Source organism: Ursus americanus, chromosome 14 (assembly GCF_024610735.1).
Source record: "Ursus americanus isolate L20-20 chromosome 14, mUrsAme1.1.p, whole genome shotgun sequence".
In the NCBI taxonomy this organism is placed as follows: Eukaryota; Metazoa; Chordata; class Mammalia; order Carnivora; family Ursidae; genus Ursus; species Ursus americanus.
The window spans coordinates 1,306,537-1,378,219 of record NC_142140.1 but is presented as its reverse complement, the minus strand read 5'-3'; the positions used below and the strand labels follow the sequence as shown (position 1 = coordinate 1,378,219).

At 48.2% G+C, this 71,683-nt stretch overlaps 2 protein-coding genes across 2 annotated transcripts; one reads left to right on the top strand and one right to left on the bottom strand.

Moving 5' to 3' along the window:
• Positions 1-15,480: 15,480 nt before the first annotated feature.
• On the top strand, positions 15,481-15,987 carry LOC148108895 (proline-rich protein 23E-like). The gene has a single exon (XM_087866691.1). It carries the CDS (start codon positions 15,481-15,483, stop codon positions 15,985-15,987), a length of 507 nt encoding a protein of 168 aa, XP_087722817.1.
• Positions 15,988-28,242: 12,255 nt separating this feature from the next.
• Positions 28,243-42,805, bottom strand: PRR23E (PRR23 family member E). Its single transcript, XM_087866634.1, has 2 exons — positions 42,639-42,805; positions 28,243-29,050 (listed from the first exon to the last, which is right to left on the bottom strand). Exons 1-2 carry the CDS (start codon positions 42,803-42,805, stop codon positions 28,243-28,245), a joined length of 975 nt encoding a protein of 324 aa, XP_087722760.1.
• Positions 42,806-71,683: the final 28,878 nt, after the last annotated feature.

The following is a 71,683-nucleotide window of genomic DNA, read 5'->3' as shown; positions in this document are numbered from 1 at the left end:
AAGTAAGATCTCCAGGGGATTTATGTGCACATTGAAGTCAGAAAAAAACCTGCCTTGACCCCCTCCACAAAGCTGCACTGTGCACACTAGCATCAGCATGTCTTGGGGAAGAGAGGTGGTTCCTGCACCCCCACGCCCCACCCCTACTGCCAGCAGCCCTGTGCCATGAAGGCCCCAGTCTCCACCCAGGGTTCAGGAGGAATCAGGACCTCCCACAGGCTGAGAGAGTCTGGCCACTTCCACACGGAAGTTTCATGTGCCCCCAGAATGAACACATGCCAAAACGGGGATACCATGTTGGATATATTTAACTAAACTTAGCAAATTAATGTTTTACACACGCATTTCAATATATATATTGCTGTAGGTGAAATCTAACTGCAGATAATCAAAGTCTAGATCAGAGGCACTTTGATCATGGAAACTCCGGGCCAAATGGGGTCCTTCCTTGGCCCCTTGGTGACAATCCCCTCAGAACCTGGACCACCCCCAATGCTCTGTCAGCCCTCTCCTCTCCACCTCCTAAGTAGCTCAGAAATCCCCCTGCTTCTTTCCATCCCATGACCCACACCACCTCTCTACTAGATTATGGCCTCCTCTCCCAGGGGCACTGCCTGGGGCCACACCTGACCTCCTAAAACCTATTATCCACCCTTCAGTCAGAGAGCATTCCTTCTAAAACACAAATCTGTTTGTGTCACTTCTGGCTTAAACCAATTCAATCCCTCTCTACTGCTGTCAGGATTAAGTAAAACTCCTGACACCCAGCTAATCCTAGCCCATCCCCACATGCCACCAGCCAGGTGAGCTTCTCTGTTCCCCAAATACTGACTCTCACGAAGCCTCCACCAGCCTCCATCTCTCTGTCCTAAGTTTCCTTCTCAACCACCTGCCCTAACTTCCAGGCCTGGATCAGGGGCCTTGGGCCCTCTGCTTCCCCCTCAGAGCGCATGCTACTCTCTCCCACTGTGGCCTGTTCCGGGGTCTCTCTCCTGGGTGGAACCCCAGGGCCACTGCAACCAGAACCACACTTGTTTGCTCACAGTGGTGCCGGCACCCTGCACAGGGCTAACCCTGAGTTGGCCCCCAGCAGCTGATAAATGTGTGCTCTCACCTGCTGGGGGTTATGATGGCTAAAGAAAGCTGCACACAGGTTAGCACGCAAGTCTGTGTGGACAGGAGTGTCTATTTCTCTTGGGCAAATACTGAGGAAAAGAATGGCTGCCGAGTGCATGCTTAACTTTACAGGAAACTGCCCGAGACTCCCTTTCCCAGCCTGCTAGGAAGAGGAGGGGCAGCAATGGATCCTTCACGACCAAGGGCCTGGCTTCCTCCACTAGTGGTCTGTGTTCTCAGCAATACGAGCAGGACCTCTGAGGGAAGAAGAACCAGGTTCTCCCCCAGCATAGGAAGACCTGGCTTGCAGGCTCCCCCGGTCTTCTCTCCTGCTCCTTCACTTCACACTCCCAGGCCCCACATGCTCATCACTTCTGGTGACCTTCCTTGTGGCCGTGCTGTCCCCAGTTAGGTCCTCATATGGGACCAGGCTGCACACAGGGTTATGCTCCACCATGACCGGGGCGGTCCCTGTGCAGACGGATGGGGTCTCCTAATATCCAGGCCCAGTGGAGTCTCCCAGTGCCTCCTGGCCAAGGTAACATCTTAGGGGCTGCCTTCGGTCTCATCCTGCATGGGACTTCTACATCTAGCTACCTCAGCCTCTGGTACATGGACCAGGACAATCTTTAGCTTCTATCCAAGGTAAGAATCTAACCTCTACCCAAGGCAGGGCTGGAGGCTCTGCTGAGGGACATCTCCAGCTCATTTCATCCCTGGACAGAATTCCATTCCATCCCTTCTAAGTGGACTGCTGCATGTGCCATTGTTGGCCCACGGACCATCTTCCTCCAGCCAGAGCGCTGCTTTCTGCTCCATATCAGCCTCAACCCCAGGCCCCAGCCCTGTCCCACAAACAACACTGATCACACCCCACTCTTGCCACATCTGTCTCTTCCTCTCTCCTCCACCCTCGCCCCCTCTCTCCTAAGAGGTTTGAACCCTACTGGAGCTTTGAAAGAAGATTGGCTGGAGGTCGATGAATGTCAGGGTTTACCTGTGAAACGGAGCTGAAGGGACTCCGTTTCTGCTGTTTTTCTGCTAGGCCTCATTTTCTTCATGCTCCATAATTTGCCTTTGAATAAGCCAAAGAAGCTATGTTCCCACTCCAAGGGGCAAGCAAGAAAGTTAATCATTCTCTCAGTTCGTCCTGGGCCCCAAGCACCTACTAACATCTAAGAAGAACCAGATCCCAAACACATTCCAGCATGCTAGCTTCAAACAAAGCTTGGCTGGCACTGGCATCAATACCCTTACCTTCACTAATGTATGAAATAACACCTATTATTCACCTGACACTTACCTTTGATCAGATCCTACCCTGGATTCCTAGACGAACATGTACACTGGACCCTTTTCAATATAAACCCTTAGCTACAAGCGACAATAGGACTCATCCTCCTTTCTTTTCTGAGTCCCCCAGATACTCTGTCTGATATTCTCCACCTGTCACTTACACTCTTCAATAAACTCTGTCTTCACTCGCTGCAATTCACATTTGATTTCCATCCTGCTAGAAGCCAAGGACCCGACCCCACTCTGGGCTCTGCAAGTGTGCCCTACTAGAAGGTACAAAGGCAGCTTCTCTGCACTGCCTGCCAGCTTGGCATACATGCCACGTGCCCCCAGTTTCTAAACTGTTCCTTTGTCTTGTCCTGCTGGTCACTCCTGGGATGCCCTCCCTTGTTCCTTTCAACTGTCTTTAAAAAAAGGAAAATCAAATTTGAGGTGTAATTTACATATAATAAAATTCATCTACTTTAAGTGTAAAGTTTGAGTTTTGATAAATACATACAATCACATAATCGCCATCATAATTGTGGTCTAGAATATTTTCGTCACCTCAGAAAGTCTCCCTGTGCCCCTCGGCAGCAGACCCCCATCCCCACCCCACCCCCAGGTGACCGCTGATCTGCTTTGTCACGAGCCCAACTGGCTTTTATACCTTCCCTGTGTTTCCATGGTCCTAAGCTGTAGAATGGGCTAATGGTGTTTATTTCCCGCAGTGGCAGGAAACTTCAAATGAGATTTATAGAAATGAAATGAAGTTTTATTTGTGTAATTGCATTGTCTAAAAAGATGTAGAAGATTTTTCTTCAAATTTGAAATATTTTTCATTCTCTGGCTTAAAACATGGTCCACTTTGCAAATCCTGATGGTAGCACCTGGGTAAGAAAGGCAGTCTTCCCTCTGGGCAGCTCTAACCACAGCCTTGCCAAGGGAGAGAAGCATATGCATTTCATCACCAGCAAAGAAAGTGTGGTTTCAGTCGGGAGCCACAAACCACAGTGCAGAAGGGCAGTGCTGGGATGGCAGGCCCAGGGAGGGCACTTTGAAATACTGTGCAAAGATTTTTCCTTGCTGGGGGGCCTGGGGTCCTATAACCTTCCATCCATTGATGCTCAAGCCTCCCCAGCCTCTGGTGGGAAGAGAAGAACCCAGTGGAGAATAAAGAAGTTGTCTGGGTTCACGAAAGAATGAGCGCAGATGCAGTCTGAGAAGGGAGGGAAGATCCAGGCACTTAGCTCTTCCAAAGCTGAATTTAATAAGTAGGGGTCAAGAAATTGTAGAGATGGAGACAAGTTAGTGGTTTCTGGGAGTTGGGGCTGATGGGGGGGGAGGGGAGGTGTGGCCATAAAGGGCAGCACGAGGGAGGGACAGTTCAGTGTCTTGATGACATCTACACATGTGATAAGAGACACAGAACTAGACAGGCACACTGTATCAATGTCTGTGTCCTGGTTTCCATATGACACTTCAGTTACATAAGATATAACCACTGGAGGACAGAGGGAGAAGGGGACAGGGTCTCTTTGTACTATCTTTGTACTTCCTGTGAATCTATAATCATTTCAAGATTGAAAAGTTAAAAAAAAAACCAGTAGTGAGCTAAGCTTGGAGTGCTGAACGGAGAGATCTTTATAATAAGCCACTGAATTGGGAAGAAGGATGAGATTTATGAGTTTTTGCCAAATGCAACCCCAGTGGGTAAAGAAGCTGGACAAGGTTGGCAAGAGGGGACAGAGGCTGAGACTGCCTGGGTCCCGGAAAAGGGTCCGGCATCTCCCTCCTTCCAACTTTACCAGTCCAGGGACTGGGCAAAATGCTAGGAATCTGTGTAGGTTGAGAAGGCTATGTGCCTCTTAGAGACATCTTGTATTCTACCTGGCACCAATACCCTGTCCTTTGATCAGTGTGGTATTAGGGTGAAAGGCCTGAGGGAGGCTCACAGAGCCCCCCACACCTTTGGGGAAACAGCCAATGTCACCTGAACTCCAGAGGGAGTGTGGAAGAGCTGATGGCCCAATAGGCGGGTAGTGGCTAAACACAGGCTGAGAAGCCCTCTGGACCACAAGCCATGGAGTGGTAAGGACATGAGTAGTGGACACCAGCTCCCCAACGCCAAAAATACCAGGGCCAAGCCCCAATCAGCAGGTGCCAACCTGTAGTATCCAACACCAGGCAATATAAGCAACCCTCATAAGAGGCTGCAGGTAGCCCAAGGCAACCCACACCTCTCTTGATGCAAGAGAAGAAAGGAAAGGGAGAATAATTTGACAGAATATTCACCCAAAAAAGATAAAGTTTGAAAAGTAACTGTCACATTAAAAATGTTAAGATTAAGTGTGTTCTGCTGAAGACAGAGTTATCTCAGGATACGAGAGTAGGGTAGGACAGGTAGGGGAGATAGCTGGGGTCTCATTCACAGGACCAGCCTTCACACCAGGCCTTCTTGTGATTCTGGGGCACAACCAGCCAGCCAGCTCCCTCCTCAGGGCTCCAGACCCTTCATTCAATGGAGCATTCAGCAGCTTTCAGAATGTTCAAGGCACTTCAAACAGGTCCAAAGGCAATGCTAAGATGGTTCCCTCATACCTGGTTCTGCTCCAGTGTTTCTGACATGACAGAAGGGCCCCATTATGTGTGTGTGCAGGGCAGAAGTCAGGGACCACCTCTGACATCTCCATTGCTTGCCCTTTACCCCCAACCCATCTCCTTCTCTCCAAATATGCTGCCCCCAGCCCCATGATCTCCTTGTTTGGATTAAAGACTCCTACAATATACACAAACATTGAATATTAAGTTGTACACCTGAAACTAATATAACATTATATTTCAATTATACCCCCCCGCCAAAGAGTCTCTTAATTTGTATCTACATGTTTGTGGTGCTGTTTTCCTGCCTGACAAAAGTTACGATCATTCCTTGGTAGAAACTAAGAGCTGATAATTAAATTTCCCTAATGTTTCAAAACTGTCTTGATCACAATTAGTTGTTATATCTGAACAGGGTCCATACATTACATGTAGTTGTTATGTCTCTTGTTTGGAAAAGTCCCTACTCATGTGTTTTGCTTTGTGCCAATGACATGTTGCAGAAACCAACTCAGTTGTTCTTTAGATGTTCTCACATCCTGGTTTGTCTTTTTGCTCCCTTATGGTATCTTAAAACAAATGGTGCTGGGAAAACTGGTATCCACATGCAAAAGACTGAAGTTGGAACCTTACCTTACACCATATACAAAAATGGACTCAAAATGAATCAAAGACCTAAAATTACAAAATTCTTAGAAGAAAGCATAGAGGAAAACATTGTAACATTGTACTGGGCAAAAATTTCTTAGGACAACCAAAGTAAAAATAGATGAAGTGGACTGTATTAGAGTTTAAAACTTCTGTGCATCAAAGGACACAAGCAAAAGGATCAAAAGGCAACCAATGGAATGGGAGGAATATTTGCAAACCATATATCTAATAAAGGGTCACTATCCAGAATATATTATAAATTCCTACAATTCAAAAACAACAAAAATGATTTTTAAGAGGAGCAAAGGACTTGAATAGACATTTCCCCAAAACAGATATACAAATGGCCAAAAGCACGTGAAAAGATGCTCAACATTGCTAACCATTAGGGAAATGCAAATCAAAACAATGAAATATTATCTCACACCCAGTAGGATGGCTACTATAAAACAAAGAAAACAAAACAGCCAACAATAACAGGCGTTGACAATAATGTAGAGAAATTGGAACCCTTGCACACTGCTGGTGGGGATGTGAAATGGGGCAGTTGCTGTGGAAAACAGTATGGAGGTGCCTCGAAAAAAAATTCTACTTCTGGGTACATACCCAAAAGAATTGGAAGCAGGATCTCAAAGAAATATTTGCATGTTCAAAGTAGCATTATTCACAACAGCTAACATGTGGAAGCAACTCTAGTATCCTTCGACAGCTGGATGGATAAGCAAAATGTGGTCTACACAAACAAGGAATATTATTCAGCCTTAAGAAGGGAGGAAATCCTGTCACATGCCACCACATGGATGAACCCTGAGGACGTGCTGCTCAATGAAATAAGCCAGTCACAAAAGGACACAGACTGTAGGATTCCACTATGTGAGGTACCGAAGTCAAATTCACAGAGACAGAGAGTAGGATGGTGGGTGTCAGGGGCTGAGGGAGGAGAATGAGGAGTTAGTGTTTAATGGGGACAGAATTTGTTTGGGAAGTGACGTTCTAGAGACAGATGTTGGTGATGGATGCACCACACTGTGAATGCCCTGAAATGTCACAGAAGGGTGCACTTAAAGTGACGAAGATGATAAATTTCATCTTATGTTTATTTCACTGTTATGAAACATTTTGGGGGAGAAAAAAAAGAATGATCTAGTAGATTTTCCCAAAACCATTCTGTGATTCTTTGCCTGTAAACTACTAGGTTTATATTGAGTGCTTTGTACTATACATGTAAACCTAAAAACATGCAAACTTGTTAAACTCTAGCAAATAAACCTTTCAATTAAAAAAAAAATGCCAGACCAGTAGCCTCCATCCTGAATCTTCCAGAGAAGGACTTCTTAGGATAAATGTCCATACTGGTCAGAGGCTGAATGTCCCTCTTTATTAGGTCATAGACATGCAAGCCAGGATCCCAATTTGGTTGACCAAGTGTCCTCTGGGCATGGTCACCTGGCCTGGAGGGGCTATTGGTTACAGCTGTCCTGGGGTGGGACAGGCAGAGGTACAGGAGAACTGTGACTGCAAACTAATGGGACAGTAGGAAATGTAAATATACATGGGTCGGTTACACACAATACAGTGCTAAGAGATGCGCAGATCTCTGAGTAATGGAAGACTGTAAAGAAAAATGCAATTAGCCAGAACGGCCAAAACTGGACACAAAGACTCAAAAAAGCCTTTGAGTAGACCATAGCATGAGAAAGGTGAAACCAAGTCTAAATAACATTCCTGAAAAAGCTCTGGGCCTGATGGTTTTATGAGCCAGGCTCTTTGCAACTTTCAAATAATTGCTGTGTAGTAGTCACACCATGTGAACATATTCTGTATTCACGTCCAGCCGTGGCTGGGCTCCCAAGTGTGGTTGGTTCTCAAACAAGCAGATGGGTATTAGTAGGGAACTTGCGAGAAATGCAAACTCTCCACCCCACCCCACACCCATAGAATCAGACATTCTGGGGCCGAGGCTCAGCCCTCTGTATTGTAACAAGCCCACCTGGCTACATGAAGGCTGAGGACCCCTGGGGCTGAGGGAACATCCCTACTGCATGGATTTCTTATCAAGCCTTACCTGGGTATGACGGATTCTAATTCCCCCTCATGAAGCTGTGCAGCCAGTTCTTTGTGTCTTTAGATTGAACACCTCATTCTTAATCAAAGAGAATTTTCAGTCCGTTTATTTGCAATTTCTCAGGTTCGTAATTTGAATAGCAGGATCCTCATCAAATGATTTCTTTTATTTTTAAAATACCAAACTAATAGATCCTTGTTATCAAAAATGGAAGATGCATATAAGCGGAAACAAGAAAATTATGATTAGCCATAATTCTACCTCCCAAATATAATCTGTGTCATCTTTTTGGTACGCACAGTTCCAGACCATTTTCTTATGCACAGATACATTTCTTTCACTCACCGAAAAAGGGACTGACTTGTATTAACTGCACTATAACTTGCCTTTTTTATTTCATAATATATCATGAACAATTTTCCTTGTTAATCAATAAACTTTTATTAGCTTTCTCAAAGCTCTTACTGTATAATTTTCTGAACCCATCTCCTATTGTTAGAATTGATTAAATGAGTTCGTATTTGGACAGTGCCTGACACCTGGGAAGTGCTACATAAATAATTGGCCTCGAAATGTGTTCATCAAAAAGCCACAAAAATACAGAGAAGCTGGCAAATCCACAATCATAATGGAAGAGTTTTAACACTTCTTGGAAAACTACAAATCAAGTACACGCAAAACTGAGAACGCTGTGAGGATTGGAATAACCCCTGCCTCTGCAGAGCCGCGTTCTCCTGTAGACCTCTCTCATGGTGCCCTTCTTCTACACGCCCCTGTCCCACGCCCCTGCATGTGCCCTCCCAGCCACACCGACACCCACCTGGCTCCCCAGGCTGCAGCCAGGTACGCCGCTCGGAAATTCAAACCTGCACTCATCTCTGCTCCTAACCCCAACTCCACCATGTCTTCCTTATCTGGGCGCACAGGCCCCTGGAAGGTGGGACCGCCTGCCTGTCCGACCACCCCCAGCAAACTCGCCTTGGGCTCCAGCCACGCTGGCCCTTTGGGCTCCTGGAAGGGGTCTGCTCCTGCCCTGGGGCCTTGGCAGCTGGGCTTCCCTCTGCCCACAAGGTGCCTACTCCCCACCCAGCAGGGCTGACTTTCACTCTGTCTTCAGCCCCCTGGCTGGTCATCTTTCCCAGACCTCTGATAACTAGGTCAGTGGCATACTCTGGACCCTCTCATTGTCAGCATCCAACCCAATCCTGTCTGTACCTTTATTTCTGGGATAAACAGTTTGCTGGATCAATCCAACCAGCTTCTTGCATGTGACTGAGCCATGTGCAGGCGCCACTCGACAGGGTCCTATCATGTCCTTCAGAGTCAAATCAGGTGGCCTGGCCCCGCGCTCCTCACATGACAGGCCGTGGCCCACCTGCCTTTTATCAGCATACCAGATGTAGGCCCAGCTCGCGGGCCGCTGGGAAACCACGAGCTGCAGGTGGGTGTGGCCCCTCCCTCCCTCCTGGTCTGTGAGGAGGTTGGTGCGTTGCCTGGCCTGGGAGGACGGCACCGCCTGGGGGCTCCCAAGACCGCAGGCTTCTCCTCGGAGAGCGGAGAGCGTTTCAGCACTAAATAAACCGGGTGTGTGTGGGTTCTGAGGCTTATGCAGGGGAGAGAGAGAGCAGCTTTCGTCTGGTGGAAGTGGGTCCTTTCCCCTTTGTCTTGTCTGCTGGCCACGGCTAACCTTGTGCGTCCCACCCCCCTCCCCAGCACCGGGGCGCTCTCATCAGTCCCGCCTATTCCCACACCCTCTTGCTCCCTCCCTGCTAATTGGCTCTTTATCTCTGTCACAACCCTCCTCCTCATTCTTCAAACAAAACTCTCCCTCACCCTCCCCGGCTGCCAGCCTACCTGACTGCCCCCTTGGCGTTTCTGAATTGCTCACAGTTAGAGCCCACGGTGGTTTCTCCATCAGGGAGGAGATCCATCTGGAGCCCAAGACTCTCTTATCCCAGAAGGCTACCGCCTTTCCGTCAGTCTGCCTGCAGATGCCAGCCCCAAATCTCTGTCCCCCCACATCCCTGGAGTGCCTTTCAGGGGTCCCCTTCCTCACACAGCTTCCTCTTCCCTATTCATGATGTACGATTAAGGGAGGGAAGCAACTTGCCTGGGGGGGGGTGTGTATCACATGTTAAGTTCTGATCACTTGCTGCTAAATGGCCCTGTAAAGAGATCCTGTCCATTTTGCTCCCACTAGGAAAGAATTAGACCAGTTTTCCCACCTTCTCCCCAACACTCAGTACTATCTTTGTACTTTGAAATCAATCTTTTAAACCGTGTCCAGTCTGATGGTGAAAAATGAGAGCCTCCTCTTTTGTTTGGCTCTGCCTGATAATCAATTTCCTACATTTAACTTAGAAGCAAATAGTCTTAAGGAGTTGATGTGGAAAGGAATCTTCCCCATCATTCCCTCTTTCCCAGGGACAATTCCTTGCACCTCTGTTAGCTAATTACTTTGGTACCTACCTCTGTAGTTGCACAGAGCAAGCCAGTACTTGGATTTTCAGTTCTAGGCACTACAGCTGTAGCGGTTTCATGGCCCTGCCCCTCCCACCGCGTCTCCTCAATATGTTCACGCACATCAGGGCTTCTCCCGGTCTCACCTTCCTGAAGCGTTTTCTCCAGGAATCTTCTAGACTGGCTTGGCTCACAGCTGTCCCCCGGGGACCTCTCTGTTTTCCTGGTCTTCCTCTTTCTCAGCAGACTCCCTCATTCTGCTGTAGCGTATCCTCCAGCAGCTTTCTGAGAAAGGCGGCCTCGGAGGTGACCTTTGACCTCTTGCGTGGCTTAGAGTATCGTGACTGCATCCTCACCACCTACATTTTACCTAGGTTTAGAACTCTGGGCTAGAACACAACGTTCCGTTAGAATTTTGAAAGCCCTCTTTCCTTCCAGCTTTCAGGACAGGTATGGGAGTGTGAAGCCATTCCAGTTCCAAACCTTGGTATTTGTTTCCTCTGGGGACTGCAGGGTTTCCTTTGTCCCCAGTGTCCCCAAATTTCCCGATCGTATACTCTAGAAAACCGCCCTTCAGGTCTGGGAAGTTGTCTTGATCCGTGTCCTTGATGACGTCTCCTCCAGTTTTTATTCTGTTTCGAGAGTCCCTGTCATTCAGATGTTAGACCTCTAGTGACACTTTCATTTCCTTATTTTCTCTCCCGTTATGCACTTTAGTAATTTTGTTCAGTTTTCTGGGGAGACACCTCCCACTTTATCTTCCAACGCTTACGCTTTTCATCTTAGCTATCCTAGTTAATTTGCAAGCTTCTTGCTCTGAGAGGTTTTTAAAATAGTATCCTGTTTATATTTTAAGAAAACAGTCTTACCTCTCTGAGGATATTAATTTTCTGTGTTTTTTCCCGTCTACATTGTCTTTGTCGTCCAAGTCGCCTTAGTTCTTGATCTTTGAGGTAGCAGAGATATCTGATATTATAGTGTGTAATACATAATATCTCGTGTGTGACAGGCTTTCCTCCGAAGTCTAGTGAAACTTGGTTGCTGGCTCATAGTTAGGAGTGGGCTGCAAAGAGCGGGTTGGAAGTCCTCAGCCTGTGAGTGTGGCTTCCAGTGACGGCTGGGCCTGTCTTTGAGGGACCACCAAAGTTACCACCTCTGGATCCTTCCTTTTGGCCTGGTCATGCTTTCCAGAGAAGGCCCTGCCATTCTCCTGCCCCAAGGGGAAAGGGTGGCATGCAGGGAACTGAGAGAAGGCGAGAAATGGAGTCTGGGCAGAATGTGAGCATCTGTTCACTCCCCGACCTCTGCCTCCATTTTCAGTGCAGAGAAGAAAAGTCTAGTCTCCTTTGCTGGGAGCAGGGGAAATGTCTCCATTCCAACTGCTTGTCAGAGAGTCTTTGAAAACTCAACCAATCTTCTGCTTTTATCCCCTACCTTATCCCACTTCCACACCACCTCCAACCTCACCTGATGCCAGAAACTTGAGGTGCTCTCAGAGGTTCTCCGGTGGCCTTGTGGCTTAGGACTCAGCTCCTTGTCTTCCTCCCCCAGCTGGGGTTCAGTTACTGTGTGGCCCCCTGCTTTCTCACTTCCCAAATCTCATTCCTGCCTCCTCTCTCACGATCATTGTTCTTGCAGGCTGATGCCTTTCCCAAACTCCCTTTATCCTTGTCTGAGTGGGGTGGGGAGAGGGCACTAGCAACTGTATCCATTCAGCCTGCTGTCCAGCTCATTCCTTTCAGTTGCATTATTTCATTACTTATACATTCGAACACCTTTTCAGATGCTATTGTCCTCTTGTCTCCCATCCCACCTCTGCGACTTTTTTTTTAAATACAGCAGTATTAAATCTAGTCACCATGCTGTATATTTCATCCCTAAGACTTACTTATTTTACAACTGGAGATGTGTAACTTTTGACCCCCTTCACCCATTTTACACTCCCCCCCCACTCTGCCTCTGGCAACCACCAATCTGTTCCCTGTTTCTGTGAGCTTAGTTTTGTTTGGTGTGGTTTTTATTTTATTTTATTTTTAAAGATTTTATTTATTTATTCGACAGAGATAGAGACAGCTAGCAAGAGAGGGAACACAAGCAGGGGGATGTGAGAGGAAGAAGCAGGCTCATAGCAGAGGAGCCTGATGTGGGGCTCGATCCCATAACGCCGGGATCACGCCCTGAGCCGAAGGCAGACGCTTAACCGCTGTGCCACCCAGGCGCCCCTGGTGTGGTTTTTAGATTCCCACATAGAAGTGAGATCATATGGTATTTTTTCTTCCTCTGGCTTATTTCACTTAGCATCATGGCCTCAAAGTCCATCCATGTTGTTGCAAATGGCAAGATTTTATTCTTTTTTTATGGCTGAATAAGGTTCCGTTGTGCATGTGCATGTATGTGTGTGTGTATATACACACACCACATCTTCTTTGTCCATTCATCCATCAGTGGCCACTTCTAGATCTTGACTATTATAAACAATGCCGCAGTGAACATGGGGGTGCATATGTCTTTTTGAGTCAATGTCTCTGTTTTCCTCAGATGCGCACCCAGAAGTGGAATTGCTGGATCATACAGTAGTTCAAGTTTATAATCCATTTGGAGTTAATTTTTGTGTATGATGTAAGATAGTGGTTTAGTTTCATTCTTTTTATGTGACTGTCCAGTATTCCCAACACTATTTATTGAAGAGACTGTCCCTTCCCCCATTGTATATTCTTGACTCCTTTGTTGTAAATTAATTGATCATTAATGCACAGGCTAATTTCTGGGCTCTCTATTCCATGGATTTATGTGTCTGTTTTTATTCTAATACTGCACTATTTTGATTACTATAGCTTGGTAATACTGTTTGAAATCAGGGAGTGTGATGTCTCCAGCTGTGTTCTTTCTCAAATTTGCTTTGTCTATTTGTCTTTTTTGTGTTTCCATGAAAATTTAAAATTGTTTGTTCTATGAAAAATGCCATTGTACTTTTGCTAGGGCTTGCACTGAATCTGCAGGTTGCTGTAGGTAGCATGGACATTTTACCAATATCAATTTTCCAACCCACGAGCACTTTTTTCAACCCACAAATGGCTTTTGTTTTAGGTTTTCCCCATTTCTCAATGGACTTGAATCTTCTTATTCATTACTAAGAATTTTTATTCCCTCCATCACTGGACATCATTTCTATCTGTCCCCATTTTACTTATTGGGGAAAATTTTTCTTAGGTGGTGCAAGCCTGTTCAGAGGTTCCCCATGCTCTGTGCAGTGAAGGCTGAATCCAGGCCAGGTGGGTAGTGAGGCTCACATGTGCACAGCATGTGTGGGTTCATCTGGTCCATTTGCTGCTGGGGCCTCTTCGTTCTGCACTTCATCACCAGCCCTTATTGCCTCTGGCATCCATGGAAACACCTATTTAAACATCTGCATTCCCACCTGGATCCTGTTCATAGTCTAATTCTGCTCTGCATCTCAACATCAAGTCCTCAGGTGTGCAGGTCGAATCACAGCACATCTCTGCTACCTAGAGAGCAGCTGACTGCTCCCTCTGCCAGGCCCTCTGCCCATTCCCTCCCATGACTGCCTTCATGTCCTTACCGTTCTACCCACTCGGGGGGCAGGGATGAGCACAGCTGTGCTCTTACCTCCAGTATGGCCTGCTGGCTGGTCCCTCAAAATGTGTCCTGGAGGGAAGGGAACAGGATGGAGCATGCTGCTTCTTTACCCTCTGATTTTTCTTGCGGTCGCCCTTGGAATTTAGTCTGAGGAAGGTAGGAGGGGGAGAAAGTGTGTCAGTCATCTATTGCAAAACAATGCTGTGTAACAATAACAACAGAAGCTTCTCTGTAGCACACAGTAAATGTCTCCTAGCTTACAAACAGCCGGTTCTGCTCCACTTAGCTCTCCTCCCAGCTGGGCTCCAGCAGGCCCTACAGCTCAGCTAGGCCAGTTCTTCCCAGCAGTTAGTGTGCATGAGAATCGCCTGGAGAGTGTGCTCAGCCCCCCAGATTCCAGGCTACACTGCCCAAGATTCAGTGGGACTGAATCCACCTCTCCGGGGCCCACGCACACCTACCGGTCCACTGGCTCTGGGCTGACCCATAACCAGTGGGGTGCTCAGCTCTGTGCTCATTCTCTTACACTCTCTCAGCATGTTCTCACAGCAATCACAGAGGGTCTGGCCGGATTGAAAGAGCCCCTCTGAAACCCTATGTTCACATCATACTTACCCATGTCCCTTGAGCCTGGAGCCCGAGTGGGTCACCTGGGGTGGGGCTATAGGGAGAAGGAAGAATTGAGGCCTTGAATGCCATCAGCTGCCCTGGGAAATGTGGAAGAAAACTGACTCACACAGAACTGGCTGTCCTCCCCTAGCCCATTGTCTCCCCCTGTTCTCGGTGCGTCTGTGGGTCCATCTCTACCCAGGCTCATTCTGGACTCCTTCTTCAACACCTCCTTGCTAAGGACTCCGGTGTGGTCTCCTAAAAGCTGAAGCCCCCCCCCCCCCACTTCTCTCCCTGCCCACTGCATCCCCTTAGTTTGAAGGACTGTCACCTCTCCCTTAAGTTGCTGCTACAACCCTTCCTTTCCTTCCAGGCTGATCTCTACCCATCAGCGGGAGTGCATTTCTGAAATATGGCCCTGACCTTGGCACACTTCTGCTTATCACTGACTTGCTGAGGAAGGCTCCAGGAGGGGGGGCGCCTGGTCTAGGGAGGGTGTTGAAAGGGTGGAGGGGTACCTTCTCCCTCTCCAAGGAGAGCCCCTTATTCTGCCCATTTCCATGATGTTTCTGATTTGGAATTTGTCTCATATTTTTCTTCCTTGTACCAACCAACCCAGGTCTCTCTGGAGCCTGACCATTAATCCTCTCAGGTCCCTGTTTTCCACATTGGGGTGGGGGCAGGGGGTTCATAGGGACAGGAAAGGACAATTAAACTCAAAGAAATGCTACATACCCCCAAGCCCCAACTCTACCCAAAACTAGTTTGTGCTGTTGGCCTTCTCCTGACATCCCCGGCCCCTCCCCAGGCTTGCCACACACCCCTTTCCTGCACCTCTTCTTTCTCCTCCAGCTTCTGTCCACCCCACGGGTGGGGAGCAAGGATGGCAAGCTGGCCACATGTAACCAGGCGTGGGCAAGAACAGAAAGGGTCCTGTCCACAATGGGAGGCTGCCCCCATTCAGGAACAAGCTATGCAGAAACATGTGCCCCGGCCTCCCAGCCCTCAAAGGAAATCCACGTACCTCCAGCTGCCTCCGGGGCAGACATGAATCTTCCGTGCCTGTGTGGCACAAACACACAAACCCCCTGTGCTGTTCAGCCTTCATGAGGTACCCAGCCCCTTGGAGTTACAAGTGGGTGTCCTTTGTCAGTCCTTTCTGGATGGGGCTTCCCCCCGCCCCAGTGCCTTCAGTCTGGCCTTGGGGCTTCTCCAGCTTTGATCCCCAAGTGGGGAGCCAGTACCTGGCCACCGTGGCCTCCAGTGTATTTCCTTACCCCATGGAACCCCCACCCCCGTACTCCTCAGTCCCTCCAGCTCTGAGTGGGGACGCCTCTGGCCACTGTCCCCAGGTGGAATGGCAGATTCACACCAGCTCAGCCTTCCCGGCTGCAGCGGGGGGACCGTCCAGAGGAGCTCCTCATTTGGAGAGGTGCCAAGCCCCTCCATCAGAATGGGCCTCCAGGTTTAGCCCTGGGGCACTTGCTCTACCCTGCAGCCCAGAACTCTGCCCTCTGCCCCCTTCCCCCATTGCAGACCCTCAGCCCGATCCCCGCTGTCCCCGCTCCCCTCGGCCACACTGCAGAACCTGCCATCACGTCTTCCAGTGCTAATCAGTCAATCCCCTTGCCACCTGCCCCAACCATGGGAGATGAATTGCATGATGCCTAGTGAGCTGTGGGTCTGCCCAGACTCTTAGATCTGACTTCTAATTTTTTAAAGAATCTCAGATGTAAGTTGTTCACTGTTCTTCAATATATAGCACACTCTTGGTGGCCCCAGCAAGGCCCCTCTATTTATCATCTCTTTTCACTTCTATTTTCTTTCTCCTTTGCCCTTCAACCTTATTACCTGCACCCTTTCCTCTCCCTGCCTTTGTCATGGGCCCGCACCATCGCGTGTTAGCTGCAGGTCCTCAAATACGTGAGCATGCAGCCTGGTAAAGTGAGTGTTGCTTGCTTGTGTTTAGAAATTGCACAAATGACCTATTATAGTAATTCAAGTTTCTTTGCTCTTTCTCAGTTGACACAATGTTTACAATCCTCCCACCAAGCTATATGCACATTTAGTTCGTGGCTCAAAACTGCTCTGCCGAAGGTCCTAGCAGGGCCCATCGCCCTTGACTGAAAAAATGACCTGGAAAGATGGGAGTTACTAGTTGGAAAAGGAAACGCTCTCCATTTATTGAGGAATGGGTATACTCACGGAAATGATGGGATCTGGGTTTGGCCATGGGAGTGGGTGATTGGGGTAAGGAAGAGATGACTGGCACTGAGAAGGAAAAGAACAGAGAGCTGGCTGGAAGGTCCATCCATGTGGATGTGGGAATTACAAAGAAGTAGAGCAGGAGAGGTGATGAAGAAAGCTGCTCGGTCAGCTGCTGAATCCTAAGACATGAGGAGAGAGGACCGTGGCCAGAGGGAGTAGCAACAGCGTAGTCTGACGTGAACTTCAGAGGACTGTGGCGTGAACTAGCTGTGAGAAGCAAGAAACACCTGAGGACGCACGAAAGAAGATGCTGGAGAGAAGCCAGGTGTCCTTTCCAGTGGGGGAGTGTGCAGGGTCTCAGAAGCATCTGGGGCCTTTCTGATATGTTGGAAGAGTGTTCCTGACTTCCCATGGGCGGGACTCCGGAAGCTAAGTGATTTACACTGTGCGGGGGTCCCTCCCATCAGAGGACTGCCCTTGATCTCCCCACCCTTCACTTGTCCCCCTGGGGGCTCATAGACGTGAGAAACTGAGGGTAGTTATTGACGCCTAGAAACGAACTCATTCTACAGACACGAAGTATGTTTGCACCGTTTTAATGTGCACTCCACACTAGTGACTGTGACCTCCCCTCTCATTTTCCTGTGTTGTTTTAAATGGAGATGGCTCTGATATTATTGCTCAGATCCTGGCTTCTTGATCGTAGTTCGACATCTGATGCCGTCACGTCTTGTAGGAAGGCGTACCCAAGTATCGACATGGTGAGAGACAGATTATTTCTCCTTCATTTACAAGGGTATTGACCATTTAAAATATGTGTAAGTTATAATCTGTGATTTTTTTTTTTAATCATGAAATTACAGGTTTCCAGGGAGTTGCAAAGGCTGCGTAAGGAGGTCCCGTGCGCCGTTCACCCGTTTCCCCCCATGGCAGCACCTTGCCTTGCTCCAGGGTAACAGCAAACCGGGCGACGGAAGCTGGGGCCACATGGATATAGTTCTGTGTGATCGTGTCACACGTGTAGCTTTCTGAAACCACCACCTCAATCAAGACACAGAACTACTGTCACGACAAGGATCTCTCTCGTACTAGCCCTTCCCCCGCACCATCCCTGACTCCTGGCAACTGTTTGTACGCTCTCTGTCTCTGTACTTCCAGCATTTCGAGAATGTTGTATAAGTAGAATCATACCGTATGTGAGACTATTAGCATTAATGTAATTATTTCTATGTTATGGCTTAAATCTGCTATTTCATTTTTAGTTTTCTACTTGTTCCCTCTGTTTTTCATTTCTGTTTTCTTTTATCTGCCTTCCCAAGGGTTGCGTGAACATTTATCTATAGTGTCTTGAATCTCTCTCTCTCTCTCTCTCTTTTTTTTTTTTGAGAGAGAGAGAAAGAGAGAGCACCTGACAGCAGGGGCTGGGGAGAGGGGCAGAGGGAGAGGGAGAGAGAATCTCAAGCAGATCCCACGCCCAGTGAGGAGCCCAACACGGGGCTCGATCTCATGACCCTATCATGACCTGAGCCAAAATCAAGAGTTGGACACTTAACCGACTGAGCTAAATGTATCTCTTTATATAGATTTTTAATGAAGTACATACACATCGTTCGAAGTGTTTTCCTCTTACAGATTAGATGTCATTTCTCTTTCACCACTTTTAAGACTTCTTTTATCTTTCGTTTTCAGTAGTTGCACTATGATGTATCTTGCTGTGGATTCTTTTAACTTAATTCATTTGGGATTGCTCAGTTTCTTGAATCTGTAGGTTTCTGTCTTCTGCCAAATTTGGGGAGTTTCCTGCTATTATCTCATTGACTACTTTTTCAGCTCCACCCTCTCTCTCCTTTCCTGGGCCTTCAGTGACCCAAATGTTAGATCTTTTGTTACAGACCCACCTGTCCCTAAGGTTCTGCACATTTTTTTTTCTCACCGTTCAGACCAGGTCATTTTTATCATTCTATCTTGGAGTTTATTAACTCTTCCCGCTGTTCTCTCCACTCTACTTTGAGTCTATCCATTGAGGTTTCTTTTTTTTAATTTCAGTTATTTTTGAGTTCTAAAATTCCCACTTGGTTCTGTTTTATATCTTCCATTTCTTTGCTGATACTTTCTATTTTTGTTCCAAGTGTGTTTTTAATTGCTTTAATTGCAACAAGGTACATTAAATGGAAACCAGAAACAGCAATGACAGGATTGAGCCCTGACAATAATAAAAGATCTCTTATGACGGTGGCTTCAAAGGGTCAGGTAATTTCCACATCCATGTCCTCTTGTGTTTAGTCTGTTGGCTAAATTTTTTCATTGAGATTGAGATTCTTGTTCTTAGCATGACAAGTGATTTTCAGTTGTATCCTGGACATTTTGGGTATTATGCTGAGACTCTGGTGTTCTTTAAAGCTTCTGTTTTAGTGGGCCTCCCCTGACACCAGGCTCCTGGGGGAAAAGGGGGATCGCTTTGTCATGGCCAGGTGTGGAAGGAGGTCCAGGTTCCCCACTTGGCCACTCTTGATGAGCAGGGGTGCCTTGCTCCCCCCAGGGTGGGAACAGGTTAGCATCCTCTAGGCCTCCACAGATATGCCCTTGCTGGGCCCAGGAGGGGCACCTCCTTATAGCTAGGCAAAGGTGGAAGTCCGGGTTTCCCACCTGGCCTTTGCTGATGAGGTGGTGCCATGTTTCTCCCCCATGGTGCTCTGCCGGGGGAGGGCAGTTCTTCACATTTGCAGTCTTCTGAGGCACACCTGTGTTCATTACCTTTGTACGTCCTTGCTCTGTTATGTCTTTCACCTGGATGTAATCCCCCCCTTTCTCCTGTATGAGTTCTCCTTGTATATATCCGATCTGGTTTAGGTGCGGTCACCTCAAGTTCGGTTTTATTTTGCATTTGCCTAGTGCACAGTTGTATGGCTTCATGCTCTTCCTGTCCGAATCCTTTTGTTTTGAATATCCCCCCCTTTAGAGGTGTTGCTGAATCGGGGCTTTTTAATGACTTGAAGTCAGTTTACGTTTCTTGTCATTATGTCAGGCCTCAGTCCTGTCGTTGCTCTCCCTGGTTTCCATTTAATGTATCTTGTTGCTTCCTTGTTCTCCTGTTCGCTTTCCCCTGGTTGCATCTACTTTCCTTCTGCTGGTTTGCATGTTATTCTCAGTGTCCAAGGGATAACCAGTAACTCTGAAGACCTAGGTTACGGCGTCTCTCTCCCTGCTAATTTCCTAAGCTTATCAGCAGCTTCTTCACCTGCCCGACGAGACGGTTACTTGAGCGTGCTCTCACCCCCACAGACCGGTAGGCATCTAGACCGCATTGTAGATCTTTATGGATTCAGTGCGGTCTCTCCCTCCCTCTCCGTTTACTCTTTTAGATAAAAGTAAGTGTTACCACATCATTGACTCACTCCTACCCTGCCCCTGTCTCAGTACTGTCTTGCTTCATTTTTATCTTGCTCTATTCCACCCGTGTGCTTCCCGAGGCGGTCCTTGTGGGGCGGGCCCTCTGCAGCCATGGGCTGCCCTCACGGTCAATAACACTCAGCTGAAAACTCTCAGCCCTTCGAGAATGCAGTGGACCCCTGAGCAACACGGGTTTGAACGGCACGGGTCCACTGAGGCCTGAATTTGGTACAGTATGATGCCGTAAATGTAGTTTCCCTTCCTTGTGATTTTCTTATTTCTTTTCTCTACCTTACTGTATTGTGAGAATACAGTGTATAATGCATACAACATGCAAAATATGTGTTAATTGACTATCTGGGCTATTGGTGAGGCTTCCTGCAAGGGGGGTTGGTGCCCCTCACCTCACATTATTCAGGGGTCAACTGTGTTTGTCTTTTGTCCTCGTGCCTGCTGGGGTGGTGGGGGAGCCTGGCAGTGCCCCTGTCCTGCTTCTTGTGGGTGGGAGAGTGTTTCTTCCAGGAGCCTCTCGGAGGTGTCTTCCTACTTGAGGGCATTAAATTGCATCACGTATCTGCAGGGTGGGTGTTTCCATTCTCCATTCTTCTGTTTTTCAATCTTTAATTCTAGAAAATTTTGGTCATTGTTTCTTCGAACATTTTTTCTGCTGCATTAACTGTGTGTCTTCTGCTGAGATCCTAACTCTCGGGTGTCAGGGCGTCTACCCTCCACGCCTCTGAAACTCTCTTAGATTTTCCAGCTCTCTTCCTCCCGCCCTTTGAGCGTCTCCCTCTACCTCATCTTCCGGCTCATTAAGTCTGTTTTTCTGATCTATTAAGATCTTCATTGTTTCCATTTATTATATTTCCATTCCGGTATTTTCTTAAGGTCTTCTTTTAAATGCTTGCTCCTGCTTCAGGATAAAAACATTCTCTTGTCCCTGGAGGATATTTGTCACAACTCCTTTCATTCCTAATGTGACTGTGGCCAAATCCTGGCCCCCATACTCTGGGTTTCCTGCGTTGCTTTTCTTTCATGACCTGCACTTGGCACCTCAACTCTTTCCCTTTGAGCTCCTTACCTCTGGGGACAGTGGCCACCTTCATGGTAGCCCAGGTACTAGCTCATGTCATTCTATGTCACCTCCTCCAACTTGGATCTCAGGGTTCACCACCCCCCATGTGCTGGCCTGTCCCCCAGTATACTTCCCTGGCTGTGATTCCATCCTTCAGGGTCGTTGGGTCTGGGAGGAAATCTCTCTGCACTGGGGTCTTCTTCCCTCCGCAGCAGGGCTCTGGCCTTTTGGGAGGGGACCAGGTCTGCTGTTTCACTGTTGCTCAGAGCAGAGGAACTCTCCTGGAGTTTTGTGATGGTGAATGGCCAAGGCTTTGCCTGGGGCTGGGGAGCCTCCTGGGGACATCCTTAGTAGGAAGTGAGATCATTAGGGAAATCAATGAGAGAGTATGTCAGCCTATGTATAGCGCTGTCGGCCTGCTGCTGTGCCGTATGAGGATGGCGGGATTGACTGGAACATTGGAGGCGTGTTCAGCACTGCCTTGCCTGGGATGTTGGCTCTGTGGCACACGCACTGTTCACAGCCGGCCCTGTGTGGGGTGCCTCGGAGAAGGCGGCACCCTCCAGACCAGCCCACCTTTGGCATAACAGTAATTCAAGACCTAACTGAAAGTCACAGGGATGCCCTGGTCATGATGGAGGCCGGCCTGGTGCTGAGTCCATCCTCCCAGGCTCTGCTCCTCCACACTGCATCCCCTGGCCTCTCCTGATCCTCTGAGAGCCAGGGACACCACATGATGATTACCTTGCATATGCATGTGTCCCTTGTATCCTGCTTTGCTTGCTTATATTCGCGTTTTTTCACTTAAGGCGTTCTTTCAAGAAATAGCTGTGTCATTTGGAGAAACAGAGCTTGTGTCAATTAGCATCACTCATCCTCAATAGAAGATAGTTGCAAAAATGAGCATACTAGAAAACTCTTGTTAAATCCAGATAGAAGCTCTCTCTGGAAGCCCAGCACAGGCTGGTGAGGGCAAAGAAGCCTGTGGCTCACTGAGCTCGCCCCTCGAGCAGGAGGATGGGGAGTCAATGGGGAGTCTGTGGCCGTGTGAGTCAGTGACTTCTAGCACGTGTCTGCACACCACCGAGATGCCTGATGCCCTGGCCTCCCACCCCTGCCAGAGATCAGTCCTGACCTCAACCAGGAAAGTGTCCCCTTTTCAACAAATCAGGGCCCTGGGCTGGGATGGTGGCAGATGGGTTTGAAGCCCAGATCCGGCACTTGCTGGCTGTGTGACTTGAGCAGATTGTCAACTCTTTCCTGGCCTCCATTTCCTTGTCTGTAGGTTGGGGAAGCTGGTGTGGATTTTATTAGGACCTCCTTACAGGGCTGGAATAACCCATGTGAAACTCTTACACTGTGTGCCTGATCAAAGCTAGCTGTGACTTTCATTTTCCCAGCTCCTGCCCCCTCCAACACCCACCCCACCCCCACCCACAACTCAGTACCTCAGAGGCAAGTCAGACCTGCTGAGAGCATCCGCCCCCCTCAGCAGAGCCCTGGAGCCATCCCCCCCTTGTTAGTGTTCTCTGTTGCTGAGTTAGCCCACACTGCAGCCACCACCACACAGAGAACCCCCGACAGGGACTGCATCACTGTGCCCAGCTCTGGACCTGCATCAACCCGTTCAATCCCCCCCACCCCGAGAGCCCTGTCATGTGGATACTGGAGTGAGCCCACTTCCAGATGAGGAGACACCACTAAAGTCACGTGGCGATACCGAGCCTGGGGTTGGACCCCAGGAGCCTGCAGCCGGGTTCCCACCATCCACCACAGACTTCTCCACGTCTCCCCGTGGGTGACCGCCCTGCTCTTTCTGCGGGTGGGAAAGGTGAGGCACACGTGGAAACTGGACCTCACAGGCAAAGAGCCGACTGGGTGCACTGGGTACCTTATCACATTCTGGCCCAAAGTCCTGTCTGCTCATATGCAGAGAGCTCTGCACCGGGCCTGCAGGGGCCTGAGCGTGTGGTGGAGGCAGGGCGCCAGGGGCCGTGGTGCAGCCCACCTGGTGCATGCAGATGGTCGCGGGAAGCCCAAGGAGGCACGGCTCCCTCCTGCTGCTCTGGCCAAGCATGGCGCCCAGCAGGATGCCTTAGGCTCAGGCTCTCAGCTCCAGCCTCCCTTATACCAGGTGACGCAGGCTTTTGACAATTCCCAACCGCAAGTGCTAAGACACAGTGACATCCGAGCTCTCAAAATCCTCACTCACCAGCCCCACCAGCCCAAAGCATTTCACTAATGAATCTTCTTTGGGCTCAAGCCCGGTGGGCAGTACAGTCCTCCATCTGCCCATCCCCCCATCTGACCGGCCCCTCATGCAGTCACTACCAGGCCACCTGCCACCCTGGAAGTGCTGCCTGGGGGAGAGGTGGCCACAGCTAGTTCTCAGCTCCTGGTAGGGCCCCATTCAGCGCTTCTGGGGCCAACCACCTCATGCCTGTCCAGGCTGAGGGGCTCCAGGCAGACCCCCTCAGCTGGTTAGCGGCAGGGGAGCCTCACGAGCATAGTCCAAAGCTCCAGCTGTGTGGACAGGCTGATGGACAGGCTGAGCTCCAGCTGGCCGCTTCCCAGCAGGGGACACCAACTTGTCAACTCTCCCACGGACTCCTGCTCTTGAGACAGCCCTGGGCGCCCTCATGGTGACCAGCATGAGGGATGCCATGGCGTTGGAACCTGCCTGCTGCCCTGAATCCCCCCTCAGCCTGGCGCACTCCGGCCTATCTTGCAAAGACAGTGCGGTCCTGCCAGCAATCGGATTCTTTTTGGCGACGAACCTGCCTACGTTTGCACAAGCACTGGCAGGCACGCTGACATCCAGCCTCATCACCTGGGTATCCTGAGATACACCAGATTCCTCCTTGCATCCCGAAGCTTAGCAAACAAATATTCTTGAGGAAGACAGCTCCCATGCCCATCTGTGAGCTAGATACAGTGTCTGTGGTGCCGTGGCCGACATCTGGCAGCCAGCATCCTTCCCGTTAGGGCTGGACAGAGAGCGGCTTAAGGGAGGAGAGGGGGAGGAAGGGGTCTTTCAGATTTGGGGCAATCCACAGACCTTGAGCCCCTGATGGCTTCCCCAGGGATGGGGAGAGCCTGCTTTCAGCATGTTATACAGACTAGGGAGTCACCAGCTCCAACACTGACCACTCACGGCTAACCCTCAGGAAGCCGGTGGAGGAGGCGTAAGTGGCAGCCATTCCGCAGTGCGGCTTTTCTCACAGAAGGATGGCTGCCGGCCAGACCTGAATTCTTAAATAGGCCAACAAGTGCCCCTGAGTCTGGGCTCAGTGTCAGACCATCACCAGCAGTCACCCAGCCCTCCTGGCTCTTAAGGATGCGGCTGTAAGTTGGAGGCCACTGCCTACTGCTTCTGACCCTTCAGCCCAGGCTGGTGCCTGGGAGTGAGACCCCGACGATCTGTCTGGCTGTCCAGCTCAAACTGGCCATCAGAGTCTATGAAGTTACAGCCCTTGTCCCTGCACCTGCTCCCTGCTTCCTGCTCTCACCCCAGCCCGAGGCTGTGGCCTCCAGCAGGCCCTTTTCCTACTCCCATAAGCCCCGCCCCTAACAACCTGTCACCTACACTCTGCTCACACCCCTCATGGGGCCCTTGCCTACCCCAGAAACTGCCAGAGCAGCCGGGGAGGTAGACCCAGGAACAGCAGCAGGAGGGTAGGAATCGTGGGGTCGGGGGCAAGGGGACTGCACTTGGTGATCGGCACGAGGGCCTCTCTGTGGTGACAACGAAGCCTGTCCTGCAGCGGGAGTGGACTGCAGGCTGCTGGGCCGAGGGGACTTCAAGCATGTAACCACCTTGCGATTTGGCGTCCTCATCTGTGAAATGGCGGTGGAACCCCCACCTCCCCGGCTGGGGTGCAGCCTGCAAGGGCTGATTTGTGCCAACTCAGCACCTGGCACACAGTAGGTTCTCAGCTGATGCCACCATCACCGCTGTTATCACCGTAAAGCTAAGGCGTTCAAGGCAGTGGACACAACACACAGAAGCACAGAACTGAAGAAAGTGGTGCGTCTCAGGGACAGGAGAGTCTGGGGCACCAGGGGTGGGGGGCATGTGACGGTCAGGAGCACAGAATGTGGAGCCAGCCAGCCTGTCACAGAGGCCCAGCTCTGCCACTTTCTAGAGCATGGCCCTGGCTCAGGCCTTAACCTCCTTGTGCCTCAGTTTCTTCATCTGGAAAATGGGGATAATAGTACCAGCCACACGACCAGGGCTGCAGCGAAGGTTAAGTTAGCTGGCACAGATGCTGGCATTGCTGCCGTCGGTCTGTGGGCCTGGAGAAGGGGCGCCTGAGCTGGGTCCAGCTGGCCATGCAGGGCCTTACCGGGGCTTGAGCAGGGGAAGCCATACTCAGAAATGTCTTATACGATCCCTCTTGAGAGAGGAAAAGGGGCAGCCCCGCCTTCTGGAAGCTGGTCTGATGCAGCCATCTGGGCAGTGCTGTTGTCTGTGGGACAAAAACCTCACAGAACACCAACCTCGGTTGAGATCCCTCTGAGACCACCCTTGGACTGAGAAGGCCAAGTCACCCCACAGTCACATCTCTGCCCAGAATAAACACCCACGCCCCCTTCTCTCGGCTAACGTGGATTTCTGTCTCCGTGCTGGTTTCCCCTCCATGTAGATACGATTTATCCAGAAGCCCATCACGGAATTTTCTCCGCGTTCCGGCAATAATCATGCAGTGACCCCTGCTTCCTGAACTCCCCCTCCCAACCACCCAGCCAAAGCCCGAATCCAGTCATGGTTTCTCTCTGATCTCCCCCACTGAGACACCCCGTGGTCTCTGTAACTGGAGATGAGTAAGAAGCCCACCTGTCAGTGGCAGCTATGCCCCTGGTGGCCTCTGGCAGGATGGTGGCCACACCCTCCAGAGGCTGGCTGTGCAGCTCAGCCCAGTTGTGCTGACTTCTCACTTCCTTGCACGACTTTTTCCCACCCTGACACTCCACGTGCAATAAATACGAACTAGCCACGTAATACCAGGAGAGCAGGAAGGTTCTGGGATTCCCGACCGGAGTCCCGTACTGCAGCGGGGCTGCCCTGTCCTCCCCCAGTCGGCATCCTGTCTAGGGTGCAGGTCCTCACCCTCCTGCCTCCCCCTTTGCATTTCCATGTGGGGCAGCCGTCTGCCAGGGAATAAGCCCCTGGAAGTCTTATAAACGAAGGGAATGTGTTTCAGAGAACTGGTTTCACAGGTGATGGAAGAGCTGAGAAGACTTATGGGACAGCAAGGCAACAGCCAGAAGCCCCCACTCTCAGGGGAATGATGAGGGGAGCAAGGATGCTACCAGAACCCGGAGCTCGGGGCATCAGAATGGCCTCAGAAGGGGCTGCCCGGGGGAGCTAGAACCTGGGAAGCAGACCGAGCAGGAACAATCCTGGCTTTGTCCCTTCTTCCCTCCCTCTAAGGTCTCCCCAGTGCCTCCCATCAGCTGACCCTGTCAGGGAGCCCTAGTTCTTCGGTGCAGAGCAGAGCAAAAGGACCGGTGCATAAGCCCAGCGTGAGGTTTGCCCACCCTAACCCCTGCCCCTCCGAGTTGTCCTCACTTGGCCCTTGGGAGATGTGTCATAGGGGAGATGGGGCAGCACAGGCTGGCAGTGACCGTGGGGGAAGCCAGCTTCCCCAGGACTGGCGGGCCAGCACGTCCAAGAAGAAGTAGCTGCCAGCGAAGGAGGGCATCCTGTTTGCAGGGCTGGGGCCCAGGGCCAGCAGGTAGTGGAGCAGGGCCGGGGAAACCAAGTCAGAAACCTAAGAGGAGGGGAAATAGGGTGAGGAGCTTGTGGCTCCTTTTACAGGCCTGGGAATGCAGCAGAGACTTCTGTTCAACCCCTGCGCCATACACTGGGCAAAACTGAAACTTTCATGGTGAGTTTGGGGACGCAGAGGCAGATGTGGTCAAGTCCAGATGTCCCCAGTGCAGACTGTCAAAGAATAGTTGGGGATCAGGGACCCATGTGTGACACTGGGAACGCTGTCCACTCTTGAGGGAGAAATCGCTTCCCAGGTCGAGGACTGCACAGGGTGAAGAAAGGCTCACAGCACGTGGATCCTCCGCTGAGGAAGAGGCCCGGCCAAGCTCACCCTGCCGCCCCAGCTCAGGTGCTCCGGCCCCGGACCCCCTCCCCTCCACACCCTTCGGAAGCCCGCATGGCCACCCCACCACAGGCTGGACTTTCCAGGCATCTGCAGATCCCGAGAATAGAGGCACATTCTTCAAGGTGAAGTCCACCTTCTACCCAATCAATTATTTCAAATTCCAGAAACATATTTTTAATGATCTCTCTTTCAGGGTCCGTATAAAAAAACACTGCTACTTATGAGATTTTTAAGTTTTGTTCAGAGTGCTGCTCGATGAAACTAGTTTTCAGGGGAGCCCCCATGCTGTTCGCGGATGAACAGCAGGAGCGAACCACGTCCACGTTAATGCGCGAGCTCTCACTGTACTTAGTAGTCTACTGGGACAGTGGCAGCAAACGGAATCGTGATTGGGGTATTCTAGAGACCTGCAAGGGGCATTTAAACCACAGAGAGGATTCTGGTTTGTCTGGAACAACAAGAACAACTTAGTGGTGATTGTTTAAAAAGATACAAAAATACGCATACCACGTATCACTACCGCAGGGTGCACTTAACGTGGTGCATTTAAAGGGACATTTATAGCAGTAAAAATGCATATCAGAAAAGAATGAAAGCGAAAAATGAATTGGGTGTCATCTTTGAGAAGCTGCAAAACGAACAAGAAGCTCACGATAAATAAAGATGTGAAGAGACGCTTCGGAAGACACAAGAAGAGAATCGACGAGTCAACAGTAGCTTCTAATAAAACAGACAAACCTGCGGCAAGATTTCCTTCCTTTAGTGAAGGCAATACTGGGAAAGAAAAGTGGGACACAGCAGATAATACAAATTTGAAAACATAAATGAACTGTACTTACACATATACAGGTAAGGCTAGATCTTCAAATATACTAATGTATGGAAAATAAGATACACACTAACATTCATTTACAGTTTAAGAACATAGTCACCATTCAGTAACTTGTACGGTTGGATGCTTTCCTCTATCCGTTACAGCAGGGCAGACGTACAGGCAGAGCACACCATGGCACTCACTGGATCCCACGGGTCCCTAAGTGTTGCAGTGGGTGGCACCCAAGAACACCTGGGAGCTAGAAGAGGCGGCGGCAGGCCTTGCAGTGTGGCCGAGGGGAGCGGGGACAGCGGGGATCGGGCTGAGGGTCTGCAATGGGGGAAGGGGGCAGAGGGCAGAGTTCTGGGCTGCAGGGTAGAGCAGGTGCCCCAGGGCTAAACCTGGAGGCCCATTCTGATGGAGGGGCTTGGCACCTCTCCAAATGAGGAGCTCCTCTGGACGGTCCCCCCGCTGCAGCCGGGGAGGCTGAGCTGGCGCGAATCTGCCATTCCACCTGGGGATAGTGGCCAGAGGCATCCCCACTCAGAGCTGGAGGGACTGAGGAGTACGGGGGTGGGGGTCCCATGGGGTAAGGAAATACACTGGAGGTCATGGTGGCCAGGGACTGGCTCCCCACTTGGGGATCAAAGCTGGAGAAGCCCCACGGCCAGACTGAAGGCACTGGTGCAGCTGGAGGGGCAAGCCCCATCCAGAAAGGACTGACAAAAGGTGCCCACGTGTAACTCCAAAGGGCTGTATACCTCATCCAGGAGTGGACAGCACAGGGGGCTCCCATGACAGTCCAGAGGGTTGGGTCAGTTGCAGGCTGGACTCCCAGACAGGCACAGAAGCCACAGACAGGGTACACAGGTGCCCAGGGGGTTGGGACAGCTGGAGTCACGCAGTCTTCCTCGGGGATCTGGAATGTGGGGTGGATGCTCTGGTTGGCTGGTTCCGTAGATGCACTCGCTCCCATCTTGGATGAGAACTGCGCTCCAAAGCCAGCCAGCCGGGCGTTTCTCTCCTGGGCTGATACCACACAGCACCTCCAGGTGGCTCCTTGGTATCTGTGGGGTGAACAGAGTTAGAGATGGGGCAGGGAGAAGGGTTTGAGGGGGATCGGAGGAGAGGAAAAGTTCCAGGTGAGGGGGTCACAGAGCCATGTTCATCTTGGGAGGATGAGGAGAGAGGGACTATCGTGACAGCACTGAGTGACCCTGTGCGAGAGGAGGTGTCTGTGACATCTGCATGGGGCTAGAACTCATGACATCCAATCAGAAGTTCCCAATTCAGTCTTTCATAACCCCCCTCTGTACAGGTCACAGAGAGCAAAGACCGAAAAATACCAATGGCCAAGCTCACTGAGTACCTGGCATGGAGTAAGAATTAGAAAATTAGGTATAGTCTCTAAATTGATTCATAACAGAACAGAAAAATCCGAAATACACAGTAAGCCACCAGACAGTGGGGTCTGCTTAGCAAGTTCCTGAAGAATTCCATCCTTGTCCCCTCTCCCTGCACCTCCTCTCCACAAACCAGGGTCTTCCCCCAAACAGTTTCCTCCGAAGGGTGCAAAACATGAGGCCATACTCCCAGTTTTCTGCTGGAATGTTCTGGAATGTTCTGAATGGCACAATCAGCAGCCACATGCAGCCCAACGAGGAATTAGTATAAAGGAAGTAAAGAGATAGTCCAGGGGCCCAGCAGGGCCAGGAGAGGACACACTAGCAGTCTCAGCTACTTCTCCATGTAACAAAGTTCCCCCCCCCCCCGATGCCCCGAGGAATTTCCTTACAATTTGGAGAAGTTTCTGAAGTAATAACTGGTGCCCAGTCGTTGCTGTGGCCGTCCAGAGTGGCATAAAGTGCACAGATGGTCGAGAGGCTGGTAGCTAGGAGGAAACAGCCAGCCCCCAGCACCTCAAGGAGCAAAGGCTGGTGTGGTCCAAGCTCCTGGGGTCCCGAGGGGCCAGAGCAGCTGTAAAGGTGGGTTTAAACACAGCAGAGGAGCGGCACCCAACACACACGAGCTGGCTGCACATGATCCCGCACAAGAAAGAGACCAGTCAGGTCTCCCCTGCGCTCTCAGCAATGGTGGGAGCCAGCAGCTGAGCACAGCCCAGAGCAGGTGAGGGCTCTGGAAAAGAGGGTGGGCAGACCATGAGGGTCCCCGTGAATGCCTGCCGAGACCCTCCTGCACACAGGACAGCAGGAAAACATGCAGTCTAGAGAGGCGGTATAACCAGCTTCACGTTCCAGAAGCCTCTGTAAATCAGAGAGTGGACCCCAGGCAGGACCTCCAGGCCCAAAGAAGGAAGACAAGCTAGGACAGATTGAGGGATGGTAGTGTTGGAGCTGGAGGAGAGAAGGCAGATGGAGAGAAGCAGGCCCGTCCAAGATGTGTTTGGGAGGCCGGGATGACAGAGCTGGTGGCTTGATGGGGGCTAAGGGAGCACCGCTGGGAGGATTCCAGGCTGGCGCTCCCGTTCTGGCCCGAGCAACGGTGGACCAAGAACCAGGTCACTGGCACAGGGACACTGGGGTGTTTAGGGAGAAAGGCCGAGTTCAGTCTGGGTGGGCACCATGTGATCAGAGTTACTCCTTCTCTCCCCCACCCGGGGAAGGAGAAGAGTCACTGGGGAAACGAGGTCTGAGAGCTGCCTTCCTCCTCCTTCCTGGTGCCCAGGCTGAAGGACAGATCGGAGGGAAGCAAGGCTCAGTGCTCTTTCCCGGTGGGGCCTGGGAAGCAGGTGTGGCCCTGATGTTATGAGCTGGAATTGCTGGGGAGGGCACGGGGTAGGCTTGTCTCATCATCCCTACTATGTGTGGCTGGGGACTCCTGGGTGGCTCAGTCAGTTGGGCGTCTGCCTTCAGCTCGGGTCATGATCCTGGGGTCCCGGGATGGAGTCCCGCATCGGGCTCCCCTCTCAGCAAGGAGTCTGCTTCTCCCTCTGACCCTTCCCCTGCTTTTGCACTCTCTCTCTCAAATAAAATCTTGAAAAGAAAATGTGTGGCTGAAGAAACAACTCATCCCCTCCTGACAAGAAGGGGGTGAGGGGGCCTGGGGCTGAATAGGGGCAGCAGCCCCACAGAGGGTCCTCTTTAGGGATTTAAAGGAGGCAGAGGGACAGCCAGAGACAAGAAGGGAGGTTGATGTGTCCTCCATGCCAGCAGGGACCAGAGGGGGAGGGGCCCAGCCAACGCCAGCTAGGGACCAGCAGACCCGAGCTCCCAGGGCCTTGATGCAAAGCCACCCTCACTCCGGGCCTGAGACGCAGGAGCACCTCCCAGAAAGGGGCCTGAGGAAGCCTGGACTATGTTGGGAAAGTCCCAAGTAACTGGCCAGCCAGCCCTGAGGAGGAGCCCGTTTCTGCAGCTGCCCAATAGAGGGCTCTAGAAGGAAAACAGGAAACCATACTGGCTCGTATCCCTGAACTTGTGGGCTCTGACACTGGCATCCCATGCGGGTTCAGAGCAACCTCCATAGAATTAATGCTCAGAAATTCCCTGGAGTGTTCTCAAAAACGGAATATGATGGAGGAGCCATTTCGCATGATACTAAAACCAGAAAATATTTAGATTTGAAAACGAAATATCTAGTTCAAAAATAAAAATCCAAAATTGGTGTGCTCAAAATCAAAATGAATGGGATATTTCCAACATACGGCAGAAAAGGGCCAATAATCTGTCTAACAAAATGCCTCCTAGTCAAGAGTGAGAACATGAAGAACCATCAATAAAAACGGGCAACGGGCAGCTACAAGCCAAGTCACAGAGTAAGTCCCTGCTCGTCATTTATGATGTAAAAATGTCCAGCTTTGCCGGATGTTTAGATGTTTGAAAAGTCAAATTTTGAAAAGAATGAAACTTTGACTTTTATAACTAATTTGATAAAGAATAAAGCCTTGTGATGGTATTTTAAAGGCTATGGAGAAAAGCTCATGCAGTTTTGTTGTCAAAGGAGCACACACTACTCTTCGTGGTGCGATTTGGCGATAACTATCAAAACATAAAACCTGGCTTGCGAGTTCCCCTTCTGTGATCCAGACACACGGGGTGTCCCTCAGGTGACATTTCCGATTGGCCTGATCCAAGCCCACCCCCGGGGTGGGCTGGGGGCAAAGTTCTTAGGATCAAGGTCTCCAGGGAAGAATCTTCAGGGAATCACACCCATTTGGGACTCAACCCCCTTCTCCGAGGCCCAGACTGCAGGAACGATTGACCCTCCTGTACCCCATACCCCTCAGGCTAAATTTGTTCTTTATCACAGCATACTCACTTGATTTTCCTAGACTATTTCCTTCCAGCGAAGTCCCTGGAACCCTGATGCTTTGACAGTAGCGGCTGAAATGGTCTCTGAAGAGGATTTAGGTTCTGCAGGCAGCACTGCGGCCCCAGGTCCCAGGTCCCAAGTCCCAGGTCCCAGGTCAGGCTTCCTGTGCTCCGCGGATGTATGGACGCCCTGCCCCAGCTGAGGGCGGGCGGCCCTTCCTGAGCGTTCTCACTCCTGCACACTCTTCTGCTCTTTTATAGAAACATGCGCCATTTGGGGGTGGGCCTGGGCTTCAGGAGATCCTATGAAATGGACTCTCCCCCTGGGATTCAGTCAGGGGAGTGTGAACGCAGTCAAGGGTGGGTTGATTGGATCATTTGCTTACCCCAGAAAGGAAGGCAGAGCTAAACTGAATTAGGGGCAGGGTGTTACCAGGGTGTGAAAATGCCCTCGTCCTAGAGCAGTGATCAGGGGGGTTGTAGCTTTTAGCTGAGTGCGGCGAGCCTCAGCTGCGTTGGAGGAGGAAGAGCTGCAGGGACAGGGAACAGAGGATGTGAAGGTCCAGAGGGCCTGCTACAAAGGCTGGAGCACGCTGGAGCAGGGCCTGCCTTCTGGGGGAAGATGGAGCCAGACAGCAAGCGGCCGCAACTTCCAGGGCCTCGTTCTCGTGGCTGGAGATGTGGGTCTCTCCATGCAACAGCAGTGGGAGCCATTGCAGATTTTTAGTCAGAAGCCATTGCGTGTGGAGCAGGTCCAGTCCTGCCTTTGACCGTTTGAATGTTCTGAGTGTGCATGCCTGGTGAGGTACAGTCATTCAAATATATACATCCTAATCCCAAATTTCCAAATTTCCATAATTTCCAAAGTTTAATGAAACCGCACTCTGGCAGGCTCTGTTCTAAGCACTTCAAGTGTATTAACTATTGTTAAAAGAAAACCACAGGCCCCAAAATGGCATCACTTAGGCCAAGTCAGCAAACTAAGACTTAAAAAGTAACTGAACTGCTGTTTCAACCCCCCAGGAATGTAATCTCTAACTAGTCAGCCAGGGATTTTCTGGTCAGGACCAAAAAGGTAATCTGTCACTTGGGCCCTCCTCATCCCCCAAAGGAAGATGAGGTAGCCCACCTGGGAAAACCCTTTTGTTCACAACCAACGCCGTCCTCACCTGAAATAATCCCTTTTCTGTTTACGGCTTCCTGTTCTACCTTTAAAAAATCCCTTCCTGTAGCTCCTGAGAGCTCACCACTACTCGCTAGATGGGATACTGCTCAATTCAGGAAACATTTAGTAGAGCCCATTAGATCTTCCAATTTACTTGTCCAAATCTTGTGTTTTTTTTAAATGCTCTTTTCATCTTTACGTCACCCTGTGAGACCCACCACCGTACAACCATTAGGATCCAGAAAATCCAATTGTTTAAAATGTGAGGCTGCATTTTCTTCTGGGGTTAAAATAAATTCCAGAACAGCATGAGAAACCCCAAAATAAACATGGCAAAACGTATATAGGACACAAATGATCATCCCAAGTGATCAGAAGCTGTCACTACCTATACTCACCGCACCCACGACTGAGGAGGAGGGCTGGGCATAGCCCAAGTGTACTCTGTTAGGATTGGTGCTAACGCCGGGGTGCTGGCTCCAGCACTTTCCCCATTTTGCAGAGGAGGCCACATCACTAGTAATGGGGTAGAACTGCTCCAACTTCTGTGCTTCTAGTTGCAACAATCCCAGGGCTAGCATGCACACAAAAATTTATATATAAAGCTGAGCTTTTCACATGTCCTATCAAAACCCTTTATATCCTGCACAAAATGTCACAGCTCATATCAGGCAGCCCTCCCTCAGAGCCCTGGCTCCCTGTGGGTACTCATGTCGATGCCCCTTCCCTGCCCTTTCAGACTCAGAAATGGCAAGGATTCCCCACTGTCCATAGTCCCTGGGCACTTTACCATCCCTTCTTGGCTTCCTTACCTCCTCCCAGGCTGCTGAAAATAGTGCACTCATGAAACATTAAATGTTCCTTAATGAACCATTCAAATGTTTCACACCAGAACCTTGACTGATACACTTCCCTTAATTCTTCAGAATGGTTTTTACTTTCATTTTTATTTTGTCTGATACCTCCATTATCATACATGCTTTCACTGTGTCATCAGTATTACCAGCTAGTATTTATCTTTCAATAAATTATCTTATCCATTCATAATTGTTACATTAAATTAGCAAATCGATAACTATGTTCTCCAGCCAAGGATATAAGATTATTTGTACCATTTTTGTATTATTCTTTCATATATCCTAACGTCCTGTATTGATGTTTGGAATCTTAGTTTGATCCTGATATTTAATTTTTTAAATCAATGCTATTTACATTTAACTTTCATCAGCTTTCACTAACAATTCTGTTCACTCCTGCTTTATGACTTCCACAAGTTCTTTCTGGATTCATTTCCTTTTACATTTTTATTTTATAACTTCTATAATATATAATTCACTTAACTGTATGATTTCTGTTCTGTTATTCATTCTATAAGGACCCATACATGGTAAAATTTGGGAAGTTTTTATGTATGAAAGTTTATCTTATTCTCAGTTTTTCTTTAATTTATAGTTTGGCTGGGTATAAAATTCTAGGTCCAGAGTTACTTGGTCTTAGCAATTTGAAAATATTGTTTAATTAACCTCTTGCCTCCACTTTTGCTGCTGAGATTTGCGATTTTTATCAGACTCTCTTTCTTTATAAATAGTGCCTTTCCCCTGCTAATTAATTGTATTGTTTATTCACCTCTTCGTGTTTTGGCATGTCATTAGAATGTAATTATGATTCATTTTTGTTTCATGGTGGTTTGCTTGGCTACACACTTGGTGCGATCTTTCTATTTGAAGTTTATTTCTTCAATTTTAAACATCTTTAGCATTCATGATGTTGATTAATGAGCCACCAGTATCACCAAGAAAATCTATTTCTGACACTTCTACTGGGATTATGCTGGAAATAGCCAAGACAAACTCACATAAGAATAAAGTAGGAGAACTTACACTATCAGGTTTTAAAACCCACTATAAATCTATAGCAAAAAAAGCCAGCATGGTATTTATGTAAGACTAGACATATAGTTTAATGAAACAAAATATTGAGTCCATAAACAAAACCTCTCATGATTTTCAACAAAAATGCCAATGATTCAATATATACATGAAATACTTTTCAATAAATGGTGCTGGGGCACATGGATATTCATACCAGAAATAGATAATCCATGTATCACACCATACACAAAATTAGTTTGAAAGGAGTCATAGACCTAATCTCAAACATAAAATAATAAAGTTTCTAAAAGAAAAAAAAAAGAATGCTTATTTCTTAGTTTTGATAAAGTTACTGTAGTTATATAAGATATTAAAATTAGAGAAAGCTGAGTGAAGAGTTTAGGCAAACTATGTTTTTTGCAACTTTTCTGTAAGTATAAAATTATTTTAAAATAAAAAGTAAAAAACAGGGCATAACTTCATAACTTTGGGGTAGGCAAAGATTACTTAAGTAATAAACAAAAATTACTATTTGAAAAAGAAAGATTGTTAAACTTGACTCCATTGAAATTAAGAACTTATCATCAGAAGACATCATAAAGAGAATGAAGAGACATATTACAGACTGGAGGAAGATGTTCATAATATATATATCCAACCAACAATATGTATGCAGAATTCACAAAAAAACTTCTACAAATCAATAGGAAAAAGACATACAGCTTAATTTAGAAATGGGTTTGACTTGACGAAGAGAATATTCAACTGACCGTTGGGCACACGAATGTGTGATCAACATCATTAGTCATCAGGGAAATGCAACTTAAATAAGATACCACTATACACCCACTGGAATGGCTAACATCAAAAAGACTGACATTATTTGGTGCTGATAGGCACGTGGAGGAACTGGAACTTTAAAAATTGATGGTGGGACTTTAAATTGAAATAACACTTTGGAAAACTTTCTGCCAGTACTCTATAATCCAGAAATCAAAAAATGACTGCATGAGTCCACAAAAGATATCTACAAGAATGTTTATAGTTTATGTTTACAGTTTAAGAATAGTTTATAATTAAGTTTATGGTTTAAGAATATTTACCCACAAAAGATAAAATTGAAAAAACTCAAATATCTATCAATAGTAAAATGCATAAATAAAGCCAGACATAAAGAAGTTCATGCTATATTATTGCAACTATATAAAATTCAAGAACAGGCAAAAGATAATTTATAGTGATAGAAATTAGGATAGAAGTTACTCTCTGTGTGAGGGTGGGTAATTTGATAGGAAGGGGCACATGGGAACCTTCCTAAGGCTGGGGATAATTTACATATTGGTCTGAGCTGTGATTATATGTACATCTAAATATATAAAATTCATTGACATAGGAGTTACTGAGAGAGAGGAGAGCAAAAAAGAAGTAGAAAAAAATATCTGAATAATGGTTGAAAACTTAACAAATCTGATGAAAAATAACTTCACATTCAAAAAGTTCAATGAAGGGGTGCCTGAGTGGCACAGCGGTTAAGCGTCTGCCTTCGGCTCAGGGCGTGATCCCGGAGTTCTGGGATCGAGCCCCACATCAGGCTCCTCCGCTAGGAGCCTGCTTCTTCCTCTCCTACTCCCCCTGCTTGTGTTCCCTCTCTCGCTGGCTGTCTCTCTCTCTGTCAAATAAATAAATAAAATCTTTAAAAAAAAAAAAAAAAGAGTTTCCGGGGAAAATGTGAAAAATGCTTTAAAAAAAAAAAAAAGCTCAATGAAGCCCAAGTAGAATAAATTCAAAGAGATCCACACTTAGCCAGATCATAATCAAACTATTAAAAGCCAAAACCAAAGAGAAAATCTTGAAAGTGGCAAAAGAGAAGTAACGCATTATATACAAGAGATCCTCAATAAGATTAACAGAAATCATGAAAACAATGAGACGGGATATTTAAAGTTCTAGGGTGAAAAAAGGACTATAAATCAAGAATTCCATGTCCAGCAAAACTATCCTTCAAAAATGAAGAATAAATTAACAAATGCCGAAATAAACAAAACAACTAATTCATTGCTAGAAGACCTACCCTACAAGAAATACTAAGGAGAGTCCTTCAGGCTGAAATGAAAGGACACTAGATGGTAACTCAAATATGCACAAAGAAATAAATAGCACCAGTAAATATAACTATGTGGGTAAATATAAAAGATAGTACAAATATATTTTTTGTTTATAGCTCTTTCTTTCTGTCATCCATTTTGAAAAACAACTACAGAAAGCAATGCTTATAAATCTCTGTTGATGGGGACATATAAATGTATAATTTCTATGGCAATAATAGCATAAGGGAGGGGGGAGGGAATAGAGCTTTATAGGAGCAAAGTTTTATATATTATTGAAATGACATCCATATGAATCCAAACTAGATTATTATAATTAAAGGTGTTAATTGTAACCCCTGGGTAACCACTAAGAAAATCACTCCAAAAAAATAGTAAAAGAAATGACAAGGAAATTAAAATGGTACAGTGGAGGATATATATTTAACACAAAGGAAGGCAGTAAGGGAGGACTAGAGGAACAAATAAAACATAAGACATAGAGCAAAATAGCAGACATAAATCCTACCACAATACTGGTTACAATGAATGTAAATGGATTATTCATTTCAATTAAAAGGGGAAGGTTGGCAGAATCGATTTTTAAAATTTAAAAACATGATCCAACTATATTCTGTGTACAAGAGATATACTTTAGATTCAGAGACGCAAATAACTTGAAAGTAAATGGGTGGAAAAATATATACCATACAAACAGTAACAAAAGATCGTTGGAACAGCTATACTAATACCAGACAAAAGCCCTTTAAGACATAAATGTTTACTAGAGACAAAGAAGGACATATTATAATGATAGAAGACTCAATCCCTCAAGAAGATACAACAATTATAAACATATATGCCCATAACAACAGAGCCCCAAAATATAGGAAGCAAAACGCGATGGAATTAAAGGGAGAAGTAAACAGTTCAACCATAATAGGAGGCTTTGATACCTCACTTTTAATAATAGAATAACTAGACAGAAGACCAATAAGAGAACAGAAGATGTGAACAAAACTCGTAATCAAGCAGATTTAACAGAAATCTGTAGAACACTCTACACAACAGTAGCAGAGCACACTTTCCTCTCAAGTTCTCCAGGATCAATCGGTTGTTACACCATGAAACAGATCTCGATAAATTTAAAAAGACTGAATTCATACAGTGCATGTTCTTCAACCACATTGGGCTAAAAGTGGAAATCAACAGCAAAAGGAAATTTGGAAAATTCACAAATATGTGGATATTAAGCAACACACTTCTAAATAACCAGTGAGTCAAAGAAGAAATCACAAGGGAAATTAGAAAATACTTTGAGATGAATGAAAACAAAATGGGTTTTAGTGAAAGCGGTGCTCAGAAGAAAATTTTTACCTGTATGTAGGAGCCAAACTATTAAACTGTTAGAAGAACATATAAGTGTAAATCTGGATGACTTCGGAATTAGACAATGATTTCTGGGATATGACACCTAACACACAAGCAAGCAATGAACAAAAGATAGATTGGACTTCATCAAAATTAAATTGTTTTGTGCTTCAAAGAACACCATCAAGAAAACGAAAAGATCCACAGAGAGAACATATTTATAAATCATGTATCTGCTGAGGGACATTTATCTAGAATAGATTCTTTAAAACTCCTACAGCTCAACGATAAGAAGCAAAAAAACCCAATTTAATAATGGACAAAGGATTTGAATAGACAACCCTTCAAAAAAGATATAAAAGTGGCCAATCACCTTCTAAAAAGATGTTCAACATCATTGGTCCTTCGGGAAATGCAAATGAACCAAAAGCATGTCATAGCCACTCAGGATGGCTATACTAAAAAGACACTAACTAGGGCTGCTAAGGGTGTGGAGAAAGTGGGACCCCCACACATTGCTGGTAGGAATGTAAAATGGTGCAGCTGCTGTGGAAGACAGTTCCCCACTTCCTCACTGAGTTAATTATAGAGTTACCATATGACCCACTAATTCCTCTCCTAGGTTTATACCCAAGAGAAACAAAAACATCTGGCCACACAAAAGCTTGTACATGAATGTTCATTGCAGCATTATTCATAGTAGCTAAAAAGTGAACAACCTAAATGTCTACCAGTCATGAGTGGATAAACAAAATACGTCCATATGATAAAATATTGTGCAACCACAAAAAGGAATGAAATCTAATACATGCTACAACATGGACAAACCTTGAAAGTATTACCCTACGTGGAAGAAGCCATGCATTTATATGAAATGTCCAGAGCAGGCAAATCCATAGAAGACAAATTAAATCAGTGGTTTCCAGGGGCTGGGGGCGGGGGGGAAGGGAGAGGGACTGCTAGTGGGTATGCAATTTCTTTTTGTGGTGATGAAAATGTTATGAAATTAGGTAGTGGTGATTCACAAGCACAAGCTTTGAATATAATAAAAAACCATTGAATGGTATAGTCTACAAAGGTGAATTATATGGCATATGAATTAAATCTCAATAAAATGTATTCATTGAGGGGTACACTTAACATTAATGCACTTTATATATGCTATTTTGCAGTAGAAAGTAAAAAGGGGGATATATTTAGACTAATCTAAATTAAAAGAGAATTTAAAAATGCATCTTAGTCCATAGGTATAACAATCAACTGCAATGCATCATTATTGATTGATCCTAGGGTGTTTTTTAATCTGTAAAATGTACTCTGAGGTGATTTATGCAGATCTGAATATGGAGTAAAATAAGTATCGGTGCTATGATGGAACTGATCACTGTTGCAGGTAAGACAATGGTATGTGTGAATGTGAGAGAGCATCCTGATTTCTTAGAGATGCCTCCTGGTGTATCCCAATATTTCTGTATTTTTCAGTAGTTTAGCAGTGTGTACGTGGATAGAGGGACAGAGAGAGAGAAAGGGAAGGCAAATACGGCAAAACATCAATGCTTGTTGAATTCAGACAATGAAGCACGGATGTTCTTTCTACTTATTCTCATGTTTAGAGGCTCTGTTTTGTTTTGTTTTGTTTTTAAGAGAGAGAGCCCATGTGAGCAGGGGGGAGACGCAAAGGGAGAGGGAGAGAGAGAATCTTAAGCAGAGCCCAGTGTGGAGCCTGATGCAGGGCTCAATCTCAAGACCCTGAGATCATGACCTGCGCTGAAACCAAGAGTTGGACGCTTAACCAACTGAGCCACCCAGACACCCCGTTGAAAGTTTTTTCCTGGTAAAAAATGTTAAAAAGAGAGAGAATAGCTGTGAATGTTTGAGTTCTCCTCCATGACCAGCCCCACAGAGGGTCCCAGTTGTCGTGTGTGGGTTGGATAACAGGCAGAGCACCGGCAGCCTCTCCACCCCGATGGTGCCCGATGGAGCCATGGCTCCACCCTGACCCCTGGGAAGCAGTGGAAGTGTTGGTGAGGCTGCCCCAGACCTGGGGCCTGGGGCTGGGGAGCGGTTGTCCTCCTGCCCGCAGCTTTCATCCCTCACGGTCCGCACGTTCACTCAGATGGGCACAGTTGGTTGAAAGCTGACTCCATAAGAGAAAATGCAGTTTTTCTAAAACCTTGTGTCTCTCATTCAGAAATCCTGAATGAACCTGGTGTCTGTTCAAAAATAATATGCCAAACTGGAATCATCTCTAGCAAATACCGCCCTGGAGAAAGACTCACCAGGAGAATGAAGCTTGGAAGAAAATTTTGAGGAGCTGGAGGAGAAACTCAACCCCAATAGAGGAATCCCTCCCCAAGAATGAGAAGTGAGGGGCGCCTGGGTGGCGCAGTCCTTAAGCGTCTGCCTTTGGCTCAGGGCGTGATCCCGGCGTTCTGGGATCGAGTCCCACATCAGGCTCCTCCGCTATGAGCCTGCTTCTTCCTCTCCCACTCCCCTGCTTCTGTTCCCGTTCTTGCTGGCTGTCTGTCCCTCTCTCTCAGATAAATAAATAAATAAAATCTTAAAAAAAAAAAAAAAAGAATGAGAAGTGAGTAGAGATAGCCCAATACTCAGCACGCGCGGAGGGAATGGCCCAAACCGCAAGGATGATCCAGCCACGAACAGTGACTCGGGGTCCTGTCAGCACAGTCATCTCCTCCCCATGGGGCTTCGGGCCCCATCTGAAGCAAGAGCTGTCCTCATCCCTCCGCCCCCTCTTCCTGTGGATTTGAGGGAACAGCTCATAAGAAGAGCTTCTGCTCTCTGCCTCCTCCTTAAGAAGGGCCTACAGACCCTGCCTTAAAACCCCCTTTTCAGGCTGGCTGCCCAGCCTCCTTCCTTCATACCCTTAAAATGAAGGTGAGTTCCTTCAGCTTAATTTAAACTTCAGAACCCAGAAGTACACTCACAACACTTTGGGCTCCACTTTTGTTTTATCCTTGTTTTTACAAGGAATCTTGAGCTGTCATTAGTAGTTTAAGATGCAGTCTGGATGTAGTGGCTCAGAGCTGGAGGCACTGAGGAGTATGGGGGTGGGGTCCTACGGGGTAAGGAAATACACCAGAGGCCAAGGGGCCAGGTGCTGGTTTCCCATTCGAGGATCAAAGCTGGAGAAGTCCCAAGGCCAGATTGAAGATACTGGGGCAGCTGGAGGGAGATGCCCCATTAAGAGAAGACTGCCAAAGGGCACCTACATGTGAGTGAGTGGGTATGAGGTGGGCACCTCATGTGGGGTCAGTGACTCAGAAAGCAGCTCCATGACAAAGCTGGTTACATGTTGAATTCCCTGGCAGACCAGAGGTTCGCCATGGCGGCTGGGGCTGCTGCATGCCTGCGGGGTTTTTTCTTTCTTTTTTTTTTTTAAACATTTTATTTGTTTATTTGACAGAGAGAGACACAGCCAGCGAGAGAGGGAACACAAGCAGGGGGAGTGGGAGAGGAAGAAGCAGGCTCCCAGCAGAGCAGGGAGCCTGATGCAGGGCTCGATCCCAGGACCCTGGGATCACGCCCTGGGCTGAAGGCAGACACTTAACAACTGAGCCACCCAGGTGCCCCATGCGAGGTTTGTTTGAGGACTGAGAGGCCATCTAACATATGAAAAGATGTTCTGTTCACTAATAAAGAAAATAAAAGTTTAAGAAGGAGTGGAAGATTGGCTTTAACCAATTAATTTGGTAAATCATAAAAAGTTTGATCTCACGTGTTGTTTCACGAGCTATGGAGATAAATGCTTTTCAGTGCATTGTTGGGGCATAAAGGGGAGCTTGGAGAAAACTTGGCAAAACACCCCAACCCTCAAATTTGTAGACCAGGGTAGGAGGTAGAGAGGCAAGTAGCCAGGATACCAGACCTACCTACACAAGGGCCCCTGAGGGTGTTGAGGACCATTTGTAGGATGGGGTCTCCAGGAAAGGAGTCTTTGTTGTCCTGGTAGAAGCCTGGGTGGGGGCAGATGCAGGGGGGAGAGCTGAGCAGGTAGCCAAGAGGGGGAGGGAATAGAGGGAAGTCTTGTAAGGGGCATGTGGAGAGGGAACTGCTGAGCAAAGGGGAGACACAGCAGGGGATCAGGGCTATGGGAGGGAAAGGTCAGTGGCCCTCTGTCCAGACTAGATTACCCCTTCATCCAAAAAGGATCCCACATCTGAACCCATCAGACAAGATCTGCTCACTACCTGTCTGATGCCTGATGTCCTAGGATGTCCTTTTTGGGCTCTTTGTTTGGAAGCATTGGCCTTGAACATTCCAGGACAGGGAGGTGACCACCACTGGGGCATTGTGAGCTCCGAAGAGTGATGGCCTCTGCCCTACACTGCTGCTCTCACCTAGGGATAGAGGGGCCCAGACATACCAGGCAGGATTGAGAAAGGTTGGGGGCCAGGGGGTGGGAAAGGTGCTTTGACCAGGTGTGACTCGAAGGAGAATATAGTTTCAGAGTCCACTATCAAATGGTGCACCTCCCCTAACTTAATCATAACCAGGAAGCTGGTTGGATTGATCCAATAATCTGTTTATCTCAGAAACAGAGGTACAAACAGAATTGTGTTGGATGCTGGCAAGGGGAGGGTCCAGGGTATGTAATTGATCTAGGTACCAGAGGTTAGGGAAAGGTGACCAGCCAGGGAGCTTTGATCTGGGTCTGAAGGGAAGTGGGAATTACCCTCACTAGGAGAAGGGGTCGGGGGGCGAGGGCCTTATGGGCAGAGGGAAGCCTATCTAACAAGGCCCTAGGGGAGGAGCAGACCTCTTTTTTTGTTTTGTTTTTTTAAGATTTTTTTATTTATTTGAGAGAGAGAGAAAGAGAGAGAAGAGAACATGAGTGGGGGAGGGGCAGAGCGAGAGACTCTCAGGCAGACTCCCCGCTGAGCACAGAGTCCCTGTGGCGTCTCCATCTCACAACACTGAGATCATGACCTGAGTGGAAACCAAGAGTCAGATTCTTAACTGACTGCGCCACCCACCTGCCCCAGAAGACCCTTTTCAGGACCCCACGGGCCCAGTACGAATGGAGCAGGAAGTAGGCAGCGTGTGGAGCTTGTCCAGCAGGATGCTCACCTCCCAGGCCCTCTGGCTGGTCTCTGTCCTGCAAGGGGCAGTCACTGCAGAGTTTTAAGAAGGGCATGATGTGCTCAACAGGCATCTGTCAGGCCTGAAGTTTCTACAATTTGGGGGTAACTTCCCTAAAAATCATTCCGATTTAGGAATGTAAAATTGCTAGCCACACCCGCTGACCCTGGACTTGGGAAGGGGCTCTGCCCTGACCTAGGACCCCATCTCATGCCCACTCCCCCTGGGAGGCAAGTGCTGCTGTGACAATCCACTCTCCCACCATGACTAAACCAGTGGGATCCAGGAAATAACCTCGTTATTTGTTAGAACACGTGGGCTGCCACTATTGTGAGGCTAATTCCTAAAGTATATATTTTCAGACCTCTCTTAGGTCCCCAAAGCCCAAAAGGAAAGAGCTGGTTGCACCGTGAGAAAGGTGAAAGGTACAAAGTGTAGGGACAGTCCCTTCTTGCCCCAGTTCCCCCCGCAGAGGTCCACCAGGTAGCCTCCATGTTGGGGAGACAGATGAGGCTGGCAGAGGCAGGAGCCCATCTCCCATCTCCCTAGCGCTACACGTACGTTTGAGCTGGCTCTGGGGTTATTGCCCCCATTTCAGAATGGGGATTACAGCCTTTGACTCAGGCCTCCCTGGGGCACCACTGGTCTGCAGGGCGTGTGCATGTGCTAATACTGCCAGTCTCTGCAGAACGGACACTTTCATCCTTTCTCTCATTTTTCTCCTTGATCTGTCATTTCCTGAGAAGTGTGTGTTGTTAAATCCCCCATATTTATGGATTTATTTAAATATTTTGAAGCTTCTTTTTTAGGCCAGTGGAGGTGATTTATTCTCGGTGGAATGTGTCTTTTATCAAAATTAAGTATGCTTCTTTGTTCTTTTTAACACTATTACCCTCAATTACATCTTCCCACATAACTTGGTTACACTTTTCTTTTTGTCTACATTTGTCTGGTCTATCTTTTGTATTATTGTCTTTTTCCCATTTCTCTTTATTCCATTTTGGGTACGTCTTTTGTAAACAAAGTGTAGCTGAATTTTGTGTTTTAATCCAATTTAAGAGGGCCCTATCCTTTAATAGATTAATATAATCCTTTTGCATTTATTCTTCCCAGTTTGATTTTTCTATTTATTACTTTTGCTGCTTTTCCCATTCTGACATTTCTCATTTAATTCTTTTTGTTCCATTTTTCCTCTCTACCTTCTTGAAAGTTATATCTTTTATTTCTGTTCTTCTAGTCATTATCTTTAAATTAACACATACACACATATAATTGAAATTCTAGTGTTAACTAACATCTGTATTCTTTCTCCCCAAAATATACTAGTCTCTCAAAATCCTTTCATTCACCCCCTCTCACCAGCTCCACTGTTATCATTAGAAACTCCCATCTAATTAGTAACATCTTGCTTTATTGTTTTCATTGATACTATTCGATCATATCACGAAGATTTCCGATGTTCTCACCATCTCAGTGGGATCCTTTATGAGAGAGCCATGTGTATTGTCCCACTTTCCCTCATAGTTCTGTCTGTTTTGCTTTATAGATTTTCAAGTTTGTTACTGCGTATACTAAGAGCTGCGCTCATGATATTTCTTCAGTGGTTGTTCCTTTCATGTATGAAATGTACATCTCGGTGATGATTTTCTAATTGCATGGCATGCCCCCTTTTCTACCCTGCTTGGTGCCCCAGAGCCTGGCCTTGGATGGAGTGCATTTTTTGACCCCTGCTCTCTCTGGCTTCCAGGAGATCAGAGGGTGGGAGGGGAGTGAGCTCAAGTTCCAGGTTCGCTCACCACCCAGTCTCTCCCTGCAGGGCTGTGGGATATCCATAACTGCGTTGCTCATCAAAGACTGCGGCCACTGCCCCCTCTTCCAGCCACACCTGCCCTGGGTCCTGAGAACATCACCCTCTCCCCATCCTCTGGAGACCTAGGCTGGTCCTTGGGTGCTGTGCCATCTCTTGGTTACTTCAGCCTGCCGATACCTCTGTAAATAAACTTTCATTTCACTGGTCACTCTTCTGTTAACCCTTCAGGTGTTCCCTTCTAGAACATGACCGATTCATTATCTTTGCTTCTTTAAAATGGTTTTTGCCTTGTGTTTTATTTTGTCCTGTACTACTACCATACCCTCCTTCTTGTGTGTTAATGTTTACCTGTCAGTCTTTGCCTTTTAATAGACATGTCTAATCCATTCACATTTGCCACCCTTAATTGAGTGAATCAATACCATTATTCTTCCTCAACAGAGACTATTTTCTTAGCATCATTTTACCCCTCTCTGCTTTTCTCACATATCCCAAACTATTTTCGATCAATATTTCTTTTTTTTTTAAGATTTTATTTATTTATGTGACAGAGAGACAGCCAGCGAGAGAGGGAACACAAGCAGGGGGAGTGGGAGAGGAAGAAGCAGGCTCCTAGCAGAGAAGCCTGATGTGGGGCTCGATCCCAGAACTCCGGGATCACGCCCTGAGCCGAAGGCAGACGCTTAACGACTGTGCCACCCAGGCGCCCCATCGATCAATATTTCTGTAAATCAAATACCTTTAATGTATGTGTCTGCTCACCACTGCTTCTTATCTTTCACAACTTCCTCCTGGATTTTTTGTCATTACTCCAGTACCTGCTTTATTAATTTTTTCAGAGATCTGTGAGAGTGGCAAACTTCTTAGAATACTTGTATATGTGAAAACACCTTCACCTCATTTTCAGCCTTTGCTGACAGTGTGGCTAGGTATAGAAAGCTGGGTTCAGAGTTACTTTGTCTTGGTGCTTGAAAGACACCATTCTTTAATTTCTTCTCTTCATTTTTGCTGATTTCATCTGAATCTCGTTCTCTGTAGATACTCCATGTATTTTGCTGGCAACTATCAGGATTGGGTTGTCATCCTTGGTGTAATGAAATTTTACCATTATGTGTCTAATTCCTTGTTTTACAGTGGTCTGCTCTTCTCTACACTGGTGTGTCTTCAATTTGAAGATTAATTTATTTCTTTGGTTCAACAGGTTCTCCATCTTGTTTTTTGAATATATTGCTTCTTATCTAGCCCTTCTATCCTTCCATTAAGGAATCCCTACTAGATAGATATTAAAACTTCTAGAGTCAATGTCCCCTAGTAACTGTTCTTTCAAACTTTCCATCAATTTCATTCTGTTGTGCTGCATTGTTCTGCGGTGTGCCCCATCTATTAGTCTTTCACATGAAATAGTACATACTTCATTTCCACAATCTCTATTTTTTCATAACCCTCTGCCTTTGTTTTATAGATAAAGTGGTAGTCCTTATCTCCCCAGTGGTATTACTGATAGTGTTTGTTTGGTGTTTTTTAATGACAGCTTTTAGAAATTCCTGAAAATTAGTCTCCTAGCCCCTCCCTCCTCAAGTGGGGGTTAAGAATGGCATCGGCATCCCCCAACAGCTGCTGACCCCTGCTTGTGTTCCTCCATTCTGGCACAAACCCCTTACCCTGTCTGGGTGTCAGTTTTGTCCGTTTGGGAGATTCCTCACAGTTTCAGGTCCATCACGGAGTCTCCTGCTTATTTGCAAAGGGGATGGTCCTTTTTCTTCTAAATTGTTGAATATTTTCATTATCAGTATGGATATAGCACAAGAAGAGGCAAGTCTAGCCTTTGGCAGTCCATTGTCCTGAACCAGGACTATCTGCCCTGCTTTTAATTTTTTCTATGAAAGTCTCTATGAAATCCTTTGTTATTTTATGCTTTCTGTTGCTACTGGGAATGGGACATTTCCCCATAGCATCATTGTTACATGTTGGATTCTCTAGGAAGCTGGCTTCTGGGACCACTTCCATAGAAGAGAGGGGAATGAAGCAAGACTGGGCAGACAGAGGGCAAGCTGTGATGCTGGCCCACAGGGAGCCCATCAGAGCTGTCTCGGTGATTTTGAACCCTGCGTCCCCCAGTCATTGGATGTGTATAGCCTTGGGTAGGGTCTGTTCTTGATTGGATGGCTCTTTGCCTCTGATGCCATCCCTGAGGGGTTCTCATCTGAAGGCTATCTGCTGACTGCGCTCCCAGCAGATGGACCAACGGTCCTTCTATGAAGGAAGCTCTGGCTGGCACATCTCCATGCCTATCACAGTTTTTTAACTGGCTCTTTATATTTGTAGGGGGGTTATTTACATGTATATATTTATCCTTCATTCAGCTACCTTACAGAAGTCCCTTAAACTGTAATGAATTTTTTATTTATTCAGGGAGATGTAATTGTACACACATTAATTAATGATAATTTTGTCTGCTTGTTTTACAAGAGTTATACCTCTCATTGCAGTTTCTTATGTTATTGCATTAGCCAGAATTTACCCCAAAGTAACTGTTTATAAAAGTGGTCATATAGAAGCATGGGAGACTATGGACTATGAGAAACATACTGAGGGCTTCAGAGGGGAGGGGGTCGGGGAATGGGATAGACCGGTGATGGGTAGTAAGGAGGGCACGTATTGCATGGTGCACTGCGTGTTATACGCAACTAATGAATCATCAAACTTTACATCGGAAACCAGGGATGTGCTGTATGGTGACTAACATAATAGAATAAAAAACATTATTATAAAAAAATGGTCATATAGAGACAGGAGGTGGGGTGGGAGAAGTGGATGAAGGCTGTCAAAAGGTACTAACCTCCAGTTATAAAATAAGTAATTCATGGGGATGTAATGGTCAGCATGGTGGAAACAGTTAATAATACTGTATTTTAGTTAAATGAAATTTTAAAATTGAAGCAATGTAAATGTTTTCTCATTAAACATAACTTATTTTGGATATATTGGGTTAAATAAAATATTAAAATTAAAAAATAATAATAATAGGGGCGCCTGGGTGGCTCAGTCGTTAAGCGTCTGCCTTTGGCTCAGGCGTGATCCCGGCGTTCTGGGATCGAGCCCCACATCAGGCTCCCTGCTGCGCTGGGAGCCTGCTTCTTCCTCTCCCACTCCCCCTGCTTGTGTTCCCTTTCTCGCTGGCTGTCTCTCTCTGTCAAATAAATAAATAAAATCTTTAAAAAATAATAATAATAATACTGTATTGTGTACTTGAATGTTGCTAAGGGAGTAAATCTGAAAAGTTCTCATCATGAGAAAAAACAATTTTTGGAACTATTTAAGGTGATGGATGGTGATCATTTTGAAATGTATACGAATATTGAATCATGTTGCACACCTGCAACTAATATAATGTTATATGTCAATTATACCTCAATAAAAATAAATTAAAAAATAAATGGTCATAACTGAGAGCTCTGTTTTACTCTTGATTGCCCATGAGAATCTTGAGCGATATTAGCTGTTGCCTTGAAATGTTTCTTCTCTCCATTTAAGGAAAACTCCTTTTAAGCCACATAAAAATGCAGTAGATGGAGACTGACAGAAGCTAGGGCAATATCTAGTAAGCAGCGTTGTTTTGTTCTCCTGTATTTACTTGGTGGGTATCGTCTGCTTGTGGCAAATGACACTGGTTTCCCATTCACACGTTCCTTAGTGAAGCCGTGAACTCCTGATGATTGCTCTTTGGCTTCTAAGTGTTCTCGAACTGTGCATGTGATGATCTATGCTAGAATTTTTCCTGGGGCTGATCTCCTCCAGCTCATGGGGCCCCAGTCCCTCCAATCTACCCTTTGAAGATGGAAGCATCTTTTGTCCATCTCCATCCTGGTAGCAACTCTGTCCTTGCTTCCCTCACATGGGAAGATTGGAAGAACATCTGTACCGGGAGACGTTGTTCCAAGGACACGATCCAAGGATTGGAAATTCTGGGATCTGGCCTTTGCTCTCTCCCCATCTCAGTCTGCATTTCTGTGACCCAGGTATGGGCCCCTCCTTCCCATTTGAGGATAACGCCCACCAAGGAAGAAGGAGAATCAGAGCAGGAACAGACTCCCGTAGCCTCGGCTGTACTGACTGGCAGGGCAGAGCCAGACCCTCCAGGCAGCAGAAGAAGATGGAGAAAATGCCTTGGAGGTGTCCCTTCCCCCCGTGGCTGCCCTCCCACAGGGTCTTCTTCCTCTTCTGAAGGCTCTCACATCTCCATTTGCTCTCCATGAGTCGGATCATCCCTCCCCCAGTAACGCACTCACTGGTTATATTTTCTTCTTGCTCACAACCCCGCAGTGGCCTCGCTGTCCTCAGAGGCTCTGCCATCAGTCCTGCATCGATCGGACATTAAATCAGGCATCACGTCATGGGGATGTAAAGACCTTAATTCTCACCCAATCCTACTTATTACCTTCCTCAGAAAGTCTCAGTTTGCTTCTAAACTGCCTTTAACATCTCTCTAACACACTTTAATCTCCTTTTTGACAGAGCGGGAGAGTAGGCAGCGGGCCCAGGGCCTTGGCAGGGTGCAAGAGCTGGCTAGAATTGATCACTCCTGTAGGCATTTCTTGTGTTTGCTTCACACTCACCTTCAGTGTGGTGAAGTTTCGAGGTTTTGGTGACGATCCACAGACACATTTGTTTAGGGTGTTTAAAGGGAATGAAATTAAAGAGAACTTATGAAGTAAACAAAAGCGTGGGTGTTCCAACGCCATGACCAGATGCACAGTGACAGAGGTTTGGGGGATGCTGGTTTGTAGACTGAAGCCTGACCAAGGATGGTCCCACCCAGACTGATCTTCCCACAGCCCCACCATGGCCCCAGGTGCCAGGTAAGAGGAGTCACTGCCTTGGGCCTCCCCGCCTAGAGGCCCCTTATCTGGACGGCTTGTCCGTCTCGTTTTCTCATGACAAACCCATGCCCCTTGCCTGGGTCAGCTGGAGGGCCAACAAAACTTCTCCAAGTTGAGCTGCAGATGACTCCTGCTGAAACCACAGAGTGTTCTGCTCTCCCTCTCCCAGAGTGTCTCCCATGCCCTCCCACTGCTGGGCTCTGGCCCAGTCCCGGAAGGCAAGCTATGGCTGGGGGCACATTCCATGGGCAGTTCTGAAAGAGTGGAACCTCACCAGGCCGGTCAGTAGATCGGTGAGCCAGGCTGGTGTGAGCAGACGCGTGTTTATTGAGCACCTGCTCTGTGCAAGGCGCAGGCGTGGGGGCTGTGTGCCTCGTGTGCGGTGATATCACTTCATCCGTGTGGAATGCACTGGCTCTAAGAAACGGAGGACCCTAATTTCAGAAGCTTAAGCCAGCAGAGGGTAGTTGTCATACGGTGAGGAGTCCAGAGGCAGCAGTGCAGGCTTTGGCTTGCGCTCTGTGGGGTGGACAGGAGGCTAGCTCTTTCTGTCTCTCCGCCCTTCCATCCTTAGCACTCTGGCTTTGGTTTCCACACCCACCCCCTTGGACATCACCTTCCAGTTGGGGGCAGGAAGTGGGAAAGAGGGAACAATACCAGGCTTGACTTCCCAGAACCCCCAGAAGACTCGGCTGACATTTCATTGTTGGTCAGGGTCCCGTGACCACCCCCAGCTGCAAGAGACCTTGGAAAAGAGGCTTTTTCAGCTGTGCTAATACCCATTCGTTCCCCAAAATAAGAGAAAGAAGAGAAGAATGGATATTGAGCAGGTAACCAAGGGTGCCTGTGTGGTGCCCATTTTGCAGATGAGAGCACTGAGGCTCCGAGATGTAAATTGAAACTCTACCTGGATCTGCCTGATGCCGGGCCTGGCAACTGTCTCAAACGATATGCCTTTTTATCTTCCTCTCTGGGGCCCAAAGAAGTCCAAGAGGGAAGAATTCACATCATCCATCCATCCATCCGTCCGTCCATCCATCCATCCAAGAAACCTGCAGTCCCTGTGCCTATGTGAGGGCTTGTGCTGGGCACAGAAGACAGGAGGGTGAATCAGGCCAGGCTCTGTCCTCGGACCTCCCAGTCCAGAGGGTAAGCCGGACCCAGCATGTCACGCGTGGTCTAGAGGCTGAGGCCTGGCTGCAATGCACTGTCAATGCAGGGGCGGCAGGCACAGTAGGAGGCAGCAGAGCATTCCAGTTACAAGTACAAAGAAGATGTCTACTTTCTGGGCTCCCACCCAAGTGTTCTGTGAGCATTAACTCACCGAATCCTCAGAATAACCCTACACACAGATACTATTCCTGTCCTTCCACATAGAGGCAGAGAAACTGAGGCACAGAGAGGGTAAGAATTGGTTACACAGCCAAGTAGTCTGACCCCAGCAGCTGGCTCCGGAGGCCACGCTCCTGTGCCGCCCTGTCTGGCCCACCTGAGTCAGCAGAGGGAAGGAGGTGGTGAGCTGCACGTCACAGGCAGCATGCAAGCGGGAGCCCCCATCGGAGACGCTGCGTCCTGGGCGGGAAAAGGGGCAGTGTGACTTCCCAGTTGCCTCGTGGCCTGGCAGGCGCCTGACACGGGGGGCAGGGGGCGGCTGCAGCGGCTGCGAGGCCCCGGGTGTCCAGCCCCTCTCGCGGACGGGCAGGGTGATGTTTTATGTCTTAATTAAACGGAGAGGAGTTTAATTGATGAGCAGCCGGCTGGCCGCACCAGCTTCCTGGCTCCCTACCCAGTGACTCATGCACGCAGCGGCCCCAGATGCCGAGAGCAAGCTAATAGATTTGCAACGCTGATCACTGCTCCAGACCCACTTAGCGAGGCTCCAGGAAGCCTCTTGCCACCCTGGGATTTCATTGAATTGCTTTTCATTTCGAGCATTGTCCCATAAATCCCTCACACATCAGCCCACCCCGCAGAGGAGCGGCCGCACTCGGGCCTCCTCCCGCCCCGGCGCAGAGGCCCCCAGCTCCGTCAGAAGGGCAGCTGCCACAGGCTGGGAAGAGCCACCCTTGAAGGGGGGCTGGGGACATCTGCGGCCTGGCCCCATGCAGGGCATTCCCACCGCGGTTGTCCAGCTCACCCTCGTGTGACCCACATGCTTTTCTGTGTTTCAGAGGTGACCAAGGAGAGGCCCAAAGGCGGCAGCTGACCTGTGCAGGGCTGCTTGGCTAGGAAGCGTCTACCTGGTAGTTTCCACCAGGCTGTCAAAACCACAGCCCCTCCCCACCGTGTCACTGGGTGGTGACTCTCTGCTTCCTCACGGAGGACTAAGTGGGCCAATACCCCACCCTCACGTTGTAGGGATTTACAGGCACCATGGATTCGCTCTGGGGCTACAGTCTTGAACCAGACAGATAAAATCCCCACCCTCTAGGAGCTGACAGACCCGTGGGAAGAGGCAGATGATAAACAAGCAAACCAAAAACACGAATCGTGTAATTAGAGGTTGTGGTGTCATGAAGACAGCCAGGCAGGTGATGTAGTCACAAGTGACTGTGGGTGGGTGTCTGAGAAGCAGGGACCAGAGAGGCCTTTTCGGGGAAGGGGCATCTGGCCTGGCAAGGATGAGCAGGGGCTCTCACGGGAAAAGTGCTCTGGGCAGGGGGAAGGGCCAGTGCAAAGGCTCTGAGCCCTCAGGAAGGGTGAGACCTGCGGGGCTGCAGCAAAGTGGACCAGGGCCAGTCCAAGGTGAGTCAGAGGCCACTGGGGCACATCACAAGAGAAAGGAATTCTGTTATTTCCAATGCCCACCCACAGTAGGCACAGTGTCGTTGAGGCTCTCCCCGAATTCCTGAGTAACTCCCCACCTCCTGAGTGCTCTGTGTTCCACTCTCTGGCTCTGCCCTCCCACCAAGTGCTGGACACACACTTGCTCATGTGGTCCCTTTCTCCAGTGTCCTGTCTCACATTCCTCTGCTTCCTCCTCTCCAAATTCTCCCCACCATCCACAGCCCGGCTCTCAGCCCAGGCCTCCAGGGAACCTCCCTTCCCCTGGCCCCCTCTAGAAGCCCCTCCAAGTGGGCACACAGCACCTCCTCTGCACCCTCGCTTGCACAGCCCCACTGGCACACACCTAGAGGGCCTCGTGCCCCAGCCTCTCCAGCACCACCCCGGGGCCCTCCATCACGGTGGGGTCCTGGGAGCCATCAGTGTGGTCCCCAGCATCTCCCTGAATAGTACTGGAGCCTGGGGCTTGGCATGGAGAGGTGGGAGCATCAGGAGGCATGACAGCCTTCCCTGGGCTTGGCCCTGATGGGATGACTCTCTGGGGCCACCTCCCCCACACCCCACCGTCTCAACACCCAAGGGGCGGGGCAGGGGCCCCGGAAGTCCACACAGTTAGTGAGGGATGGCTGCAAGGGACAACGTCTGCTCCCTTCTGGAGAGAGTCCTCTGGGAGGAAAGCGGTTGGCTGACAGCCACCAGCTCCTGTGCCTCAAGGATCCAGTGCAGCTTTGGCGGAGGCTGAGGACCAGCACAACAGGTCCCGGAGGCAGCTGCTGCTGCCCAACCTGGCCTCCCTCATGGGCCGCCTGAGCTCTGAGGCTGCCCACCCAGCGTGAAGCTGCCCTGCAGTCTGCGGCTGTCCCTCCCCGCCGTCCTCCCTCCTTCCCCCTCTCCTTTCATTGGTGCCACCCCGGACCGGACCTAAGGCTCTTCCCTGCTAATTCCCACTCCTCCCTCCTTCCCCTCATCCTTCACAGGCACTTCCCCCCAAGCTGCTTGCTCTTCTCATTCCATCTCCATGTCTGCTCCTTGGACAGCAGGACCGACACACTCCATGACCCCTCCTGAACAAGCTTGGTCCTCTGGCTCAGCTCAATGACATCCCCCACCTGTGGCTTGTGGCCCACCTCTGCTGTCCAAGAGAGACATACAGCCCAGCCCTCCCCGCCCTGTGGGCAGTCACACCTCCTGTCACCTCCTTGGCAGAGCGCCTGGGTGTTCCCCACCTCTGGCCCCATTCTGAGGTGGTAACCATAGAAACAGGGCCATCAGCAACTATGGCTCATTCAGGTACCTGAGCTGCCACCCACCCCCGAGCTCTGCAGGCTGGCAGGGAGCCCCTCACTGGGGTGTTCCTAGCACTGCCAAGAGGGACGGAGGAGATGCCCTTGACTCCTTCTAAGCCCATCCAAGTCGCAGGCTCAGTTACCCCCAGGGTCCGCTTTCAAACCCCAAAGTGCTGAGTACCTATTAAGTGCAGGCATTTTCTGTTGGTGACAAGTCACACGTTGCCTCTTTTTACAGGCGAGCCTCAGAGAGCCTATGGGACTGGTCCAAGCACACCGCTGGTGGCAGAACTGGGATTCAACCAAAGTCTCCTCATTCTGGGACAGGGCACTGGGGATGGCGGGGAGGTGCAGAGCTATTCTAGAGCCTGACAGACCTGGGTACGAGCCCCAGGACTGCCAGAGATCAGGACGTAGTAACGTAGCAGTAACTGAAACAGGGTGTGGTACTGGCCCCCAAATTGAGATGAGGCTGGAGGAAAGAATTCGGAGCCCTGAAATAGACCCCCATCAGATACAGGAGGAGTTCGTCATTCATGAAATAATCAAGACTAAATGATGGCAAAGGGAAAAATAATTTACAAAATGATGCTGAGATATATGGAGATTCAACCTGGGGGAAAGGATCTAGACACCAAAGACTCAATTAAATTAGAGATAAATGGAAGATCGGACCATAAATAATCCAATCGTAGAAAACCCAGTGGAAACATAGTTGACGCTTTGGCAGGTATTCACAAGGGTTAACACCTGTCTTGCAATCAAAGAAATCCAAGAAGGAGATAATAGAATTAGTAATATCAACATGAAAATTCTGGGAACATCAGAAGCTAAAAAAGATTAGGAGGCGTTTGTGTCAAAAAGGTAGAGGGCCAAGATTATCTGTAGGTCACAAGCATTTGTCCAAACAAAAGATCCTCCAGGTAAAGGCGCATGGGGCCAGGGACTGGGGCCAGGAGCCAAAGCAGCTACGGGCTCTCACCAAGAGCAAATGCTGCACCCACCCCTTAGCCAAAGGACTGGAAATGAAACAAACACCCGTCGAATTAATTAGTGACAGTGGACAATTGAGATAACAGCCAGCAAGGCTGCCCAGCAAGCGAGCGCCCCCCGCCCCCCATGCTCACCGCTGTGCAAACCACACTGTCCTATGGAAGAGTGACTCGACGGCCCCGTCCAGAGCCAGAGGAAGTGTCCTGCCCTGGATCTGGAAATCCCACCCTTGGGGACTCATCCTCAGGAAACAGCGCAGAAGGAGTGCAAAACGCCATGAGCAAGAATATATTGCTTGAAGCACTTTTTAACATTTTATTATGGAAAATGTCCAACCTACACAAAAGTAGAGAGAATACGATAATGAGCCCGTGTGTCATCCCCGGCTTCAACCGTTATCAGCTCACAGCCAATATTGTTTCATCTCCCCCCAACACGCACACACACACACACGCACGCACACACGCACGCACACACGCACACACACACAAGCACACACACATACACACACGCACACACTCACGCACGCACACAAGCACACACACATACACACACAAGCGCGCACGCACACACGCACACACATGCACACACACGCATACACATACACACACAAGCGCACACAAGCGCACACACAGAAGCGCACACACATACACACATATACACACACATACACACAAGCGCACACACAGAAGCACACACACACATACACACACACATACACACACAAGCGCACACACACATACACACACGCACATACACACACACACTTTTTTTTGGTATTTAAAGCAAATCCCAGACATCATTTTATTTTATCCATACATAATTCAATTTGTGTCTCTAGCAGATAAGGACTCTAAAAATCTAATCATAATATCATAATACCCAGCAAAATTAATAATTCTTTAATATCTTTTAATTCACAGCCCATGTTCAAATTTTCCCAAATGTCTCGAGAGTACTTGCGAGAGTTGGTTTGGTGGAAGCAGGATGCAAACAAGGGCGACACGCTGTGTTTGTCACTGTGCTTCTTTGAAGTCTCTTTTATTCTGTAACAGCTTCCCCCCCTTCTTTTTTCTTTATTGAGGCACTTTAAAAATAATGCCTCCACATGGGAACCCATCAACCTGCCCAATGCCAGGATCGCTTAGGCAGCGTATGGTGCATCTGCCTGGGACTCCCCAGTGCCCCTGCTGTCCTGGGCAGAGCAGCTAAATATCAACTTGGAGCAGCTGGCCATCGGCTCCTGCCAGCCTGGCCACGACTCACCCAGCCCTGCCACCCGCAGTGACTTGGCTCTTGGACTTGGCTGCGCCCTCAGACACCCTCCCTCGGATCTGGCAGCCCAGCCACAGCACGTTCACTCACGGCATGTTTGGACCTGGCCCTGTTTCGGGATGTCCTTCCTTGGCTGTGGCCATCCTATCATACTCAACAGCTGTAGGTAAGAAGCACCCACCCTGTTCCCCTCTATGACAGCACTCAGCCATCAAAAACCACCAACCAGGAGACCAAGGAGCATCACAGGAATGGTCATGATGGGGGTGCTAGGTGGAAGGTCACCACGCCACCCTGCACACGGCCAGCACTCACAACCCTATACGTGGTGGCTGTGGTGGACAGAATGGAAATGTCCACTAAACCAATAAATAAGAACAAAGGAAATAAATAAATGGACAAAATGGAAATGCCCATTGGAAGGATAAATAAAAGCAAAATTTAGAAAAAGGAAGGAATGGGTGAGGCAGGGTAAACAAGCTTGGGTTGGCAGGTTTGAATAATCTCAGAGCTCTGGGGCAGAGGGGGTCCTGCATCCAGGAGAAAAGAAAACAGTGGTTGTGTTAGATTGGGAAAATGAGGAATATTTCCGATTTCTCCTGGAAGAGAATTTAATGTAGAGGGAACTATAGCTGTATACTGCCTAATTAAGAAAAACAGCCCATTCATCCACTCTCCACCCCTCCATTCTCAGTCAAGCCCACCTGTTGGAGAAGGGGATTGGCCATTGTCACTTGGTTGCCATGGGAACACTCCCACCAGGGAAATGGTCAGTGCAGGGGGGAGGGGATGGGTGGACTCAACACCACAGCATGGGCGTTCTCTGCCCTTTCTCTTCCAGCCTGGGGTGCCAAAGTAAGCAGCCAGCCAGCGAAAGGAGAAGGCTGCCCTCCCCTGATGCAAACACCTGGGGCGCCTTGATGTCAGTGACTATTGTAAAACGTAGATTTTATTATTATTCAAGTATTATCGTGAGGCCAACAGATCAGAAGATGATTGCCATTGAAAAGATAGCTTGTTATACTCCCTGATACCAAGAGGAGGGACAGGCCACACCACACGGGGTCCCAGGGCAGCCCCAGGGCAGTCAGGAGGCTGCAGCTAAGGGAAGATGGACAAGAACAGTTACTGTCATGTCTTCCGGGAAGGAACAGGGGAAGAGGGTAATGGTTTACAAAATTTCAGGGCCCTGGGGCAGAGGGCTATTCGGAGTTGTCAGTACCTAGCCCTGGTGATTATGGCAGGTGGCTAGAAGCCCCCAAGTGTGAGAGCCTGATAGAGGAGGCACGGCTGTGTGGACTCTGGATTGATTGTCTTGTATGGGAAAAGACACGTTCAAAAATGGTCTTTTACTGTCTAGTACTTGGCTAAGCCTGGAAGGGGCAGTCCCTCTGGGGTCAGCACAGCCCCGAGATGTCAAAGCATCAGAAAATAAAGGCATAGTTAACACAGTGACTTGAGCCACAACCTTGGGAGTCTTTCTTAACCTCTTCCTCTCCCTCACCCCTTCTACTCAATCACCAAATCCGTGGGTGCTGCCTCCCACATCTCCCTAACCTGTTCACCGCCCCTCTTCCCAAGGCCACCAGCCTAGCCCCACACCCTCAGCTCTCCCTGGACTAACAACCTCCCGGTAATCCTCATTGTCACCTAGCATCCATTCACTGCCCCTGCTCTTCTGCAGTGCGGCTCTGCTGTCCCACCCCCGGGAAGAGTGACCTGTTCCTGCACCCCCTTGAATCCAGGCGGCCCCCTGAGTGCTTCAGCAGATGGAATGTGGCAGAAGTGAAGCCATGCCAGTTCGGGATGTAGCTCTTACGGCTTCTACTTCTGCTATGTGAGAAGTACAACCCCTCCTCCAACCCCCAGGGCCGAGCCCACCATATGTGAGAAGCTCAGGTGACATAGGGGTGGCCTGGAGGGTGAGACCCTCCCTGGAGGAGAGGGAAAGGCCACCAGGGCACCAGATGCGAGATGAAGAACCTGGCACCCACCCCCACGACAGGCAGCCCAGACGAACCATCCAGCCTTCCCAGATTTCTGACCCACAGAACTGTGAGCAAAATAAAATGGCAGTTTAAGAGCTCTTGGTTTGGGGGTACTTTGTTAGACAGCAGTAGATTGCTGGAACGTGAAGCAACTGCCAGCAACATCTTTTTAAAATGGAAACCGGATATACCACTGCCCAACTTAAAGTTCTCCAACGGCTTCTTATAAAATCTAAACATCTCACCATGCTGCAAGGCTCTGAGGAGTCGGCCCCCTGCCCCCCCCAACCCCGTCTCCTGGGGGCTCCAGCCACATAGGCCTCCTCCAGTTCATACAGCACATTCCTGTTCACCTGCCCTGCGGCGGCGTGCCACCCCCCATCCTGGTCTCCGCTCAGATGTCAATCCTTCTACCCCCGCTAGGATGGCTTCTATCAAAACAACAGACAGCAGCAAGTGTTGGAAGGATGTGGGGAAATTGGAACCCTTGTGCCCTGTTGGTGAGAATGTAAAATGGTGCAGCTGCTGCTGACCACAGCATTGTGGTTCCTCAAAAAATTAAAATATAGTTACCATATGGCCCACCACCAATTCCACCTCTGGGTAAATACGCAAAAGAACTGAAAGCAGGAACGTGAAGAGGCATTTGTACCCCCGGATTCAGAGCAGCGTTGTTTGCAGCAGTCAAGAGGTGAAAGCAACCCAGGTGTCCATCGACAGATGCATGGATAAACGAGATGTGGTTACCCACACAAAGGAACGGTATTCAGTTTTTAAAAGGGAGGAAATTCTGGGGCGCCTGGGTGGCACAGCGGTTAAGCGTCTGCCTTCGGCTCAGGGCGTGATCCCGGCGATCTGGGATCGAGCCCCACATCAGGCTCCTCCGCTATGAGCCTGCTTCTTCCTCTCCCACTCCCCCTGCTTGTGTTCCCTCTCTCGCTGGCTGTCTCTATCTCTGTCAAATAAATAAATAAAATCTTTAAAAAAAAATAAAAAAATAAAAAAAAATAAAAGGGAGGAAATTCTGACACGGGCTACAGCGCGGATGAACCTTGAAGACGTTATGCTCAGTGAAAGAAGCCAGTCAAATACTGTCTGATTCCACGTCCACGAGGTGCCTAGAGGAGTTAAACTCACTGGGACGGAAAGTAGAGTGGTGGCTGCCAGGGGCTCCAGGGAGGGCAATGGGAAGTCAGTGTGCAGCAGGCACAGAATTCCAGTTTGGGAAGATGAAGAGTTCTGAAGATGGATAGTGGGGATGGCTGCACAACAGGGTGAATGTGCTTAATGCCACTGAACTATACACCTAAAAATGACTAAAATGGTAAATATTATGTTCTATATATTTTATCACGATAAAAAAATGCAAAAAAAAATGTCATTTTCTCAGAGACGTCTTCCATGGCCACCAGATCTAGATTCCGCCCTTTCCAGATCTTCATAACTGTTTATTGAGCACACAGTCTACGCCAGGCACTTTGTCAAGTGAGGGAGATCAAACACATGAGGACCTGCTCTTGGGGCCAACATTCTCATGGAGGAAAACAGGCAACAGGCAAGTAACCTGGGTAATTACTGGCTTTGACCGATGTCGTTGAGACAATAAAAACAGTGATGTGTTACTGAATTGCACGCCCGGCGTGACCCTTGCTCCACTTTTCACGACCTGTGTATCTTGGGCAAGTTGCTGAATCTCCCTGTGCCTCAGCCTCCCCCCTTGAACACGGAGATGATCATGCCCTCCTCATGGCATGGAAGGAAGAGTTGAATGAGATTGCACCTACTCCTCCCCGAATGAGTAATTCCAACAATGTGCTGCATTGAACTTGCTGGCTAAATGCCCAGTGAACTGGCCTCACCATCTCTCTCTCAAAGGGTCAAGCCCATCAACTCACTGCTTCATTGCCCAAGCCACGGGGAGGGGGTGCACAGCTGGAAGGTCAGCAGGATGGCTGAGACCACCATGGTGGGTGGTGGGGACACGGCGGGGGAACAGGGAGCCCTGCTGGGTGGCAGGGATGGCTCCACACAGGTGAGTGCTGGAGGAAGGCTGGAGGAGGGCTCTCCGGGCAGGCAGGAAGAACCGGACAGGGCCCTGTTTCAGCGGATTTGGGGCTTTGAGGGCAGAACTGAGACCCAGGGAAACAAGCTTCCTGCTGTCTTCAGTTTGTGCTCCTGCATCTGGGAAACAAAACAGAAGGTACATAAATTCGATCTATTGGTGCTATCTGTAGTTGGTGAAACAAAAAGTAGAAGTGTACAGTTACCCCTCAGCGTTAGGAAGAGAAGCAAGATAGGGACCAACAACAGTGGCACACACAGGTGGATGGGGAAGGTAGCTGCCGGGAGAGAGCCGAATCCTCCTCCGACTGCGGGACACAGCCAGGGATGTAATGTAATGTAATTAAGCCTGCTTAGGACATTTCCACAGCTTAGGGAGTTAAGAGGATTCCTTCAAGGGAGAGAAAAGGTGGGTCAGAGTGGGGACCAATTGCTCCTAAATCCTCTATCCAATTTGAATTTGTAATTGTTTCACTCTGATAAAAAAAAATAATCCAAAGTTGTTTTAAAATATTTTAGCAGGGGTGCCTGGGTGGTGCAGTCGTTAAGCGTCTGCCTTCAGCTCAGGGCGTGATCCTGGTGCTCTGGGATCGAGCCCCGCATCAGGCTCCTCCACTAGGAGCCTGCTTCTTCCTCTCCCACTCCCCGTGCTTGTGTTCCCTCTCTCACTGGCTGTCTCTCTCTGTCAAATAAATAAATAAAATCTTTAAAAAAAATAAATAAATAAAATAAAATATTTTAGCAGCTCATGATAAACAAAGGTTGGAAGTTTTGTTTGGAGTGTTGTATCTATGGAGCCCTGCCCCACACCTGGTACCTCACCTTCCTTCTTGTTCACCCCTCAGAAACCCCAGGGTTTGAAGAGACCCTATCAGAGGCAAGGGAATAGGCAGTGTTCTGGAGTCCTGGAGTGACTTACCAAGGCTGGGAAGGGATGGAGCTGGGGTTGGACCCAGGCAAGAAGGGAGGCCATTCTTAGCCTGAAATGGGACCAGTGGTCTTCCCTGATGGCAGTGCCAAGGGGAAGGGCCTCATGTGTCTCATCCCCTGCTGTGTTCAAGGCCTTCCAGTGCTCTAGAAAGATAAATGTACTGACCCTGCCAGCCTGTTGAGAGCCTCCTGTTTACCACCTTCTCCCACACCTGCCGGCAGGGTCACACAATTTACTGTTCTAATTACAGGCTGTTTCCCTTCCGAAAGCCTTGCCCCTTTCGGGGAGAGAAGCTGCCTTTAGGACAGGAGGCCTCCTCTCTTCTGCTCATGTGTCTGGCATAAAGCATAAGGGCAGGACTCAGAATGGACTTCCTGACAGGGTCCTGCGGCCACTCAACAAGTCATTGGCCCACAAGGTCACTGCCTGGCTGCAGGATTGGGCCCTTTTTAGCACCATGGAGTGAATAGCTCCACGGCTGCTTTCTCCCTCCTCTACCTCCAGGCCCAGGGCAGGGGTCAGCTCCCTAGAAATAGGGAGCCAGGACCCCTGCAAGGGAAACACAAGACAAAGAAAATCCAAGCCTTGTTACATTCCATTCTCTGAAGCAGATGTGTTCAATAGAAATAAGATTTTCTAGCAGCCACATTAAAAAAAGAAACATAGGGGTGCCTGGGCGGCTCAGTCGGTTAAGCGTCTGCCTTCGGCTCAGGTCATGATCTCAGGGTCCTGGGATTGAGTCCCACATTGGGCTCCCTGCTCGGCGGGGAGTCTGCTTCTCCCTCTGCCTGTTGCTCCCCCTGTTCATGCTCTCTCTCTCTGTAAAATAAATAAAATAGTTAAAAAAAAAAAGAAAGAAAAAGAAAGAAAGAAACATGGGACAGGTAAGATTTATTTTAATAGTATGCATACATGCGAAACATTATCATCTTAACATATAGTTAGTATAAAAATTACCAGAAAACTGTTTTATATTCTTTCTGTGTGTGTGCTAAGTCTTCAAAATCTGGTGTGTATTTTACACACTGACAGCACATCTCAGTTCAGACGAACCAGACGAAGCATTTACACTCGATGCTGTATCACAGAACAAAATAGACAGCATCTCACAAAATGTATATTCTAGTGGGGGAGAAAGAACGTAGATGCAGGTATAGGCATACGTGCACATATAGATGACAGATATAGATACATATATGGTTCAGTGGATGATTCCTGCTATGAAGAAAAATTGACTAGAATAGCCAAATAGTGAGTGAGGAGGACGTGAGAGGTGGCATTTGAGCATAATCTGAAGGGAACAAAAGGAATAGCAGGTGCAAAGGCCCCGAGACAGGAAAGTCCATGGTGTACTCAAGGTGGTCAGTTGGCGGAAACAGAACAAGTAAGTGGAGTAGGCAGGAGATAAATCTGTGGAGGTCAGGGCCAGATCAGTTAGGGTCTTGTAGGCTAGGGGAGGAACCTTGGCTCTATTTTGAATGAGACTGGAAACCACTGCAGGGTTTTGAGCAGGGGCGTGATGTGGTCTAGACTACATTTTGCAGCAGGCACTATGGTTGCTGAGTAGACAGTAGACTGAAAAGGATAAGGACGAGGCAGGAAACGAGTGCAGAGGGCATGACTGTAATGATCAGATGGGACGCTCTGGTGGCTTGGACCAGGATGATGGCAGCAGAAGGGGTGAGAACTGGCGGGTGGTTAGAAGATGGAGCCATAGGACTTTTGGATGAACTGGATGTAATGTGTGTGAGAAAGAGCAAAGGATGTCTCCAAGATTTTTAGCCCAGCCTCAGAAAGGAGGGAATAGGTCCTCACTGATATGGGAAGATTGGGAAGAGCAGATTTGGAAGAGGGAGAGGGTGCATCACCAGGAAGGAGCTCAGTTTAGGCCATGTTGAGTTTGCAATGCCTACTGGACACCCAGGTGAAGGTGTCAGAGAGCTGATATAACTCTGGAGGTTGGGGAGAAATGAGAGTTAGAGAAGTTCATCTGTGAGTCATCAGGTTACAGTTGGCATTGAGTCCTGAGGTTTTCTCTGGGTAGGTTCTGTATGATTCTTGTAGGAACCTCAATGGAATAGAAGTTCCACAAGGGAGAGCAAAGGACCAACAAAGCCTGGCTTACCCGTAGGGAATGTAAGGTGAATGTGGCCAGCCAGATGATTCCTTGTTGGGCTGAAATAGCTAAGCCTTTCTGCAAAGTCCCTGAGACAGAAAAGGTCACTCAGCCACTGGATACAGACTGCTCTGAGAAGGGCAAGATTTTGGGTGAGCTCTCTGTGACTTAGGTCAACCTCAAAGGAGTTGACAGCCAAAGGTCATGTGCTGTCCATCCTCAGAGTGGGGAGGACTACTGGCCATTGTCATTAGGCAGAGCAGTGCCTTGGAAACAATGAGTCAATTCTGCAGGTGGGAACACAGACACAGAGAGGTGAAGTGACATGGGCAAAGTCACTATGGGCAGCACCTTACTCTGCTCCAGTGCCAGGCACCAGAGGCTGGAAAGTCTGCCAGGAAGCTCCCAGCCTTGGGCTTGGCACTGGTCAGGCATGAATAAATCCTCATAGCCCCCAGGAGAATGGAATTTTGTCTGTGCCTTTTTAAATAAAAAAATGTCTTTTCATAGCTAATATACAAACCAGGTAAGAATTCAAATCACAGCAATAACAATTACGATTACAGCTAGTATTTATCGAGGAAGCAGCTAAGTGCTTTACCAACATTATTGCATGCAATCCTTGTAACAGCCCTAGGAGCAGACCATTACTCTTATTCCTGTTTTATAGTTGAGGATGCTGAGGTGAGAGTGGGAAGACCCTTGCCCAGGCTTCCTTGGCTAAGTGTTGAGCCCTGGCAGCCTGGAACAAAGCCCAGTCACTACAAAGGGGTACATGGTGGACAGCTTATCTCCCCTGTGAGTCTCTTCTGCAGAGACCATCAGCTGCTGACTTCCTGCTCTCTGTGCACATTGCAGCACATCCCACACCTTTTTCCCTGGACTTTGTCCCACTCAGAGGGAGCACGAGTTCACACCAGCTTGTCCTTTGTTTCTCTTACCAGCACGCACCCCACTTGAGAGAAAACCAAGCTTCAGACAGCGAAGCTAGTCACTCAGGGTTACAGAGCGGAGGCTGGGGGCTGAGCTCCTGGAGCTGCATTCTCTGCTTTCCCCATTTCCCCCAGCAGCCTCCAGAGCCGCCAGACCCCCTCACCCTTCCCCCACCAGCCAGCCCCGTGCTCCCAGTCCCTTCCCCCTCCCCAGTCCCCGGTTCATTTTTCCCTTTTAGGGCATTAAGCACAGAAGTATTAAAAGGGATTGTTCAGGCCAGTTAATTAGCTTGGAAGAGGCCTCTGCGGCAGCCCAGGTCACGGCCATCCACCTCTCTTTATTAGCCGAATTGATGGAGACAGCAGGGCCCAGATGGGAATAAATTGAATCCAATGGCAAAGAGGCTCTTGTGCAAGCTATTAACGGGGAGAAAGCAGGCCTCACACTTTACTCACCAGCTTTTTTATAACACTTTTCTTCTGCCACTGCCAGACACTTCCAGATGCCCACTCAGCAAGGCCCCCAATGGGGGGAGCAGCTGGGTTCCAGGAGAGCTCCACCTGTGCCCTAAAGTCCAGCCATGGGTTGCAGGGCAGCAAGGGGTGCCAACCCCAACGAATGAGTGAGGGACCTGCTAACCCCCAAGTATAGAGGCCTCACCACAAAGCCAGAGTTCCTGGACCCCACCTGACTGAGATTGCAAAGGCCCAGGGAGCCAGCATCCCTTGCCTTTGGGGGAGAGGCGCAGCTTTGGCACACACATACACTCACTTGTCCTCCTGGCACCATGCTTAGGAGGCATCTATTTCTCCCCCCTCCATGATGGGCAACAGAATTGGGGCCCAGAGAGGGTGAGATACTTGTCCGGGTGGCACAGCCAGGAGAGACGGAGCAAGGCACTGACTGTAGCCACTGGCATGTCATGTGTGCCTGCTGTGGGTCAGGACTTCCTCTTCCCTAACAGCTTTGGGAGGGAGTGCTAACTGTCACCCCCACGCTGCAGAGGAGAAAAATGCTCACGGAGAAGCTTGAGGACTTGAACAAAGTCACTCAGCGATAGGGGTAGAGCTGGTTCAGTGGCCAGTGCCTGGGCCAGAGTGCTACGCTGGTCTTTCAGCACCCTGGACAGGGCTCAGCTTTGCCCGGGGACTGAGACACTGCCAAGCCCAGGTGGAACTTGCCTTTCAGGATGACAAGCTTCAGATGATAGCCGCTCCCTGGCGCGCGTGCACACACACACACACACACACACACAGGCACGCACTACTCCTGCTACGTCCACTTCCTCCTCACTTTTCTAGAATGTGCCAGCCTGTTCCTGCCTCAGAAGCAGGAAGGAGGGTCTTCCTTTTGTAGCCCCCGCTGCCAAGTGCACCCACTCCCCTCCCCCTACTGTCAGACAACCCCTCCCCCAGGTGAGAGAGAACAGAGGAGAGGGTCACATCCAGGGATTCTGGACTTTCTCCCAGGAAAGCAGCTGGGGGTGCTCCTCTTGGGCACTGGGCCAGCAGGGTTAATTGCTCATACAATTTCAGCTTGCACAGGGGCCTCATTCATTACCGAGAAGCATTTCCTTGGGAGTGTTTACAAACCACCTGGAAAACCAGCGACAAAGAACCGACTCCCCACATTTTCCAACCAGCTTCCCACAGAAGACAGAACCAGTGATTGAGGGCAGATGGAGTCCAGAGCTGATGAGGGACTGGGGGGAGGGAGGGAGATTTCTGCTCCAAAGACAGCTGACCCCAGCAGGGACAGGGGGCTGCCTTAAGAACAAGAGCATCTTGATTTCCTCAACCAGGGGCTGTATTTTGGATAATGGTTTGGATGAGACAGAAGAATGGTGCTTGTCCAGTTCAGCTGTGGTGGGGGAGGGGGCAGAAAAATAGCAGGGAGGCAAGCAGGGGGCAGACATGAGCCTCAGGAAATGGACTACGTACATATTAGAGGTCACTGAGGCACATAGGACACTCCCCTCCCACCAGACCTTGTCATGGCCACTCTCCATAGGACATCACCCTGTCCTCAGACTGCTGATCAAACTCAGTAGGTATACCAACACCTGTCTGAATTCCACTGGATCAGGAAACGGGAAAAGAAAAGGGACATGGAGGGAGAGACAAGGAGAGTGTGGGAAGGAATGGAGGAAAGCCTCTGTCCCTGCTAGTGAAGGGCATACTGTGGAACCACTCTGAATCATGATTGACCGTTCTCATCCCTGAAGCTCACTCCCACAGCCCCCAGAATTATGTGCCCCAGGAAATGTGTCTACGGAAGCTCACAGCAGCATCGTTTTTAGACAGAAAAAAAAAATTTTGGAAGCAATCTATATGTCCACCCTCATTAGAATGGACAAATAAATAATGGTATATTCAACCAATGGAATTCCATACAATACTGAAAGGTGATGATTGCTGATTGATCTGTGGGTGCACACACCAGTGTGAAAGAATCTCAGAAACAATGTCACCCAAGGGAATGAAGTCACAGAAGAATGCACAAGTCTGATTTCATTTATACAAAGTTTTTTTTTTTGAAGGAAAACCTAAACAATATGTTGTTCGGGGTGTATTCATAGGTGCTACAATACACAGGGGTGATTAATACAAACTCGACAATAGTGGTTACGGGTTGGAGAGTAGGAGGCATGAGCAGGGAGGGCGCACAGAGGATGCTAAAATCTGGGCATATTCTATTCATTATACACTCACTTTAGTATTCTTTAAACCACACATATACATTTTACACACTTGAATGTGTGATATAGTCCATAATAAAAAAATTTAATAAGAAAAAATATAAAACCGGGGGTGGTTTGAAGAAGAGTCACTACCAGAAGGGAAAGGAGCAGCGGAGAGGAAATGACAGAGACAGAGCCCAAGAACCACAAGCTGCACACACACACACACACACACACACACACACACACACACACACACACACATGGTATAAGCAGGCAACCTTAGAGGCTGAGACATGGTCTGGTCCCTTTTCTCTTTCACCTGCCCTCAACCTGCTTCCTGCCAGCATTGGTATCTCAAGATCTACCAACACTGCCCACCATCTCCAAGCCAGTCCTCAGTGTGTAGTGGCCAGATATTCCTACCTCCCCCAACCATGATGCAGTGGCTTCGACTCTGTGTCAGCCCCTAGCTCCATAATCACCTTCCTCCTTCCCCTGCTTGCTTGCTTTCTCAGCCCACCTCCCAGCAGGGACCCTGTCTGAGGACTCCTGCTATGCCCTGCACCTTCTTTTGCGTGAAACCCCTTTAACTATAGATGTCTACTCTGGCTGGGCCAGCACTCCACTCATACCTGCTCAGCATCCCAATATTGGCACACATAACAATATTTAAGGAATGCCTTCCTTGTAGCCCTTCACTGATGGATGGTGTCACTAAAGAAGAGAAACAGCTTTCCCCACACAGTGAGTACAGGTAGCACTCCTAAAGCCACATGACTCCATGGACAATGCACCATAGCAGGTGGGACTAGAGCCTCCCACTGTGCCCTCTTCAGCATCAGAACCCCAGCAAGGAAGGGAAACCACAAGATCTTCAGAAGGCCAGGCTGAAGGGCAGGAGGCCCAGAGCAATCTTCCTGCCCCCACACTTGCTCAGCCAGTGACCCTTGGGCTTCTGGGATCTAGGGTCACTCCTGATATTGCCCTCCCCTGTGCCAGTGGCTGCCTGTTGTCCTTTGAGCTATGGCACAGAACCTGATCTAGCATAGTGTGGGTCACAGCCTTGTAGTGACATAAGACAGTACAGTCTAGCCAGCTTTGGCCTGCCTCTGCTCTGCACCAAACATGCACCTTGGCTGGCCAGCATGTGCCCCATGCAGGGATCCCAGGAAACAGGCAAGAAGAGCACACTGGATGGTGCACACCCCCAGGGAGCCTGAGGCATCCCTACTCTACTTAGCCGCCAGCTTCTCCCCATGTGGCCTGAAGCTCCTGTCTAGACTTCCCACACAGGTGGGTCGCCACCAGTCTCAAGCTGCCAGCAATGTCCAGCCTCAGGTCTACAATCTGGGAGGACTGTTGATTGGTCTAGGTGGTTCTCAGGACAACCTTCACCCAGTATTCAGGATGCATGGTGTCAGGCTAGACCTGACTACGTAAAACAGAGCCCTTCATTTCTCAAGGATAGCCAGGGGCTCTCCTAGCTATCCACCTCCACCCCACTCTCCAAGATAGATGGCTGCAGTTGCAGAGGAAGTCTGGACCTTCTCCCTACCTGTTTGTTTCTGCAAGGAACTGCCTGGTACCCCAGGGGCCCTGACACTTGAAAATTTATCAAGATACACCATGCATTAGTGCACAAATCTTAAGGCTTTTCTCAAATAGAAACTTACATGTGTGTACACTTGCATAACGATTGCCCAGATCGATATTTAGAATCCTTCTGGGCCTTACGAGCTGCCCGTTCTTACTTTTCCATATCTTACCTGTTTCTGAACATGATATAAGTGGATTCATGCTGAGTATGCTTTTGTATCTGGATTATTGTTGCCCATCATTCCTTCTGAGACTTTCTGTATCCCCTGCAACAGCAAGTCAATCTCTGTCACTGCTGTGCAACAGGCATTGCATTATTCCATCACAATCAACTTCCCCATCTTGCTGTTTATGAACATTGCTTCTATTTGGTGGCTCTTATGAATAATGCTGCTAAGAATATTTTTGTTCATATTGCTGGTGAAAAAATACATTCATGTCTTTTGGGTATATTCCTGTGGGTAGAATTGGTATGTCATATAACCATGTATTTAATTTTAGAAAGAAATGCCAAACAGCTTTGCAAAGTGGTTGCATCATTTTACACCTTCACCAGCAATGGAAGAGTTCCAGTTGCTCCACATTCTTGTGGACACTTGGTATTGTCATTTCTTTTTTTAAATTGAGATATAATTCATGTACCATGCAATTCACCCTTTTAAAATATACAATTCAGTGGTTTTTAGAATATTCATAAAGCCATTAAATTATCACTACCATCTAATTGGAAAACATTTCATCACCCCAAAAAGAAACTCTGTACCTATTAGCAGTCATAGAATTGCCTCCTTCCCTAGCCCTTAATATAGCTAATTTCCTTTCTGACTCAATCCTGGATATTTTATATAAATGAAATCATATTATAAATGACCCTTTTTGACTGACTTCTTTCACTTAACGTTTTTGAGTTTAATCCATGTCGTAGCATGTGTCAGTACCTCATTCCTTTTTATGGCTGCATAATATTCCACTGTGTAGACGAACCACTCTTTGTTTCTCCGTTCATAAGGTAATGAACATTTGGGCTGTTTCCACTGTTAGGCAAGTGAATGATGCTGCTGTAAATATTTATACACAAGTCTTTGTGTGGACATATGGACATACATTTTTTATTCTCTCCAGTATATACCTAGGAATCAAAATGCCTGATCATATGGTAACAATATGTTTAACTTTTTGAAGAATCTCCAAACTGTTTTCCCTAGCGGCTGCACCATTTTATTCCCACCAGCATTATATGAACTTTCCAATTTTTCCCCATCTTCACCAACATTTGTTGTCTGTCTTTTGAACTATAGCCATCCTGTTGGGTGTGAGGAAATATTTCATTGTAGTTTTTATTTGCATTTCCCTTATGCATAATGGTGTTGAGCATCCTTTCATGTGCTTACTGGCTATTTGTACGTCTTCTTTGGAGAAATGTCTATTCAAGCCCTTTGTCCATTTTTAAACTGAGTTATTTGTCTTTTCTCTTGCTGAGTTATGTCTTTTAAAATATATTCTAGATACATGGCCCCTATCAGATATGATTTGTAAATATCGTCTCCCATTATGCAGATTGTCCTTCCGCTTTCTTCATAATGTCATTTGAAGCACAAAAGTTCTAAATTTCAGTGAAATCCAATTTACCTATTTTTTCATTGGTTAAAGGCAACCAAAGCAAAGGCACTTTAGTTGTCATTGCCAAATCTAAGATCACAAATATTTACATCTATGTTTTCTTGTAACAGGCTTCTAGTTTTAGCTCCCACATGTAATCTTTGGTCCATTTTGAGATAATTTTTGCATGTGCTGTGAGGTAGGGATCCAATTTTATTGTTTTGCATGTACGCATTCAGTTGTCCCAGGATGGTTTGTTGAAAAAATGGACTTGTCATCTTTGTTGAAAATCAATTAGTCTTAGACGTAAGAATGCATTTCTGGACTCTCACTTCTAATCCAGCGGTCTCTATGTCTGCACTTATGCCAGAACCACACTATCTTGACTACTGTAGCTTTGTAGAGAGTTTCATAATTGGGATGTTGTGAGTCTTCTGAATTTGTTCTGCTTTTCCAAGATTGTTTCGGCTATTGCGGTTTCCTTGCATTTCTATACAAATTTGTGGTGACTAATTTTATGTGTAAACTTGACTAGGCTGTGATACCCAGAGTACCCAGTTTTTGTCAAACACCAGACTAGGTGTTGCTGTAAAGGTACTTTTTAGATGTGATCAACATTCAGATCAGTACACTTTGAGTAAAGCAAACTATTTTCCATTATGTGGATGGGTCTCATCCAGTAAGATTTAGGCCTTAAGAAAAAAAGACCAAGGTCCTCCAAGGAAAAAGGAATTCTGCTTCCCGACTGCCTTCGGTCTCTAGGTACAACATCAACTCTTCCCTGAGTCTGCAGCCTTTGGTCTGCCCTGAAGAATTCAGACTTGTCAGTTCACACAATCACATGAGCCATTTCCTTAAAATGAATCTCTGTTTCAGTAGATAGGTTGGTAGATAGATAGA

Coding starts and splice junctions, on each gene's coding strand:
- PRR23E (XM_087866634.1), bottom strand. CDS start 42,805: ATGCCCCTTACAAGACTTCCCTCTATTCCCTCCCCCTCTTGGCTACCT. Junction 29,051..42,638: donor CCTCAGGGGCCCTTGTGTAG/GTAGGTCTGGTA, acceptor TTCACCCCACAG/ATACCAAGGAGCCACCTGGA.
- LOC148108895 (XM_087866691.1), top strand. CDS start 15,481: ATGAGGTACCCAGCCCCTTGGAGTTACAAGTGGGTGTCCTTTGTCAGT.